We start from the raw sequence: 57794 nt of genomic DNA, 5'->3' as shown, positions 1-57794 counted from the left end.
CTCCTAAGTCCTTTGATTGGAGCATTTAATCCATTTACATTGAAAGTAATTGTTGATAGATATGTAACTATTGCCATTTTGTTACTCATAATTTTAATTTATTTTTCCATCTGAAAGAAGTCCCTCTAACATTCCTTGTAATCCTGGTTTGATGATGAACTCTTTTAGCTTTTTCTTGTCTGGGAAGCTCTTTATCTGTTTAATTTTAAATGATAGCTTTGCTGGGTAGAGTAGCCTTGGTTGTAGGTCCTTGGTTTTTATCACATTGAATGTTTCCTGCTAATTCTTTCTTGCCTGCGAAGTTTCTGTTGACAAATCAGTTGACAGTCTTATGAGCGCTCCCTTATAAGTTACTATTTACCTTTCTCTTGCTGCTTTTAGGATTCTCTCTTTGTCTTTAACCTTTGTCATTTTAATTATAGTGTGCTTAGATGTGGGTCTGTTTGGGTTCATCCTCTTTAGGACTCTGCACTTCCTGGACTTGTATTTCTATTTCCTTCACCAGGTTAGGAAAGTTTTCAGTCATTATTTCTTCAAATAGGTTCTCAATTCCTTACTTTCTCTCCTCCTTCTGGTATCCCTATGACACAAATGTTGTTACACTTGATGTTGTTCCAGAGGTCTCTAAAACTATCCTCAGTTTTTTGGATTCTTTTTTCCTTTTGCTGTTCTGATTGAGTGTTTTCTGCTACCTTCCAAATCACTAATTCAATCCTCTGCTTCATTTAGTCTGCTGGTGCTTCCTTCTAGTGCATTCTTCATTTCAGTTGTTGTTGCCTTCATTTCTGATTGGTTCCTTTTTTATGGTTTCTAAGTCCTTTTTCATGCTTGCGATCTCTTTGTTGAAGTTCTCACTAAGTTCCTTGCGCATCCTTATAACCTTTGTTTTGAACTCTGTCTCTGGTAGGTTGCTTGCCTCCATTTCTTTTTTTGAAGTTTTCAAAAGAAAACTTCAAAAGAAACTTTGAAGTTTTCAAAAGAAGTTTAAAAAAAAACCTGTTCTTTCATTTGGAACACATTTGTTTCCTCATTTTGGCTGCCTCTCTATGTTTATTTCTATATATTGGTTAGCTCTGTTATGTTTTCCAGTCTTGGCCAGGTGGCCTTATGTAGTAGGTGTCCTGTGGAGCTGACTGGCACAGTCTCCCTGGTCACCTGAGCTGAGTGCTCCAGGAGTGTCCCTTGTGTGGATTGTGTGTGCTGTCCTGTTATCATTGAACCTTGATTGCTATTGGCATGTCAGCGGATGGGATTGACCCTCAGTCTGAATGGCTGTGTGGTTTGGCCACATCCACAGCTTATGGGCTGCTGTGCAGGAGGCTTGCCCCATTGAGTGGGATTCACCCCAGCAGGCTATGGTGTCTTGAGACCACCCTTTGTATGTGCCATTTGTGGGGCAAATTGGGTGGTGCTCTGCTATAGTCTGAAGCCAACCTCCAAGTATATTGGTTTTGGGGCCTCTTGGGAGGGGTTCCTGTGCAGGCCTAGGTCAGCCACTGCCTGTGACTGGCTGGGGGCTACCTGGTAGGAGCTACAAAGTGATATGCGGTTGTTCGCTGCCTGTGCTAAAGTTGGAGGTGGGTGGTAGAGGCCACATTGTGAACCGAGGACCGAGGATGGCTGACACCAATACCTGGCCCGGGGTAACTCTGCAAAAAGCCAGGACACCTGGAGGCCTGCTGCCACCTCCTGGCTCCCTTAAGTTTCAGCCACTGATAAAGCCTCATGTGGTACATGAGTTTGATGAGGCAGGGTCTCAGGGAGTCACTAGAGTGGGAAGAGTTGTGGTCACCAGGTTAATGTAGCCTCTGATTGGCCTGGTGAGCGCCACTGATTCAGTTGGATGGGAACCTGCCCCATCCAACTCCTGCACTTCTGGAGGCACTTTCTCCATGAGTAGCCAGCTCCTCCCATATTGCACTCTTTCTTGGAAAACTATTGGCATCCATGGGCCCCTAGCTAAACTCTCAACAATCCATCCTGTGGTGCCTCAAGATCAGGAATAGTAATCACTTGTGTAGCAGATGTGTTAAAGGACATGGGTATTATTTTCTGAAGCTATTGTAAAGCACTTTTAACCAAGGCAATAATGCTGAAGCATGTGATGGATAGACTTGCCACGACTTGAGATCCAGTTCTTTGCCATTGCCCCCAGGTGGATAGTGAGAAGAATGACAACAAATCAGGGAACCTGAGGAGTGTGGGAATCTGTTGAAATAGTTTATAGTTATCTGATGCATGACCTGTAAATCTTGACACATCTTCTGGAGGTTGGTCTGTACCTGTCTTGAGTTGTTAATATACAGGCAGCAAGAAGTACACTGTAAAGAAGAGATTCCACCCTGTTCAGCCAATAGGAAATCTAACACTAAATCTAACCAGTCGATTATCTATCACCATTTGTGTTAGTGAGTCATACTGTTGCTGCACCAGACTCAGAGTATGGTTTAGTGGTTTGTTAGGGTGGCTGATAGTTGCTAGATGGTTTTTAATTTTTTATCTTGGGCTAGGGCAGAAGCACTTGTCCCTATGTCTGTAGTCCAGTGGTGGTAGCCAGTCCGAACAGGATAGGGATAAGAATGGCTCATTTGGTACACAAGTGGGGCACATCTCTAGAGGAGAGGTGCCAGGAAGGTAAAGGGTGGCTGGAATATTAAAGGTAACAATGTTGCAGTAATAGGGGCCATCTTCGGTAATAGCTGCAGACTGAGCAAGGCCAAGTGGACCTCTCCTGGCTCCTTGAGTTAGGTCCATAATAGCATTTGAATGAGATGTTATTTATCATTAAGGGGCAGTGACTATACAGGGTGAGGTCCAGCCTTTTGTTTTCCAGTATAGTTGTAGCCTTCTAAAGTACCACCTTGGGGGCATTATTTTGATGCTTAACCACAGGGTGCCCTGTTTGGGATCTCAATTAGGGGTTTGGTTTAGCCTGAATGAGGTTTATGGTGTTTTGAAGGAAATTAGCACAAGTGGCTGGCTGATCACTGTGGGGTAGATAGGGACGGGGCTTTAGGTCTGACCCTGTGTAGTGACAATTGCAAGGCCTGGGCTGCTATCTTGGAGGTTTGTATGAATATACTTGTGTCAGACCTGGCCCACTTGATTGGGGTCGGGAGCAGGGTTGTGGCATACAAAGGGGAGGGACTTATGGGTGAGGTGTAGGGAGGAATGGAGGTGGCAATTTCCGGTGTGACAGAGGCACTGGCAGTTGTGTGAATAACGAGAAGTTTAGGGTCTGTCATGGATGCAGCAGGTGGAAAGCAAAAGCTATAGTCCTTACACTGAGCAGAGAGCACAGCAGCAAGAGGTCCCTAACCGTGGGTCAAGCTAGGGGTGTTGTGAAGAGACACCTCATGGTGGCTAATGTGATTTAGACTACATTGCTTGGCTTGCCATAAAGGTGAAATGATGTGTAGTGCTGCCAGGGGGACTTACTCACAGTTTACCAAGGGTTTTGAGAGAGGCAAGGTTCACGAGGCAAACAGTAAGGTATTTCCAAAAAATAATACGCTATGGGGTTTTCAAGGTCGATTAACTGGAGGCATTTTTGCAACTCAGCCCCGAGGTTAACAATCACCACAGTCTTTTCCCTCCTGGTGTGGAGGCCTCTGGGATGGGAAAGTCCCAATGTCCAGTTTCAGTGTCCATTGAGGATGACACATGTTGCCTTCCTCATCTTTCTCTTGGGTTGTGGCGTCACCATCGGAGGTGTACTCATCCCCAACGGTGAGTTCTCGGGCTGTGGCATGTCGTCTGAGGTGTTGGTGTGCTTGCGGGTGGTGGAGGTGAGCCCGGGGAAGTGTGGCCTTCCCAGGTAGAGACTCAGGAAGGGCAGGAGTGGCTGGCTGGTGTTAAGTTGACTGTAGATGCTGGAGGCCTGACTCAGGATGGACCTACAAGGATGGACTCTACTGCTAGTTGAGCAGATCTCAGTGATCAGCAGGGGTGCATCTTGCAAAGGAGGCTGAGATGTCCACCACTGAGCTTGATGCGGAGTCCATCCACAAATTATACAGATTTTGGGGCAATTGATAGGCTACTTGCAGGGACATTTTTTGTGGATAGCAGCGTAACAATCCAGAGATTACCCCATTAAAACTATAGTAAGGTCATTAGGGCACAAACCTACCAGTCAGAGAGTCTGATTTGGCTACATTGGGAGGGCCATTCTGCCTGGGATGTAATTTGAGGCATGGTATAAGGAGGGAGCGACTCATTGAAGCATCGTTTCCATTGGTACATTTAATGCAGAGGGAGGTGAGCTCTGGGTTAGAATCCATACCTGGTAGCACGCTGGCTGCGGTGGCCCTTCTAACTGCCTGCCAGCAACCAGCACTCACCCATCCTGGGGTGCAGATGTACACCTGGCTGATTTTGCTCCAGCTCATCTCCTGTGACAGGATTAAGCCCCAGGGGTCTACTAGCAACCTTATTAACCAGGCTATGCACAGTAGGAATGCAGCAAAGGAGAGCATTTGCATTTGATTCGTTTGCAGGGTATTAATGGTTGAGTGTACTTGCTTTGGAACAAGAGGTCATTAACCTTTTCCTCTAAGGTGAGAAAGGGGTCTGGCCAGTCTCCTGACAGTGGCCTAGATCCTGGGGTTTTTGTTTGGTTTCATGTCCTACTGTGACTGGCTTTTGCTAGGCAGTGGGCCTCTTTTTCTGTCTCTGAGACCCACACTGTTCCGCTAATGGGTCCTTGACAGAATTAGCATGGGGTTCCAGCTCAGGAGGTGGAAAGGCTGCTCTGTGAGGCGGATACAGGGCCTGGCATCCAGGGGCTGGCCTGGGGTTGTGTGCCACCTTGGTACCGTAAAATCCGGGAATCCGGAGGAACATTTCTTTCCTGGCCAGCTGCCATGTTTATTCCCTCCAGGGCCTCCTGAATAGTAAGGGAGGGTCAGAGTTGCCTGGGTCTTTCAACAATTTGGCCCTCAGGCTCTGGGGGTCTTTTAAAAGGTTTTCCATTTTGGGATCTATTTACATACCACTTAGTTGTGCCATGTCTGTGGTGGTGAGTAGAAGCTCAGGGCCAGTGTTAAACACTTTTCAACAGTCAGTCAGTCCCCTTTCTCCCTCTGTACAAGATCTTTTAAAATATTTGAAATCTCCAGACACATAAAAATTCAGTTTCTAATTTTCTATTATCCCTCACTGATTTGACCGTATAAATTGTTACTGGACACATTTGCAGTGGATGTCCCTGGCAGCCACTCATACGTAGCTGCTTCTTTTTCCAGAGTGTCCCAATGTAACTGTAGGATTGAGGTCACCTTCCACTAGCACCATGGTGGCAGAATCATTGGGTCTGTCCCTAGATCCCTGAAAGTGTAGAACCAGTGCTTTGGCATGTTGGCATACCTGGCTGAGCAGCGGCCAGGCTGCTTCTATGTGCATTTTACATTTAGTGAGGAGCTTGCTGACCTCCTCTGGTGTTTTAGGTAGCGCGGGCACTAAGAATTCAGGTCGTTTATGTCAGGCCATTAGATCTTGTGCTACCATGCACCAGGGGTGAGGCCTTGTTATCTCATAGGGTCAGGGCAGATGGGATGTGACAGCAGCAAAGTATATAGCGACAGAAGGACCATAGCCCTAGTTGCACTTATCTTTGTAAGGAGCCATGCCTTTCTTAGCTAGAGGGCCCCTATGGTACTGATTCAACCTCGGAGTCCTGGTGCGGCCCACAAATGCAGGGGTCAGGGAAGGGGAGACACCTCCTTCAAAAGTCACTGTCTGGCACTTTGGGAGCCCACATTGGGTGGGAGTTGCCATTAATACAATGGGATCTTGTGAAAAATCTTAGTCAATTCTCCTAACTCCTGGGTCTGTGCTTAGAGGTGGGAAATATACCTGAAGTCTAACATCAGCTGGTGTTACATATTTTTGATGGAATGAATGGGGTGTCCCTGAAATTCTACCTCTGCCATTTCTCAGAACTAAAATGTTGCTCAGTTATTTGGGAGTTTAGTAAATCTCAATACACTGACCCACTTGGGTTTTCTAATCTCATCCTTTTGCATTTTGCACATCCTTTACCGCCAGAAGAGGGCAAGCCTGGAGGGAAGAGTAGGTAAGAGATGGCATTCATAAATGTGGGCCGCTACCAGGTTTGGCGATTCACAGCCACCAGGTGGCAGTATGAGCATGCTGGAAACTTAAGGCCCAGGGCTCAGGGCTACAGCGTCTCTCAATGCAGGCGGGTATCCCAAACACACAATTCCCTCTTTTTTTCTTCTACTGGTCAACTCATCTTTTATTAACATTAGTCTTCTGCAGCTTTGTATAAGCGGTTGCTTTATACTTTCATTTAGATTTGACAATACTGAATTTAAAAGAGTATCATCATAGCAGACATTACAATACCAAAGAGTATTATAATAGCAGAACAAAACAGATTAAAAACTGTTTTGAGATAAAATTCACATAACCTAAAAATAACTATTTAGACTATTTTAAAGTGCATGACTCAGTGAGTTTTAGTATATTAACAATGTTGTGCAACCATAATTACTATCTAATTCAGAATATTTGTATTACCCCCAAAAGAAACCCAGTACCCAGTAAGTAGTCACTCCACATTCTCCCTTCCCTCCATCTTCTAACAACCATTAGCCCACTTTCTGTCTCTGGATTTGCCGATGCTGGGCGTTTCATAGGAATAGAATCATACAATATGCAGCACAAATTTGAAATGGAATCATACAATATGCAGCACAATATGGTGTCAAAATAAGGCTATGTTTCATCTAAAATATCAGTTACATATGGGATGGAAAAAAACATACAATTTTGGAACAATCAGTAACTCCAACCTGCCTTAACATTTTATAACAGAGTTTTAAGAGTTTTAACTACCAAAATTCGGTTTTCCTGCCTTTTTGGGCAGGAACACATCTTAATTCTTTTGATTGCAATGAGATAGAGACTAAAGGAGGGAAACAATGAAGACAGATTAATGGGATTCATGTCCCCTTAATTCCTTAGCAAATAAAAAGCATGGCAATTCCAGACATTAGCTACCACGTATTCAGTCTCTTGCTGAAGGCAGGATTGTTTCATACTCTCCATGGCTCTGGGCCCAGAACTCGCTGCAAGTGGTCCCTGATAGCTTTTGCCCACAGCCCACAGCAAGGACACCTATGGGGACAGCTGAGCTATTATCAGTAAAAGTTGAGGAAAGGAGGGAAGGGGTGGGTTTGTCTTCCTTTTATAACTCTCCTAAGGGTAGCAATTCTTAACTCGTGTTTTACATATTTATGATACTCTCTCTATTCCTCCTTAGTCATATTTCCTTATTTCTGTCATTTGTACATTTTCGATTAAACCCTGAACTAATCAGAAAATACCTTGTACTCTCACACTGGCTTCCTCAAACACCTCTCTCTCTTTTCTTCTTCACTGAAGTCATATAACATTATGTAATCAGAATTGAATATTTGAGGGCAACCCAATCCTCTTGATCGTGGTACATCTATCTAGCACAGTACAGGGCAAATAAATATTTAATGAATGAATGAATGAACCTGCTAAGGACAAATAAAAGAGCTTTATAAATCATATTTAGATCAAAGAGATGAAGAGTTAGGTTTGATGCTTGGGGCTGACTATAATGTGAACAAGTGACAAAATAAGCAGAATTCTTTGAGTCTGTCTTGTATGTCAAGGAGAATGGTCTTCATACTATAAAATGTGAAACAAAAGTGGGTTAGAAGAAACTAGAGCCCAAGATGGGTGGAAAATGTTAAATATCTAAGTTGTGCAGGGATCTAAATAATTTTTGATCATCTAGACTACATGAATTATGTCCAGCATACGCAGACAGCTTAATGAATAGTTGAACAGATGTTATTTTGAAAATCATGGAACATGAAATCAAGATCAGATATTGGCAAATACAGTGGCAATTTTCCAAAAGGAGATGGTGGAGTATCCAGACCTGATCTTGATCCTGGGCAAGATTCACTTATGAATCTTGCCCAGCGTATCACTTATGTGCTCTTACAAAGTAAATACATTATTAAAAGTGAGAGTTTGCTAGGGATATGTGTTTTCAGATAAAACTTAAATTTCTTTCTTTTGACAGGATTCATTCATTAATTTGTAAAAAAAAAAAAAATAGAAAATGATAGTAAATCTTGACGTGCAAATCTTCACCCTACATATTCTCTGTTGTAACCAATGCTATTAAAGATCCAGGGAAATGCATCCACTTATCTTGCCGTGTGTCCTTAAAAAAGGGACACTGAATTAGACTGTTGTGAAAGTCTGCAAGTTGTGCTGCTGCCAACCTTGGAGATGGACCCAGCTTTGGAGATCAGGGAGCACTTAGGTGGCAAAAATGCTTAGGTAAAGGAGTAAACAAATAAATTACTTGACAAATCTTTCCTTGCAGATGCTGCAAATCCAATAGATTCTTGCATAATAAAGTGTCCTTTCCCAGTAGTGCTGAGTGTCCATTTCTTTGCTTCTTTCTTGGTATTCTACTCTGGTCCTCATATATTAGCGCTGCATTTGCAACAGTGAAACATGGCTGCTGAAGGACCTTTGCAATAATGAACAATTCATATTACTAAATATGTGTATGTGTGGTTTAGACATAACCTGTTTAAAATGGAAAACTGATTCTTTACATTGGCAATTAAATGGACACTGAGTGTTAGAATTAAGAATGTATTTATTTTTATAAAATTATGTTAAAAGATTTAGTTAAATTTTCAGAAAACTAAATTTAAAATTCAGTTTTATTTAAACAATTTTGACTGAATACTCTGATATCCATTAATTGTAATTTATATATTGCATTTTAATGTAATGAATAATTTAGAACATTTTATTTATTTATTTATTTATTTATTTATTTATTTATTAGTTTCAGGTGTACAAAACAATGTAATAGTTAGACATTTCACCCCGCACAAAGTGATAACCTCCCTCCCCCCAACCTATTGCCCTCCTGACATCATATGTATCTATTACAATTCCATTGACTCTATTTCCTGTGCTGCACTCCATATCCCGTGACTATATATATATTAAATTATAGTTGACATACAATATTATTCACCTTCAGCATCAGATGTACAGTGCAGTGGTCAGGCATCTGCACCATCCATGAAGTGGTCTCCCTAATAAGACATGTGCCCATCTGACACCCTACAAAATCTTTACAACATTATTGATTATATCCCTCAAACTGTCTTTCGTATCCCCGTGGCAATCTTGTGGTTACCAATTTATGCTGTTTCATCCCTTCCCCTTCTCCCTCATCCCCACTCCGCCTCCCATCTAGCAACCATCGGTTTTTCCTCTGTATCTCTGAGACTATTTCTGTTTACTTTGCTCATTTATTCAGTTTAGCTTCCACAGAATATTTTAAAAGAAAAGACTTTTTAAAAAATTGTATGTGAAATTTTGTTTTATTTTTCACTTTCACATGTATTTTAATTCACTTTTAAAATTAAAATATATTTAAATTGTGTAAACTCAATGTATTACAGGTTATTTTTGAATTTGGATCACTGAAAATGAATGCAAGTCAAGGTCATCACAGAAACAGTGGCGCTCAGAAAGAAAAAATAGCTGAAATGGAAAGAAATAGAAAGTCTTCAAAAGAGGCAGTTTGCTTAAATTATAAAAAAAATGGAAGCAATGAAAGGAAACAAACTTGTTGAGAATGACCCAGATAATATTTTTGAATAGGAGATCACAAATTGTTTATTTAATGGAGATTTAATAATTAATTGATGCCATGAAACCAGGAAGAAAATTATTCTCTTCAAATGTACAGCTTTAGCAGGTCAAATGAAATCTCTGCAATTTCACCTTCTTTACTAATGAAGATATAATAACTGACCAAAGCAATTAAAATTAATAGAGAATTATATATGAAATCTGCAGGTTGAATGAGGAAGCGAAAAGCCTGAGACTTCTTTAAGGTTTATGAGCAGTGATCCTGGACCAATGACGACCACATTTTTCTCTTTTAAATGAATGATTACAACTTTTCATTTCTATTTTCACTTAGCAGAAAATGTAGTAATTCACACAACACCAAAATGCTTTCAAATGGAATAGAAAACTATAGAAACTGTATTTTATATTTTAAGTTTAAAGGCTATGTCTTTTGTTAAATTGTTACACAACTCATAACCAGTTTTCGAGGTCAGCTTTAGGTTCCTCATTGAAAGAACAGAAATGTCATTGTCACACACAAAAACACACATGCTATTACGGGACCTGGAAAATAAAAGGCTAAATAAATAGAAAACAATGATAGCATTCACCAATACAAGTTAAAACTCTTATAGTATGTTGTCATAATGCTCTTAAAGTAATGCCATTTTAACAGTACAACATTTACAGAGAACAGTGGAATATTTTTAGATTTAGAATAAGTGATTTTGAACGTTGAAGCTAGAATGGCTAAACATTTAAGTCAGATAAACAATGATCATTATCTAGGATGGAATATTCCATATAAGATTATTACTTTAATGGTTAGTAAAATGAGAGGAGAAATCATATATAAAACAAAAACTTAAATATTTACATTATCTACTTCAATTAGATCATACAAATTTATATTGAATAATTACACACACACACACACACACACCCACCCACCCACACACACACACACACTTAAACTACCAGAAGAAAATAAAGTGGAAAATTAAGGTATTAATCTGTAAATTGGTATTACTCCTGTCATAAAAAAGTACAGGCTTTTGGCTTAAGTGAAGGACTGAGAAAACATTTTCCAATTTTAAGCATTGATTCAAAAGATTGCCGAAGGCAAGTCCACTAGGAAATAAATCTGGATGGCCCTGGAGGCACCTTTCTTTCCCTCATTTGGTAGCTTAGCAGAGAGCTGGCTCTGGACTGAGCCTGTCTGCTGAGGGGTAGGCCGCTCGCCAATGAGGTGTTCCCGCTGGCAGAGATTCTTCAAGGCTACTCTCAAGGCCCTCGCTATAAGACCTCGGCCTTAGGTGTACACATTCTTTAGGTTCTTCCTGGGCCTGAGCTCTCTTGATAGATTCTTGTTTCTTAGAGGAATTAGTTCTTCCCTACACTCTCTTAGTCCAACTGATAAATAGCACAGGGAAGGGGCAGAGTCCTTTTTCTTTTAGTGCTGTTTGTGGCAGGTCTAGTCCATTGCCTCAGGCAAGCTCCAGGGACTTAGACCAAGGTGCATTGGGAATATTATTCCAGGCTTATGTTATAGGGTCGTGAGAATTCAGGCACTGTGTGTGCTCCACCTGGAAAGCCTATGTTATGGATGGACCGTGTGGCACTAGTGGTATAGTATGTCTGTGAGTATGATCCCTTCTGTGCTTGAGAAAGCCTGCAATAAAAGCATTGCTAAATTAAAGTGCACACACCATCATTTAGCCCCAAATTCAGAAACATTCATGAAACAACTTGTGAACTTTGTTCAAATTTGTTGGTCTTAGTCCTGTCAACAGTAGTGATATTCTTTGGAACCAATCAAACATTACAAACAATGCTCTATCTGCCCAAACACTGAACGTCTTGGGGAAGCATACACAAAATCCTTCTTGAACACATGAGGAAAATGCTTCCTGAATTTCATCAAAGTAATTGGATTTAATTTAGACAAGCTCCAAGATGCTTTAGAAAAGTTAAAACAATAGAAGGTTTCAAGCAAAGAGCAATTTGTGGCCTTTGCAGGAAAAGGAAATTTATTTTGACGTTGTAGTGGCCACAGATATTTGGCATAAACTGTTCATTGTTATTTCTAATGTTAGCCAAAAGCTTTACAAAAAAAATATTACACAGCTTAGTTTCACTTCTGAAAATAATTTTTTTAATTTTAGAGAAAATAGTTTTTCTAAATTGAAAACTATTTAACAAAGATTCATGCACACGAAATATGAGAAATTAGAGCAAAGAAACAAAAAGATTTTATATAAATTTCATAAATAAGACGATTCATGTACAAACAATCATCAAACTAATTTTCATAGAACATGTTTTCTGGCCATGATAGATTAAGATACAGTCTCAAATGAAGAGACATTTAAACAAATTGATTAGCATATATCCAATTTTGGCTTTATTTGTAATATCACAGCATTGAAAATTTTGAAAGAAGAACTTAGATATTCTAGTGATCTGCATTGTTTTTTTTGTGTGTGTGTGATCTACGTTGTTTTAAGAGATGAAGAAAATGGCAATATAACAGAACTATTTGTATGGTAAAATTAAAATATTTAATATTTTTATAATAATAATACAATGTTATATGCATTACAATGTTTGAGTGATGGTATCATTTTATTATCACGGTGTATGAGGATAGAGATAAGAATGTGGTTACTTTGTGGGGATACAGACTACAAAGCAGCACCAGGGAGCCTTTAGAGGAGCTGCTCTATTTCTTGATTTGGGTGCTGGTTACATGTGTATAAGCGTGTAAAAAGATATTGAGCTATATGCTTAAGATTTGTGCACTTTACTGTATACAAGTTTTACCTCAATACCTATAAAAAGTTTAAAAATTCATGGTTCAGCCGAGTGAAATTTCTCCAAATTAATAAAAAACTGTGAAAGAACTATAACCACTCAAGAAATTTTGTCTAATTTGGCATGACTGCCAATAGAAAACAGAAGAGGGGGGAGTTTTGATTATTATAATGATTTTTTTTTTTTAAATGAAGGCAAGAAAAAGTAAGTTTTGGAATAAATATCTAGTTTTTAAATTACACATATTGTTATTACTCATCCAGATGTTTCCAGTTCATCAGCACAATAACCAGATATGGACAAAAAATTAAATTTAATCCCCTTGGGTGTTTTGCCAATTCTAAGTCATATAAAAATCAGAGTTTTACAGATATATTTCTGTATTATGTTTATGAAGAAATATTTGTCAAGGAGAAAGTGTTTAGTTTTACAATGTGTATCTTCACTGAAGACTTTGAAAATATTTAGTCATATGGTATATAGGCCTCCTTTGGTCTTTTGCCTCTGTCCCTTCAAATGTTAAAGGTGGGCTTGATAATGGGAATGGACAGGTAAAATGTGGCATGCAGTTTGATTTATATATCATGACCTGGGTAGATCACAAAAAATAACATTGAGAGAAATAAAGAAACTGAATGCCAGTTATGTTTTTCAATAATATGCATTTATTTGACATTCGTTTAATACCTACACGCGGTTCCTACCATGTGCCAGACACTGTCCTAAGCACTTAAATATTAGCTCTTTTAATAGTCGTAATCCTATGAGATAAATACTATTATTTTCTTCCTTTTTTTTTAGATGAGAAAACTGAGGCACATAGAGGTTCAGTAACTAACCCATGGTCACATAAGAGCTGTTAGCTTGGTGCAAAAAGAATTGCAGTTTTTGCAATTTTTTTTTTAACCTTTTAAACCACAATTCCTTTTGCACCAACCTAATACATGATACAGTTATAGAAAGTAAACTGAGACAATGCATGTAAGATACATCATAGTTAGTGCTTGATAAATAATTATTAAGAAGTAGAGCAAAGTCCTTACAGGACCTAAACAGGATCGAAAAAGATACAACAGCCCAGGACAACATGCTAACTCTACCAAGGTGAAATTTGTCAGCATAAATTGAAGGCACTAGTTTTTGAATCCCAATTCTTCTTTTTATTATCTGTGACCTAGGACAAGTTACTTAAAATTTTAAAGCCTTAGTTTTCTCATGTAATGGATTGTTAAAATAGGACTTTTCTTGTCCCCCTTTTGAGTGAGTCCCCCCAAATTATCAACTATCCCACATTCCCAAAAGACAGGTAAGATCACCAAAGCAGGGATGGAAGAGGAGGTGTTCATTTCCCTTAGCTGACCACACACCCTTATCCTAAGGGAAGGCTGGGAATTGGGAGAGGATGTTTGGAGAGAACTGTCGCTGGCAGTGTCCTGTGAGGCCCTGATCCCAAAGGGGAGTCCCTTTCATGCCTTACATTTAGTTTCATGTGTCTTTGTTCTCTTTTAATCTGGACAGTTTTCAGCCACTTTTTTTTTTTTTTTTTTTTGTCCTTCACGACCTTGACGCTTTTAAGATTACAGGCCTTTGATTTCATAGAACATCTCTCCATTCGAGTTTATTGGATGTTTCCTCATGATTAGGTTGTAATGTTGCATTTTTAGCAGGAATATTTCATAACTGATGCTGTGTTCCTTTTAGTACATCATCACATCAAGAGGTACATGGTGTCGTTTTGTGCCGTTATTGTTCATGTTAACTTTGATCACTTGGATAAGGTGTCATCTGCCAGATTTCTCTGCCATCAAGTTACAATTTTCCCATTTGTAATGAGTAACTATTTTAAGGGAGCTATTTTGAGACCATATAAATCTTCGTCTCCTCATTATGCTTTCACCAACTATGTTGAGCATCCGGTGATGATTCTTGCCTGAATCAATCAGGACTACTATGATTGCAAAATGAGAAGTTGGAATCCTATTACATGGGATTGGGTATTTTAATTACTGAACCAAGACTGTTCCAGAAGCCTAAAAGAGCAGATTTTTTTGTTACCTAAGAGTGACCAGAAAAGTCTCAGGACTTGCCTTAGGTTTCACCCTGACAGAACTGGTTTACATGGAAAGTGGAAAAAAGAAAGACAGTTGTTTGTCCAGTTATAACTTATGAGTCCCACACCTTTTCAGTGTATCGGCCATACTCACACCTAATATGACCCAATAAAAGTGCCCACGCTACAGGTTGTTGAGGAAAGTGAGATAATGCAAGTAAAATGCTGAGCACCTTCTGGTACCCACACCCCTCACATTGTGACTTTGCTGCTTCTCCCAACACGAAATTGAGTCTATTTATCTACCTCCTTGAATCTGAGCTGGCTTGTTTCTTGCTTTGGCCAATAGAAAGTGGCAGTACTGTCACTGTGGGAGTCTTAAGAGGCCTGCGGCTTCTGCTCTCTCTTTCCTATTGTCCTGACACTATCGGTAAAGTAGTCTAAACCCCTTTGGAACAGAGGCCACGTGGAGAGACAGGAGGCTGACAGTCAGGACAACCAGTAGACATGTGAGTGAGGCCATCTTAGACTGCCCAGCGCCCGTCAAGCTGCCAGATGATTACAGCTGTATAAGTCATTCTAGATAAGACCCGCAGAAGAATCACACAGCTGAGTTCAGCTCTACTTGTAGACCCTCAGAATTGATGGACCTTGGAAAAGAGAAGGGGGGGATGGGGGATGGGCAGGGGCGGGAGGTATTTAGAATGAAGAATGGTTATGTTTGAGGGTATTGTCCTCAAGGATATGACTCAGGCCAAGAGGTGGATGGTGCAGGAAGTAAGTTTTTATTTATTTATTTATTTTTAAAAACATATGGAAGAACTTTAAGCAGAGTTTCCCTGAGATAAACTTCCTTTGAAAGTTGTGGATTTACTGTCACTGGCAGAATTTTTTTTAAAGGCTGGATGACCTTTAGATGTCAGGAATGATGTAGACTGGATGGATTCAAGTCACATATAATTCCCTTTCACCCTTATAGTTCCTGGATTCTGAGAAAACTTCTCTGCACACCAGTTTGGCCTAGCAGTTCTGAAAATACTTTCCTTTCAGTATTCACTATAGCAACAATTTTAACAGTTTTCTACAAGTTTACAGCAACAATGATGATTCATTGCAAACATCTGTCAAAGCTATTCCTTTTTGTCCTTTCGGTTTATAAAACTGCAGAATTTACGCCTGAACAAACTCCTGTCTTCTTCTGAGTCCCTTTGAATTTTATAAATAGCAATAATCTTACAAATGGTAAGACATATTTTTTCATGTGTTAACATCTCTGAAATCAGGAGGTGTCTGCCTGCATTCACTATCAGCCAGGTGGCAGTTATGACATAGTTATAATTATCTGTAAATACAGTCATAGCTGTACAGTCATAGTTCTGATTGTCATCCCTTTACCTGTGTTACATGCATTATTGGTATTACATGTGTTCAATATATTGATATTCAGAATGGCTTACAGAATGGATGTCAGTAGCGTGGTAGGGAGTCCCGGAGATAATCAGGAGCACTTTTTTTTTTTTTTTTTTAAGATTTTTTAATGGGGAAGGGGAACAGGACTTTATTGGAGAACAGTGTGTACTTCCAGGACTTTTTTCCAAGTCAAGTTGTTGTCCTTTCAATCTTAGTTGTGGAGGGCGTAGCTCAGCTCCAGGTCCACTTGCCATTGCTAGTTGTTGCGGGAGTTGAACCGGCAACCTTGTGGTTGAGAGGACGCGCTCCAACCAACTGAGCCATCCGGGAGCTCAGCGGCAGCTCAGCTCAAGGTGCCGTGTTCAATCTTAGTTGCAGGGGGTGCTGCCCACCATCCCTTGCGGGACTCGAGGAATCGAACTGGCAACCTCGTGGTTGAGAGCCGGCGAGGAGTACTCTTTTAAGCAATGCTTCACTACCAACATTCTTGATGGAATGGGGAATGAGAGAGTGTAGAAAAATTCTAAATTATAGAAAAGCATTGTATCAGAGTTTAAATTAGAAGTGATTTTTTTTCACTGTAATTTATAAAATAATGACATATTTTACAATTGGTGACTGTGGGGACAGAGTCCCAGAGAGCAGTTTCCAGGCTCTTGGCCTCATGTGGAAGGAAAGGTGCTGGCTCGGTTATTAGATGGCCATCAGCTGTAATCAGGTGGCCATCCGCTGTGGCTGGGTGGCCATCAGTTGTTACCAGTTAGCCAATAGGCTACGCTAGCAAGCATGGTTGCTTGGCAGAGAAGCAGACTGTGGATTACAGCTGGTAAGTTGTTTGGCTGGTTGGTTGGTTGGCAGAGAAGCGGACAGCAGATTGCGGCTCCTGCTTCCTGTGTCTCCAACCCAGCCGCCAGGGAGAATATAGTGGTATGACTCCCCTATCTATGGCTCCGTTAGGGTTCCTTTTTGGCCTTGCCATATCCTGTGTTCTTGTGCAGGGAGCGGGACCAGAGACCCTGTATGACAGTGACATTCACTGATACTGATGAAATACAGTAGCTATTAATTTAGCTAACCTGTATTAATGCTTGTTATGTGTTGGCCAGCCATAGTTTTACATGAGTTATCTGAGATTGAACTTCACAGGAACTCTATAAGGTAGATACATTTATTACCCACATTTTTATAACTGCAGCCCAGAGAAACCAATGTTCCAGGGTCTTGCTCTCATAAGGCATGGAGACAGGATTCAAACTCAGGCAGTCTAGTTCTAGTTCCAGAGCAAGGGTTTTTCAGCACTATGTTGAACTGTTTCCATTAGCAATAACTTTTTTTTGGCCCAGGGCATATGCCATCTTATTTTGAAATTTCTCTTTTGTGTGTATTGTCTCCCTATGTCCCCATATAGACCTTAAGGACCATTATGTCAAGAATCTTTTTCCCACTCACATTTGAGTCTCTAACACCCAGGCGTTGTGCCCAATTTATGCTTATTAAGTGTCCCGAGACAGACAGAATTTTGTACTCTGTGTTCAGACTTGGTCTTAGGTTATAGCCTTCCTCTGGGGACTGTGTCAGGGCTCATTTAGTTGTAAAGAACAGAAACTATTCTAGAATTTTGCCCTTTTTTGGTAGTTGAGCATCCAAAGCTTTCATACGTGGGAAGTCTCTCATGAGGTGGCAGCATTTGGGGAGACAGTACCATGTTCCCATCCTTGCTTGCTCCAGAAAGGGTTTCCCAACTCCCCTCCCCTTTGCAGCTGGAGCACTGACAGGTGGCTTTAGACTTGACCCTTCAGCCTCTCCCACTTGGGGCTTGAAGCAAATGATGCAAAGGTGGAGAGATCATTAAATGTACCTGCAGAGGCTAGCAGTGTCATGTAGTGGTCGAGGTGTTCTGGCCAGACTATCCTTGTTAAAAGACAGACCGGCGGACACTCCAACAATGCTTCAATTCCTATTCATCATCTCAGGTGGGTTTTATAGCCTCTCATTGACTCACTGAACCCCTGACATGTTTCCTTTTTTCTTCTTATTAAGATAGTGAGTCAATTTCTCTTGCCTGCAATCAAGAAATTTTACTGATACCTTCAATCTAGATGGCTTTAGGCAAGGCAGATTTATTATATGGATACAGAGGATCTCAAGGAATTCATTTCTGGTAGACCTTCCCTGAACACCCTGTCCAAAATAGTTCTCATCCCCCTTGCCCGCTCCATCCTCTTATCTTACTTTACTTTTCCACGTAGCTTTTATCATCTCCTGACATAACATCTATTTGTTTATTTGCCTTAACTGGACTGTCACTCCATGAGAGCAGGGACTTTGATGGCTCACTGCTATTTCCTCAGCACCTGGCACACTGCTGAATGAATACTTAAATAAATGAATCTAAAGGCAGAAACAGAATTGAGGCTCATAAGGGACTGGAATTGGAAACTGTAAAACTATTAGGACCTGGGGCAGGTTCTCTCCCCAGGGTCAATCTTTAGGGCCACATATATGTTATCTCTAACTTTCTCTTCCCATCTGGCTTTTTACTTTTTTCTATAGATGAAGATGGAGGGAGTGAGGGATAAAGGGAAACAAAAAGCTTTACACCAGAGGTTTCCAAACCTGGTGGCTCATTAGAATTGTTGCAGGATCATTTTAAAAACATTGATTCCTGGGCCTCACTCAAAACCCACAGAATCAAAGTTTTCATGGATGGAGCTCTGGAATTATAGTTTTAAAATCCATGTTTGGCCAGCCAGGCACTGAATTTTAGATGGGTCCTTGAGAACCTTGGCTTTAAGCAAATCAAACTTTCCGCAAAATATTGTGTAGGGTTGACTTCTTCAATAAATGCTTGTTGAGAACACCTAATATGAGCCAGGCATTGGTGTAGGTATTAAGAGACTGTTGGAAAGAAAACTAAAGTCCTTGACATTCTTGTGGTTGATCTCCTACACAGGAAAAGGGAGGGGAATGCCTTCTTTTTTTATTCATCCCATTTCACAAATATCCAGAAAACAGACTGGTACTATTATTCAAAGAGTTGAGTCCTAGATGAATGTCACAAGGTCTAGTTTCTAATCTTGCCTCTACAACCTACACGCTGTGTCTTCTTGGGCAAGTCATGTTCCTACTCTGACCTTATTTTTCTCAACAAAAAAAACTGAGATAATATCTTCCCTGTGTACCTCTCAGAGTGTGATAACAATTAGATGAAATAATGCAAAAATACTTTCAAAATTATACAAATGTCATCCACTATGGTTTTCCTACAGATCTTGTAGTTTTTATACATTGTATAGAACATTTTTTTATGAGTTTCCAATAGTCATGGTAATAGAAGAATTGGGTTCCGAAGTTAATAGTGTCCTTTTTTAAATTTTATATTGGGGAATATTGGGGAACAGTGTGTTTCTCCAGGGCCCATCAGCTCCACGTTGTTGTCCTTTAATCTAGTTGTGGAGGGCGCAGCTCAACTCCACGTCCAGTCACCATTTTCGATCTTTAGTTGCAGGGGATGCAGCCCACCATCCCATGCGGGAATTGAATCAGCAACCTTGTTGAGAGCTCACGGTCTAACCAACTGAGACATCCGGCCGCCCCAATAACGTCCTTTGTGATTGAACTTTACTTTTTCACCACCTGGTCTTAGTTAAGTGCATGATAAACATCATATCACCTTGAATTTCTATAATATCTATCACTGGTATGTCATTTAGTAATATCTATATTGTTCTTTAATTATTTTCCTTGTTGGACTTGTTTTCCCAACCTCCTCCTAAAATCATCAAGCATGGGCCTGTTTTGTGCTTCCCATGTGTTCTGCAAGCCACTAGGTCTAAAGCTGGGCAGTTGGTGTTCCATAATTATATGTTGATGGAGCGACTGAAAGATAAAGTTATCTGTGTGATAACTGAGAGTGTGTGTACCTTGTTTGTGGTCATCAGCCACAGAAGCAGGGAGGCAGGAAATGAGGAGAGAGTATAGTTCATGCCTGCCTGTCTTTCTCTTCATTCCCTCCCTTTCACTTTTTGTGGAATCTGAGAGAGATGGCTGACAGTTTGTGGGTGGAAATAAGTGGATCTGACGGGGATTAGAGTTTCCAGGCTGCATCGATCTGTTCTGCTAAAGAATTGACCTGAGTAGTGTACCATGGAGAATGCATTGTGATCTGGATAACTTGAATGTTCCATCTTTGCTTTTTTGCAAGTTATGTCTGGGGGTTTACATGAATAAAATGTGTTTTCCATAAGGAAGGTCTAAATTTGAATTGGGCAAGATAGGTTGAGGTCCCAGAATAAGGGACAGAGAATTAAAATGCCTTTCTTGGCTCAAATTCTTTATTACGCTTTTGATTAGGAGCTTTTCCTGGGGTTAGTTCCTCTTACATTCCCAAACCCCAAAGAAGAGGTCATGGGCCTTCCTTCCCCTATCCTGTCAGACTCCCCCAGACCAAGCCCTTCGGACCAGTATATGGAAAAATAGGACTGTCTGTGAAGGGTCAGGCAAATCACAGAAACATATCGCAATGTAGGAGGAGCAGATTCCGTATGCTTGAATGTACCCGCTTAAAGCCCAATGGAAGGCACTTCCAGTTTTCGGCCTTCTCAACAATGCCTCCTTCAGGGAGGCTCCCCGTTTCTGACTTGTCTCTTCCTCTCCCTCCTCCTGTTCTCCCCATTTCATACTCTCAAGAAACAGCCACCTGTCCCCACAGGAAAGAGTCACCATTTCCCCCCAAGTTTAGTCTAGAGTTTTTTTCATGGTCTCAGCAAATCTGAGCAATACTTCAGGCCTGCGCAGTGTTCATACTCTGTAGAATTAGATTACTCCATTCCAATTCCTTCTCCCAATTCAGTTTCTAACTCTTTTCCTCAGAAACAACACGATTAACCTCTGGAAAGGCTCTTTTCCTTATGTTGATGATATTAGCAGCCTCGTCTTTTAGGAATAGACTAGCTTCTCCCCTGTCATGTTCTGACAAGGCACTTTCTTATCTGGGGCCTGGTACTAGTTGGCTCCGGTTTTTATCTTTGGTTCCAGGAAGGAATGGTTTCGACTCTGCTTAACTTTATTTGAACAGCTTATTTCACTCTTTTAATTCTAGGTCTTTCTTTGACAGATGAGTGGGAGGAGTAGGGCAATATATCTTACTACATGTAAGAAAATGCTTTCTAAGTTGTAAAGTGCAGTGGGATATAGTGCCAAATGCTATCAGAGTTACACAGCATTTATTAAATATATGTGGTGTCCAGCAAGTTGTGTATAAGGGCAGTAGGAAGAGTCCTTCATTCACTACTCATTTATTGAGTGCCTTCTACCGGTCTCTGGAAACAGTGGCCAGTAAAGTATTTATAATCTAATGTAGGAGATACATATTATTAATAGATAATAAAATAGTCTCATAGCCAAATACATAACCATCTCCCCATCTTAAAAATTTGTTTGGCTCCTCAAATTAAGTAAAAATTCCTTAGTTTGGCATATAAGGCCCTTTAAGTTCTTGCTCTGTCCTCCCGCCCTCCCTCTCCCCATATGTCTCTTTAGGAGCATTGTCCAATAGAAATATAATGCAAGACACATATGCAATGTATTTTTTTCTTGTAGTCATATTTGAAAAGTAAAAAGAAACAAATTCATTTTAAGAATGTATTTTATTTAACTGAATATATCAAAATATTATCATGTTGACATATCAACATTTTAAAACTATTAGAAATATTTTACATGTGTTTTTGTACTAAATCTTCAAAACTGGGGGTGTATGTTACACTTATAGCACGTGTCAATTCAGATTAGCCACATTGCAAGGTCTCAAAAGCCACATGTGGCTAGTGGCTGTATTGGATATTGCAGGTAATCTGTACCCAGATTTTCTCATGTTCTGTACACTTGACCTGTATTGTCACTTTTCCTTTGTGCCTGGCTACCATGCAGACTTTTCCCATTCAGATAGAAGTGTTTTTTTCTTTCTTTTTGTTCTTTCTCCATATGGCAGATATCACATTCTGCTGTGGCTGTTCATATATTTATTTCCTTCCTCCTCCTCCCTACCGTGAGGGATCCTCTCAGGATTTTACTTGCTTCAGTGTCTTTAATGCTTTAATGTGGTCATAGTGATAACAACCAACATTGCCTGAGGGCTGGCCATGCGTCAAGCACTACGCATTCTGCTTAATACACATGAACTCACACTCATTTAAATTCTTGTGACATCTTTATGACACCATTACTTTTATTTCTGCCATTTTACAGATGGGGAAACTGAAGCTTAGAGAGGCTATGGAGCTTGCCCAAGGTCATATAGCTGTAGGGCCTAGAGTTGAAAGAATGCAATCTAACTCCAGACTTCTGCTCTTTTATTTTTAAATTGGGAAACATAACACATACATGGAAAAATGTATAAACAATAAATATACAGTCTAACAAATTATTATAGAGCCCACAGCAATGTAACCAGTACCCATATCAAGAAATAGAAGAATTGTAGAATTCCAACTCACTGCTCTTTCCTAGTCTCAACCCCTTCCCCATAGAGTTCCTTCTGTCTTAGAGGGAGCCATTAACCTCCTTCTTATGGTAACTATTTCCTTGGCTCTTTACAGTTTTAACACCTAAGTATGCAGTCTTTACTCATGTTTTTGAACTTTATAAAATGGAATAAACATTATATTTTTAAGATTCATCTCTGTCGTTGCATGTAGTTTGTTCATTTTTTGGTTATATTATATAACTATACCACAGTTTACTTATCCATACTTATCCATTTTGCTGTTGATAGAGAACATTTTGTTGTTGACAATTTTTTTTTTTTATTATTATTGGGGAAGGAGAACAGGACTTTATTGGAGAACAGTGTGTACTTCCAGGACTTTTTTCCAAGTCAAGTCGCTGTCCTTTCAATCTTAGTTGTGGAGGGTGCTGTTCAGCTTCAAGTAGTTGTCCTTTCAGTCTTAGTTGTGGAGGGCGCAGCTCAGCTCCAGGTCCAGTTGCCGTTGCTAGTTCCAGGGGGCACAGCCCACCATCCCTTGCGGGAATTGAACTGGCAATCTTGTGGTTGAGAGCCCACTGGCCCATGTGGGAATCGAACCAGCAGCCTTCGGAGTTAGGAGGATGGAGCTCCAACTGCCTGAGCCACTGGGCCGGCCCCTGTTGTTGACAATTTTAAGCTATAACAACAGTACTGCTGTTAACATTCCTGCACATGCATCCTGGTGCACATGCACACGTGCTCCTTTGGGCGTACACCTGGAAGTCACATGTTGGGTCATGTACGGGCCTGTGTTCAACTTTAGTAGATAAGCCCAAACAATTTTTCCAAACTGCTCTATTAACTTACTCTTCATATAGTAAAGTGAAAATTGCAACACTCTTAGACAACACTTGTAATTGTGAGTCTTTTTAATTTTAGCCATTCTGTTGGGTGATGTGGTATTCTCTTACTATCGTTTTAGTTTCCCTGTTTTCATATGAGGTTGATACTTTTTCACATGTTTACTGGTTATTTGGATTTCTTCCTTAGTGATGTGCCTGTTTAAATCTTTTTCTTATGATTGTGCTTCTTTATGTACTCTGGATATATTCAAGACTTTTCTGGGTTATATATGCTGTAAATATTTTTGGTTTGTTTTATTGAGAAATAATTGACGCAGAGCTCTGTAAGTTTAAGGTGCATTTTTTAATGCTGTACATTTCTTATTTGATTCTGAGGCTTGCTTCTAAACTCTTTTAATAGTATCATTTGATGAAACCAAGTCTTAAATATTAATGTAGTCAAATTTGTCAGTTTTTCTATTATAATTAGTGCTTTGGGATTAGTTTTTTTTACCCTTGAGGTCATGGATATAGGCTCCTATTTTATCCTCTAAAAGCTTTATTGTTTTGACTTTCAAACTTAGGTCTAATATCCACCAGGAATTGATGTTTGTGTGTAATGTGAACAGCCCAATTTTATTTTATTTTATTTTAAATGGAAATCTATTTGTCCTAGCACCAATTATTGACAACCATTCTTTAGGCATTGCTCTTCATCACCCCCATGACAACATAAATAAAATTCCCATGTATGGGTGAGAATTGCTGGGTTCTTTGTTCTGTTCTATTGCTATATTTGTCTACCACACTGCCTTAATTATTTGGCCTTTATAATAAAGCTTGATATCTGGTAGCACAAGTCTTCCTCCCCTTCCTTCTTTCACTTTGTTTTACTCCTCTTCCTCAGGAATGGTTGTGTTTGCTCTTCCATAAAATTTTAAACTGGCTTAAGTTTCTCTCACACACATACAGCAAACCTATTGAGATATTATCTGGAATTGCACTGGATCTACAGATAAATTTCGGACACTTGACATCTTTCAGTATTGCACCTTCCAATCCAGGCACGTGTCATTATCTTTTATTTGTTCAGATCTTCTTCAATGTTTAAGAAATGTTTTCTTCATACAGGTCTTGCATTTCTTTTATTTATTCCTAGGTACTTGATATTTGTTTGAAGCTATTGTAAGTGGTATCTTCTAAAAATTTAATTTTCTTTTGGTGGAATATAGAAATACCGATTTTTTGAAAATATGAATTTTGCATCTGTTTACATTGTTAAACTCCTTTTAATTGTAATAATTTATCTGTGATTTCTTTCAGGTTTACCACATATATAACTTATATCATCTGTGAAAAATAACAATTTTGTTTCTTCCTATTCACTCTTTTACTTTTCTTACTCCACTGGCGAAGAACATTCAGGGGCAATAACAAACATTCTTGTTCCTAGCACACCTTTTATCACTATTTAGCCCTTCTGCCTCAAGCCAACAGCTTCGGAATTGTTGATTCCCTCCTGGAGGGTCACGAGTAAGACTCACACACTCTTTTTTAAGCCCCTGCAGTAAGTTAAGAAGAGAGTTTGCGTAGGGTAAGTTCCTCTCCCAATACTGAGGGACCCTTTGGTTGCTACGCAACGGCGTGGTCCTGATCCAGAGAACGTGTGGGCGGGTGAGAAGCACGTGCCTCTTCTTCCACATTCCGGAACTACAACCCCCACAATGCTGCGCGCTGCGGCCGCCTGCTTTCCAAAGTGGGGTAAGGGCCCGCCCGGGCCATGAGGCGGAGCGGAAGCGGAGTGCGAGGGACGAGAAGAGTAGAATCTCCACAAGCTGGAAAACCAATCTGGTCCCTGATTCCCAGCCCCGGCCTTTCTCCATCCCGACCTGGAGGCTGCTTCGCAAGCGCAGGACGCAGCTGACGCCGGCTAATCAGCTTTCGCTGCGCCGCCCTAGCTCGGGAGCCCGTTGGCGGCGGCGACGGTGACTAGAAGCCCACAGGCAAGGTAATGGGGAGGGGGCGAGAAGGAAGCGGGAGGTGGAGGCTTCCCAGCCTGCCCGACTTGCGCCACTCGCGGAACCCCTCCGGCCCGGTGGCCGCCCCTCCTCCGCGGCACCCGGTCCCCGGCAGTACCGGGGCCGCTGCCGCTGGGAATCCCCGGAGATCCGGCTTGGGGACGGGCCGGCAGCCCCCAGCCGCCGCCAGGAGGCTCTTTGTCCCTGCTCCTCCGAGTCTGACAGCCACGGCCCTGTGGTCCCCGGGCGTAGAACCGAGCCTGTCTCTGGCTGCGTGATCCAAGCGGGTTGGGCTTGGTCCCGTGGCCGCTGGCGCCGGGGATTGACGGACCTGAGCTGCAGGGATGGAATGCCCGCGCTGCAGCCGCACTCACTTCTTTTTCTGTTTTTGACAGCTCAGCTTTGTTCTACTTTGAGAGAAAGTCAAATGCCCCCTTTTTTACTCCGTCAAAACTCAGTTCCTGGGTGACTGGTAAGAATGAACTGAAACTGCTTATACTCTCGCAAGCGGTATTAAGAGTGGCACAGACAGCCTGAGTTCCAATCCTGAGCGAATCACTCCCTCCCTGCCTGGCTTTGTGACCTTGGTTAATTAAAGGCTGTAAATCTGAGTTTTCTCATTGATCAAATGGAGATAAAATACACACCTTTACGTTGTTAGAATAAGAATTAATATACTTACAACGCCACTAATGCTTCGTTTGTCGAAAAATCCTTAGTATAGGATACTTTCATTAGCTATACTGAAGTAGCTTCTGGGTTTGAGTTTTGTGTTTTTCTTTCTTTAATCATTAGCACCCTAGGCTTTGCTTTATACTTTCTTCACCTTAAACCTAAGCAAAGAATTCTTTAAAATATGCGGTCTTAATTTTTGCTGTTTTAAGATGGCTGAGAATGTTCTTAGGAAATTGATGACTCTGCTTTTCTGTGGATCAGCTTTAGAGACACATGCAAGGACTTAACACCACCCCCACCCTGCCCAGCTGTGTCCTTTGCAGGATCCTTGGAGGATCCTTGTTTATTTTGGCAGAGTAAGCATCTAAGGTGTTCTGCAGTCCTGACGTGGGTGTCACCATCTTTTCAACCCTGTATCAACTTTTACCTACTTCTCTATACTCTTTCCCACTGATTAGTAATTTCCCCCCTTTGGGATTTGTGTTTCCAAGTTGTAGTTTTTGTGCTCAGGACAAGTTGAATGAATGTAATACATTTTATAAGGAAATGACTTGGAACAGTTCACCTTAGCCCCTCTGTAGTTTCGATTCTTGCACTGTTTTCTTCTGAATTTTAATGACATTAGAGATGAGTTTTTCTTCAAGGAAATCTCTATGGTCCTTAGTTGAAATTTTTTTCATTTAAAATGTCTGTTTTGTACTATGAGTTTAAACAATGTTGTGCAATATGTGAAATAACACGTCCTGGGTAATGCTGTTTTTGAATGTACAGGTATAGGGGCAGAAAGCTGGTGGGGCCTGATGAATTTTCTGTCACGTCTTTAGTGACAGATGCATTTAAAATAAATATATAAGAAGAAAAGGTAAAATTTGACGAATGTATTTCATAAGAATAACAGAGAGCCAGAGAGTAGGAAAATGTATTTAAACCGTAGGAGAGGGCATATGCATGTAAAGATTTCTGATTCATTTTAAAATGTGTGGCAAAAGACTTGTTTTGGGAAAAAAAAAATGTTTCTATGTTAGTGTTGTTTAGTGCAGTATTGGACAGAGAATAACGACTACGGAAATAGGAGACCTTGGTTCTTGTCCCAGCTCCGTCACCATTGTGTAACCTTAGGTTTCTTTGTGGTCCTCAATTTCCTCATCTCTAAAATAGTGAATTGGTCTGATTCCAAGGACTCTTCTAGCTCAGACTTCAATGATAAGAGTTTTCAGATGTTCTTTTTAATGTGGAAAAAAATGGATGTAAACCCTTTTAGTCATTTATTTGTGTCTTAGGGGTATATTTCCACCTTGAGGAAGGGAATACCCATGAAAGAACTAGAAAGCTGCCACAAACAATCTCTGCTGAGCAGTTCATCCCTCTTTCATGAGCTGCACATACTTTTCTCTGCATTTTTGACATGCTTACTTCTCCTCTTCCCTACTCTATCTCTTTTATTCTACTCAAAGCCTCTGTTTACCTGTTATGCTTGCTTCTTTATAACTCTAGTTTGTCAATACCCTAATCCAACATCATTGTTTCTTTTAGTGAATTCTTTCCGTTTTTGCTTCTACTCCCAGCATCTTGGTTTTCATTGAGGCCTCTTTTTTCCTGAGGCCTCAGGCAAAGGTGCTCAATGCTAGTTAGCTGTGGAAGGAGACGTGAGTTTATGTGGCTCAAAACCTGATTGGCTGGGGGGAGGGCAGGTCAAACTCTGTGACGGAGTTATCTACTACTGCATAATAAATGTGAGATTAAATTTTTACTCTGGCATAGTGATTGACTAGTTTGTGTCCCTTTTGCTTTAACATTTTCTGTTCTGAACCCTGACCTACTTTACCCATTTTCTTTTATCGATCTTTGTTCAGTGCCATTGTCTTCTCTTTCCTCTCCCAAATATGCCATCTAAAAATGATCTAATAACTTGAGATATATTTCTGTATCTCAGCTGGAATTTTAGAGTAGCTTTTCTCAGGCAGTTCACATTTTAAATCTTAGTCTAATTAGGAGTGGATGGCAGTGTCCTAAGTTAAATTTTTACCCCCCCAGATATTAGCCTCAGGCAATATTATGTAAAGAAAATATTTTAGGAATGCGCCTTTTCGCCTGAAATTACATTCTGAGGTTAAGTCTGTGGAGGACTTATTTCTCAGTTTTTTTTTGAAAGACGATATGAACTTCTGTGCTCTGGTGAACATACTTGGTCTTTTTATAATAATTACCTGCCTCTCTAGCTATAAATTCCTTCCGTGGCTAATAGGCAGTGATTCTTGTAACACCTTTGCCTGAGTGAGAGTGTCTCTGCTTGCTAGTTACTACTATTGCTGTTGATGGTTGCTTTAGCTGTAGTCATAACGGTACAAGAAGCAGAATGCTGAATGATGCAAAAATAGGATTTGAAGGAGAGATTAAGGTAGGATTAGCCATTCATTAATGTTTTTAATGTTGCTTTTGCAATGTTTACATAAAAATGCAAGGAAGTATTTCAAGATAGGCAATATGAAACGCAGTGTTTTTAAAAGTTTTAACTGCAACCATAACAACTGTCTTTTTATATCAAGACTCCATAGATGTATAACTGTGTGGTGTGTGTAACTGTATGAAAAAAATATGTATACATATACATATATATATCAGCTGAAAGAGAAGTTTCACAAAACAAAATCTGTAGTGTGTACAGTCTACTCTGATGGTTTCTGTTTCACCTTTTCTTTTTTTTTAAAGCGCCAGGTGCAAACTATTAAGTTAACATGTATTTCTTGTTTTTGAAAAACATTGGAGTCCTGGGTTGAGAGTTTGGATGCCTAATTTTTATTCATTTGTTTGATGTTGGGTAGTCATTAATCCTCTCTGTGCTTCCCTTTATGTTTAAAATGAGAGCATTCTCGTTTAAATATTCACTGATTCTCTGTCTTTACTTGTCCCTAGTAATAAAATTGGACTAATATATTTGCCCTGGCTAGGGAGAAACCACTGAAAAATTGCTTAAATATCTAATTGTTTGCATGTTTGCTCTTTGGCAAACGCGTAGTAGAGCTTTGAACAGATCTTTGGGGATTTTGAACAGATCTCTGGAGATTTACAGATAAATCTCCAAAGATTTTGCAAATTGGAGTGGAGATGTTAACACCTGTAATAAATATAAAAATTAAGAAAAAAATTTCCCTTCATTCTTTGTTTTTTCTACATTTGTGTTCTTTAATAAGGAATATTTTAGAGTTTGAAAAAATTGTATTTAAAATGCTTAATAACAATTGTAAGTTAACATGCTGGTGGATTGCTACCACCTGGACTTTATTCCATACCCCTTCTTGCCACTGCCCCCTTCATATTAGAGAACACCAGTAAGAAGATGTTTTTCTGTGTAAAAATCACCATATCAGATCATTACTGTTCCTGTATATTACTCAACTGTGAACTGCCCTTCTCACAAGGAAGGGAACACAAAGCTTTCTTTGCTTGTGGGTTTCCTTCTGTTCACTTTGATGATTTCTCCACACCAGGCCAGTCCATGGTGGTGGTTGAGATCCCTCTCATTCTCACTGGTTTGTGCTGAGGAGGCTAAGAATAAGGAATTTACTGCTTGTTCCCAACATTCTGGTCAGAAAAACATTCTAAAGTTTTTAGTTGGAAGGAAATTGGAACCAGACTTGGTACTTTCTGTTCTTTCTCACTTCAGACCTCCTTAGAAGGCTTTCCTTGACCTTACACCTTATGTAGACCCCTCAGATGTTCTCTCATCACCCCGTTTTTCTCCAAAGCATTTTATCACTGGCTGAAATTAGGTTGTTTCCGTGTTTGCTTGTTTATTGTCCTACTCCTGTTAAAGCATAATATCCAGAAGATCAAAAGTCCAATCTTGTTTTACCTCTCACATCGCCAGTTTCTGGCACATAGTAGGTGCTTTAATATATATTGTGAATGAATAAATGATGAAGTGAATGAATAAACCAATTTCTTTCATGCTTTAAATGAAACTGCATGTAGTAAAGGTTGTGTTTGAGCCTGGGCCTTTAAGCACCCTCCCCCAACACCCCAAGTTCTTTTTTCTGGAAATGTTTTCTTTCTTACCAGTGTGTTTGCTAATCATGGCTATGATGCTTACGTCCAGAAGACCTTGTGTTCAGCTTTGTTTCAGTTCATATTTTTTCTATTGTAGTTTTTTTTTAATCTTTGTGAAAACTAAGATCTAAGATTTCTTAAATCCTTCTTGTAGCAACTTTGTAATATTTTGATTTATGGGAATAAAACATATTTGAAACTTGAATGTGCCAACTTGATAATTTAGTGAATAGTCCAAGTTATATATCTTCAAAATATTAGGATCATTGCCCTAAACTGCCATTACTGTTTTCTGGTTACATCCTTTTAAAGCAAAAAAGAACAAGCATCATTTAATGTTATAGTTCATTCAATGTTTACAATCGTTCTAGTGGAGGTAAGGGAGGTAGTGTGGTCCAGAGAAAAACCTGAATAATGAGTTAGGACCTGTATTCTGGACCAATACACTTTCTGTCACTAACTGATTTTCTCATTTTCAGCAAGACATTTAACATTTTTGGGCTGTAGTTTTCTTCATCTGAAATGTGAGGAGTTGGATTAGATGTCTTCTTAGGTTCTTCCAGGCCAGAAATGGAAATTTGAAGATACTTTAATTTTATCTCAGAATTTTCATCTCTGCTCCTCCACACAAAAACCATTGCAAGGAGGTCACATGCTTGGGAGAAGGTGGGGTTTAGGCTGAGGAATGCGTTTAAAGGGAACTAGAAGAAACCTCTGCTGATGGTTCACAAGGCTTTGTGGGATTTGTGGCAGGAGTGTCGGTCATGTTACTCTTGCCCTTAAGGGACCTGGAACTTAAGGAAACAAGGCTCACACACATGATTGGATCATATGATGTGTAAAGTCAGTTGATGTAATGTGCTGTGAAAGCTAGAAGATTTACGTGGACTAGAGTAAGGTAATGAAGTTTTGAAATCCTTCTGGTGAAGGCAGCATTTAAACAGATACTCTAGTCTCCTGTTGGGCTCTTTGGAAGATGAACTGCTACTCATCACTCATGCTGTTAGGTCATCTTTTAGGGTTGGGTAATTAATTCAGGGATCACAGGCGTACCTCGCTTTATTGTGCTTCGTAGATAATTGCATTCTCATCAACATTGAGACAAACGCTCCACCAGCAAAAAGATTATACAACTTGATAAAGGCTAGTTTGATGGTTAGTGTTTTTCAGCAATACAGTATTTTTAATTGAGGTATGTACATTGTTTTTTTAAGACGTAATGCTATTGTACACTTAATAGACTATAGTATAAACATTTATATGCACTGGAAAACCAAAATGTTTGTGTGATTTGCTTTATTGTGATACTCACTTTTTTGTGGTCTAGAACTGAACCCATAGTATCTCCAAGGTATGCCTGTAGTACCAATGAAATATTTCACGTTGTCCATAAATTCTGCGGAGAAACTTTTTCAAGCCTGCAGCCTCTCTGATAGCTGACTGTTACTAACTGAATGGCAGGCTATAAGAAAACATGCTTGGAAAATAAAACCATCATATGAATGTTAAGGTATTATTACTATTGGATGAGACAGTGAGAAGACTGGCTTGAATAGGGGAGATACTATTTACGTGACTAATGAGAAATTTGGTCTTTGGGAACTGGATTATGGAGGGCCATGAGAGCTAATCAGAGGAGTTTTATTTGGGTCTAATAAAACGTCAAGAATTATTAGCATTGCTGCATAAGTGCCTGGCACTAACGATAAAAGTTAATATTTATTGAATAGTGTAAGGTGTCATTCATCCTTACTAGTATTAGGAAGGTACTGTTATTCCCTTTATATAAGTGTCCAGGACATCAGGGTTTAGGGAGATGAAATAACTTGCTCCAGGTTTTAAAGAAAGAATATGTAATTTCATATGGAGACCGATAGAGAGTACGATGAGGCTAGAGGTGAGTAGGCGTGAGAGTGATGCTTTTTGAAGAGGTGACATTTGAACTTAATACTAAAGGATGAAAAGGAACAAGCCCCGGGAAGAACACTTACAGCAGAGGAATAGCAGTACTATAGATCCTGAAGTTGGAAAGAATTTGGTGTGTATGTCTAGTGTGGATATAGCTCGGTGAGCAAGGGGAAGTGGTGTGTGATTAGGGCTGCGAGATAAGGTAGAAGCCAGGTTATGCAGGGCCTTACAGATTGTGATAAAGAGTTTTCATTTTATTCTCTGTGCAGTGGGAAACTGTCGAAGGGTTTTTAAACGGGAGTGATGTGATACGACTTTTTGTGTGTGAGTGTGGTCAAACATACATAACCATAAAATGTCCCATGTTAACCACGTTAAGTGTACATTTCAGTGGCATTAAGTACAGTCACATTGTCATGCAACCATCATCACTGGACCTCTCCAGAACTTGTTCATCATTCTAAAATGAAAACTGTACCCGAATTTTGAACCATAACTACATTCTCCCATCTCCCCAGGCCCTGGTAACCACCATTCTATATTCTGTCTCTATGTATCAGACTATTGTAGCTACCTATATAAGTGGGATCATACAATATTTGTCCTTTGTGTCTGGCTTATTTAATTTAACTTTAGGTTCATCCATGTTGTAGCTTGTATCAAAATTTTACTCCCTTTTAAGGCTGAATAATAATCCATTGTATACATGCAGTACATTTTGTTTTTTCTGTTGATGGACACATGGGTTGTTTCCACCTTTTGGCTATTGTTGAATGATGCTGCAATGCCCATGGGTGTACAAATACTTGAGTCCTCGCTTTCACTTCTTTTGTGATTATACTCAGAAGTAGAATGGCTGGATCATGGGGTAATTCTGTGTTTATTTTTTTCAGGAACTGCCATACTGTTTTCTACGGTGGCTGCACCATTTTACATTTCCACCGGCAATGCACAAGAGTTTCAGTTTCTCCACATCTGCACCAACACTTGTTTTTTTCATAATGGCTTGTGGGGGAGGAACAAACTTTCCTCTACCCTCAGGGTTCTTCTGGCTGGTCTAATAATCAAATAGACATGAGACAGATTAGCAAGAGAAAATAACCAAATTTAATACATACATATTTATGGGAACCCCACATACCTGAGAGAGTCAGAGACCCCACATGCAGGAGAGGTTCAGAGATAGAAAGGGAACATGAGTATGTACTTCAGACATCCTGAGCTGGGGATGAGGTAGCGTGCATTGGGGGCTTCAAAGGATCATTGCAGGATGATAAAAGAGCAGATGGTGAGTAAAGAGAAGTTTGTCCTGCCCTATACATAGGTCAAAAGAGGTTATCGCTGCTAATCTCTTATTCTGGGTAAGGCCACTAATTCAGGTTTTTCTGGGTGGGTAAAAGGGAGGGGCAGAAGTTTCTCTTGAGTCTGAAGTTAAAATTGACTTTTGCTCAAAACAGTCCACATAGCACAGACGCACATCTTGGGAGAACTCTTGCTGACTCTGCACAAGCTGTAAGGAAAAGGCTTTGTCCTTCACCTTCTTAGGTTCAGTGTCTGGGCTCTGCATATTAAACTGACAAAAGGTAGATTAACAGGAGAAAAAAGGGTTATTTCATATGCAAATGGAGGGCATCAGACCAATGAAAACTCTTAAGAAGTTAGGCCTGAGGGCTTATATACCTTTTAAACAAAGAGCCATAAATTGTGGAGATGTTACAAGACAAAGGAAAAGGAGTTTGAGCTCCTAGAGGCAGTAAATTGTGTGAAGAAAGGTAAACACCGGGGGTGTCATTTTTGGGGGTGCCAAAAAAACGTATACAAGTGGACACATTGATCAATGTTGCTCGAGCAGTAGTTTGCTGTAATCAGAAGTGTCTAGACACTGATGGTAACCACTTTGAGCACCTCTTGTCATTGCAGAAGTCACATGTGACTTGTATCTTTTGTTATCGGTGTATATTGAGTATTACAATTTTAATACAATTTTCCTTTCTTAAACTGTGTGTACATTTTTGGGCACCCTCTGTATGTATGGGACGTCAGTGGGAGATGAGGGTTGTTTTTGGAAGGTGTGTCTGTACAGGTTCCTCTCAGCATCAACGCCCTGTGTCCCATGATAAGAATGTTCTCATCTTTCTCACGGGAAATTCATGTCTTGCTTTTAGATAGAAAGGGGAGGGCAGGGAACCCTTCCCGCATCTGTGGCTTCTCAGTTATCCTCAGGTCAAAATAATCCCTATCCCAAAGTGGCATGATGTGGGATGCCATCCTCTGATGTCCTTCATAGCCATCTTCACAGCTGTGAAGTCGTATTTCATTGTGGTTTTCATTCGTATTTCCCTGATGATTAGTGATTTGCGCATGTTTCATCTGCCTGCTGGCCACGTGCATATCTCTTTTGGAGAAATGCTTAAATTGTGACTCTTCAAATCATGACTTTTGTTTTCTAAAGAACATTGAGGCTGTAGTGAGGACTTGGGGTGGGGTCGGAGAGGAGTCTGGGAAACCTCTTGAGAAGCACCTGTAGGAATCCGGCAGGAGATCAAGGTTTTGGGACCACACTGTTTCCCTTCTTCAGATCTAGTCCTCTACAGACACTTCATTTTAAAGGTGTCTCCTCGCATTAATTCTTGTACCTTTGGACCATATGGTCTGTAATTCCTTTTGTAATTTCTGCAGTTGAGTGAGAACTTTTCTCTGGGATTCCTAAAAATATTCAGGAGTCTATATTAGGTCAAAATAATAATGATGAAGGTGATAATGATTTTATTTTCGCCTTTAAAAACTCTCCAGTTTTTAACTTGCGACAAATTTGATGAATTTTTTGGTATTTCCTTTAGAAAATTTTTTTTTCAATTACAGTTGATATTCAGTATTATTTTATGTTAGTTTCAGGTGTACAGCCTGGTGGTTAGAAATTTATGTAATTTATGAAGTGATCCCTCCGATAAGTTTAGTACCCACCTGGCACCATATATAATTATTACAACATCATTGACTGTATTCCCTGACTTCAGTGTCTTCTAATTTTCTGAGTACAGATCTTTTATTTATTCCTAGGTATTTCTTTTTGATGCAGTTGTAAATGGGTTTTCTTAATTTCTCTTTCTGATAGTTTGTTATTAGTGTATAAATGTGCAAATGATTTCTGAACATTAATTTTTGTGTCTTGCGACTTTACTGAATTCATGTATCATTTCTAATAGGTTTTTGGTATAATCTTTAAAATTCTCGCTATATAGTATCATGTCATTTGCAAATAATGGCAGTTGTACTTCTTCCTTTCCAATTTAGATGCCTTTTATTAATATTTCTTTCTCTTGTCTGATTGTCGTGGCTAGAACTTCCAATACTATGTTGAATAAAAGTAGTGAAAGTGGGCATCCTGTCTTGTTCCTGATCTTAAGGAAAATGTTTTTAGCTTTTCACCATTGAATATCTTAGCTGTGGGTTTATCATAATGGACTTTATTATGTTGAAGTATGTTTCCTCTCTTCCCATTTTGCTGAGAGTTTTTATTATAAATAGATGTTGGATTTTGTCATGCCTTTACTGCATCTATTGATGTCATATGTAGACAGGCATTTTGATTTTGCAATCTGTTTCGCCTTTCATTTTGGCATTTAAACTTTCATTTTGACATCTACATTTTTTTTTTTAAAGGATGATGAGGAGGAAAAATAGCTTTTCGACACTTACATGATGACCTGTATTTGAATAGACTGAGATCTCCTGTAAATCTCATATCCATAGTTTTAGTTACAAATGACAAGAAGTCATTCAAAGAATTTTGTGACTATGGTGGCATTTTTCTCAGATGTTTTCAATGAATTGACATTTATTTTTAATTTAAGTATTTGAAGACCTATATGAATGAGACTGATAAAAGACCTGGAAGTTTGCTTAGTGGTGGAGAAAGTTGGCAGAGGATGATACAGTTCCAAATCAAAACTATTTATAGAATCTTTGTTAAATATATCATTGTCTATTCTGTTACTGATATAGGTTATGACTGATCACCTTTTTTCTTCTCAGTTTTACAGAGTTAACTAAGTTGGAGGCAACCTTGCTGAAGATGAAGAATATACAGTATTAAAGGAGGAGGAGGAAATTTTTTCTTTTTTCTTTCAAAAGTCTTGATTGTTTGGTGGTTTGCGTCTAGTTACCACTTTCAGCTGAGTCTGTTTGCTTCATCAGAAATGATTTTTACAATCTCAAGAAAAAATATGTCCCAGAAATTGAGTTTACTGTTGCTTGTATTTGGACTCATTTGGGGACTGATGTTACTGCACTATACTTTTCAACAACCAAGACATCAAAGCAGTGTCAAGTTACGTGAACAAATTCTAGATTTAAGCAAAAAATATGTTAAAGCTCTAGCAGAGGAAAATAAGAACACAGTGGATGTTGAGAATGGAGCTTCGATGGCAGGATATGGTAAGATAACCATAGAATATTTCTGTTTTTTTTCCTCTTCAACCTATCCCTATTTAAAGATAGTCATGGAAATCTAACCCATTACTTCATGCTTAGGTCTTTACACAGTAATTTTTTTCTTGACTTTTTATGAAAAATTCAAATGTACTAAAAAATAGAAATAATTTAATAAATTTCCATATATCTATCATCAAGATTTAAGAATTATTAACATTTTGCAATATTTATTTTATCTAATTTTTGAAGAATATTTAAATTGCAGAAATTGTGACATTTCATTGCTAGATATTTCCACATGTATACCTAAAAAAATGACTTTTTTCCTACATAATTACAATACTATTACCATACCTAGTTCATATTTACATTTTTCCAATTATCCCAATATAGACCATCAGTTTTGTAACATCTATTAATTCCTCTAAGAAACACCATTTACCTATATCTCCAGTATTGTTTATTGCCATTCTCCTTTTTAATCCCAAGGTTCCTGCTGTATTTTAAGTTTTTTGTGCATGCCATGTTCTCTCTTGCCTTTGAGACTTAAAAAACAGAGAGCAAGGGAAGAAATAGAACACTTTGTGTGTTCTCTAGTTAAACACAATTTAAAAAAAGTTATATATACATATATTTAAAGAATCAAAATGTGTTATGATTCTTATAATAAAAAGTTCTTCCAATCCCCAACCTCATATTTCCCATTTTAAATCATTTAATTTGATTTATTTGGTGATTACCTCTATACCTCTAAATACCATGCTCTATGAGCTACTTCTTGATTTTTCAATTATAAGCATTATCTGTTAACTTCCCACTATGAAAGATGAAGGTTCAGCTTTCTTTCCTACCCCAAATTGTGTTCCACCCACCCCAGGCTGCTTTCACACACACATGTCCTTGTCCTGACATTTTCCCATCGTAATTTTGGTTAAAACAACATTCAGTGTTTGCATTATTATGACTGTGTTAATGGTATTCATTACTGAGCCATGTAGTCCATTATGATTACTTTTTTTTCCTCTACAACTTTACTTTCCCCTCTAGAATTAATAAGCTTTGATTTTTGTTTCTTTACCTAGTTTTCTACCTCAATTCCCTCACTGTGTTCAAATCTCCTTCCCGTATATTCAGACACATTAGGTATTTCACCATTTTCTTTATCTTGAAATCTTTCCAGTGCCTTCTGACCTGCTTTGGTCTGGACTGTTTCCTCTCTCGGTCTCTAGGGGTGAATTGTTCTAGGATCTAACTCCACCGTCATCCTGGAGATTCCTTTTACCTCTTTCTTGTGTTGTATCTCCTTCAGTTTCTGCTTTATTCGTTACTCCCTTATTTTAGGGGAACAGATTCCCTGGTAGCTTCCTCAGAAAGATACAGGGGAGGTCAAAGTTTTGAGTCCTTGCATATCTGAAAAGTTCTCTCCCTCCCCAAAACCCTCAAGCTTAATTGAAAGTCTGAGTCTAGAAATCTAATTTGGAAATAGTTCTCCCATGGATTTTGAAGGCTTGTTTTTTTTTTTTTTGTCTCCTTTAGCTTCCAGTGTTCTTTTTGAAAATCTAATGCTGTTCTGATTCTTCATCCTTTATATGTGGCTTATTCTTTTTTTTTGGAAGCTTGTGAGATCTTTGTCCCATACTCTTCTGAAATTCTCAATGCTGTGTCTGAATATGAATTTCTTTCATACATGTGCTGGGACCTCAGTGGGTTCTTTAAGTCCTGAAACTTATGTCCTTCAATTCTGGAATGTTTTCTCTAAATTTATTTGATTTCTTCCTTTCGATTGTTTTCATTCTTTCTGAAATTCTGTTATTCAACATTTGGGCCTGGGCCCTCTGAACTGGTCCTCTAACTTTCCTTTATTTATTCTCCTGTTTCCATGTCTTTGTCTTTTTGCTTTATTTTTTGAGATATTTCCTCAGTTTTATTTTCAACTCTTCATGGAGTTTTTTATTTTGTCTCTTATATTCTTAACTTCTAAGAGCTCTTTTGTTGTTATTTCTCTAAGGTTATCAATGATAGCTTTTCTGAAGTGTTCTCATGTTTCTTCCAAAAATGTCTAGTGTTCTATAGCCTTTTGAGGCTTTTTAAAGAGTGAGACACTAAAAGCTTGGTAGGAAGTGTTGAGTTGTTGGGTGGCATGTATTATAGGGTGACCTGGCTGGGACATTTTCTTTGGAGTATTCTTAATATTTGCAGTGACTTCTGATACCAGCTACCTGGAGTGAGGCCAAATTTCACAGGTTAAAGGTATAATCTTCCACTATACTGCCCTTACTTCAGACACCAGCTACAAGTTCGGGTGTCCCCAGGTCACCTTCACTTCTGACCAACTGGCTAAAAAATTAAGGGTTCCCACTACCCCCTCATGTTTGTTAATTCATTAGATTGGCTCGCAGAACTTACTGGAAGCAATATACTTACTATTACAATTTTATTATAGCAAAAAGAAAATCAGAACCAGCCAAAGGGAGAGATGCATAAGGCAAGGTCTGAGAATGTTCCAAATGTAAAATTTCTGCCCTGTCTTCCCATGGAATCAGGACACGTTACCCTCCTGGCTCATCAATATGTGACAATATTAAGAGTATTGGCAACCAGGAAAGCTTATCTGAACGTTGGTGTCCAGAGTTTTTATTGAGGCTTCATTGTATAGGTATGATTGATTGAATCATTGGCCACGTTGAACTCAGTTTCCAGCCCTTCTCTCCTCTCCAATGTTGGCTGAAAAGCCCAAACCATCTAATCACATGGTTGGTCTTTCTCGAATGGCTAGTCCCCATCCTGCATCATCTCATTAGCACAATCTATCGAGGGGCTCACTCTGAGACACCTTATTAATATAAATGATCAGGTGTGGTCCCAGGGGCCCACCATGAATAACAAAGATACTCTTATCATTCAGGAAATTCCAAGCATTTAGAGGCTGCCGCCCAGGAACCCGGGACAAAGGCCAGACAAATTCTCTGTTATACAATATCAGTGTCTATTTCTTTGGGTTATCCCAAAATCAGTGTATTTAGATTTTTCTTCTTGAGCTATGTAAGCTTTTACTTACCTCCCCCAGTTATTACACAGGACCTAAATTGCTATACTAGCTTTGGAAAATACACCTGACAATTTCTGCAGTGGTGGGCGAGGGGGGGGGGACTGTGCCCAGTTTTGGAGTGGTATAAAGAATTTAGGAATCAAATTGCTTTTTAGATAAACTTTTATCCAAACCTTCTGATTTTAGTCCCTTCTTTACCTCTTTGTCCTCCCATGGTGGTATCAGAGAAAACCACCTAAAACACGAGGTTTAAATAAGATCCAGAATCTCATAATATGTAAATGTACAGGTTGCAAATATAAATCACTTGTCATACAAAGAACCGGGAAAATCTCTTAACTGAATGAAAAAAGACAATCAATTACAGATGTCAGAATTATTGAAAAAATTTTTAAAGCGGTCATGATTAAAAATGCTTCGGTAAGGAATTAATGAACACAAAGCAAATGAAAAAACAGAAAGCAACAAAGAAACAGAAAGTCTTAGCAGATAAATAGAACATAGAAAGAAAAAGCAAATGGAAATTTTTGAACTGAAAAATGTATAATTTAAATAAAAAGCTCAGCAGATTGACTCAACAGCAGAAAGGAGAGGACAGAGGAAAGAATCACTGAACTGGAATATAGAACAATGTAATTACCCAATCTGAACAACAGAGGGAAAATAGACTGGAAAAAAATGAACAGAGCTTCAGGGACCTGTGGGTCTATAACAAAAAATGTAACATTTGTGTTGTTGGAATTTTGGAAAGAACAGAGAATAAGGGCAGAGTTGGAAAAGTACTCAAAAAAACCAAAAAAACAAAACAGCTGCAAATTCCCCAAATTTGGCAAGAGATAGACCTCAGATTCAAGAAGCTGAGTGAAGCCTAAGCAGGATAAGCCCCCCAAATTCATGCCAAGACACATTATAATTGAACTTCTGAAAACTTACAGAGAAACTAGAAAATAAAAATCTTAAAAGCAACCGGAAAAAAATAATACCTCACTTATAGAAGAAAAATAATTCAAATGACAGTGGATTTCTCATCAGAAACCATCAAGGCCAGAAGAAAGTGGCAGATATTTTTCAAGTGCTGAAAGGCAAGAACTGTCAACCCAAGAATCTATACCCAGTGAAAATATCCTTCAGGAACGAAGGGGAAATCAAAGACATTCTCAGATGAAGGGAAAGAATTTATGACCAGCCGGCCTATTCTAAAGAAAATTCTTTAATTTAAAACAGAAGAGAAGTGATAAAAGGAGGAACCTGGAACTACCAGGAAGGAAGGAGTAACATGGTAAATAAGAATAAGAGGAATTCAGGGGCGGCTGGATGGCTCAGTTGGTGAGAGCGCAAGCTCTCAACAACAAGGTTGCTGGTTCAATTCCCACATGGGATGGTGGGCTGCGCCCCTTACAACTAAAAATTGAAAACCACAACTGGACTTGGAGCTGAGCTGCGCCCTCCACAACTAGATTGAAGGACAGTGATTTGCAGCTGATGGGCCCTGGAGAAACACACTGTCCCCCAATATTCCCCAATAAAATTTATTTAAAAAAGGGTAATTCAGTAGGTTTCGTTTTTTCCTTAAGTTTTCTAAACTATGATGGTTGAAGAAAAATTATAACATTTTCTGATGTAATTTAAAATGTATGTAGAGAGAATACTTTAGGCAATATAACAGAGTAGGGTAAAGGATGGTGTATTAGAGTTTTCTAGAGAAATAGCAGGGAGAGTGATTGGTGGACTTTGAAATAATTAATTGACTTATGAAATTGTGGGGTTGGAAAGTCCAAAATCTTTAGGGTGGGCTGGCAGGCTGAAAATTCTGTCAGAAGTTGGTGTTGTAGTCCTGAGTTCGAAGGCAGCCAGTCTGGAGGCAAAATTCCCTTCTATTCCAGGAATTTCAGTCTTTTTGCTTAAGGTCTTTAGCTGATTAGAGGAGAGCTCTACCCACATTATGTAAGTAATTAATCCCCTCTACTAAAATTCTACTGGTTTAAATGCTAATCACAGCATTTAAATACTAATCGCAGCAACTTCTAGACTGCTGGATTTGTCTAGGCACCTTAGCCTAACCGAGTTGGCACGTAAATAAAATGAACCATCACAGGTGGTAAATAGAGATAAAGCTTATATATTTCACTCAAATTCATAAAATGATTATGATGTTATCTATGTGATGTGATACAACATCACTAAATACAACAACCACTAAAACTAAACTAAGAGATACATTCAAAAACACTACAGATAAATCAAAAAAGAATTCTAAAAAATATTCACGTAATCCACAGGAAGGCAGGAAAAAAACAACAACAGGGAAGTGAAAAACAGAACAAACAAAACAAGAAATGGCAGATCTAAGTCCTAATATATCATAATTACATTAAATATAAATGTTCGAAAGATCTTGGGCAGATTGGGTTAAAAAAGCATGATCCATGTAGTGTGCTGTCTACAAGAAACTCATTTCAAATTTAATGATACTGACTGGCTGAAAGGAAAAGGATGGAAAAAGATATTCCGCAAACAGGATACGGAATGGCTCCATTAATATCAGATAAAGTAGACTTTAGAGCAAAGAAAACTATCAAACAGAAGGACATTATATGAGCATAAAAGGGTCAACCCACCCAGAAGAAATAACAATCCTAAATGTGTATCTATAAAATGATGAAAGTAAAAGGAGAAATAGATAAACCCACAATTACAGTGAGAACTTAAACATCCCCTTCTCAGGAGTTATTAGAACTACTGGATAGAAAATCTGCAAGGATACAGAACTGAAGAACACAATCTAATCAATGAAACATTATTTGCATATATAGGAGCTTTATCAACAACAGCAGAATTCACATTTTTTAAGAGTCCATGGAATATTCACCAAAATAAATCATGTCCTGGGCCCTAAACACTCAACAAATTTAAAAGAATTGAAATCATACAGGGTATGTTCTCTGATCACAGTGAACTCAAACTAGAAATCTATAACAGAGATAAGAAAATCTCCGAATAATGGAAACTAAACAAACACACTTCTAAATAATCTATGAGTCAAAGAGGAAGTCTCAAGGGAAATTAAAAAAAAGTACATTGAATTGAATGAAAATGAAAATGAAAATGCAACCTAAAAATGGTGGGACACAGCTAAAGCAGTGCTGAGAGGGAATTTAGAGCACTAAGTACGTACATTAGAAAAGTCTCAAATCCATTAAGCTGCCCTCTCAAGAACCTAGAAAAAGAGGAGCAAAACAAACCCAGAGCAAGTAGCAGAAAGGAAATGATCAAGAACAGAAATTAAGAAAATTGAAAGAAAACTAGAGAAAATCAATGAAACAAATAGCTTGTCCTTTGACAGCGTTAGAAAAAAAATTGACAAACTTCTAGTGAGATTGACAATGAAAGAGAGACGATTCAAATTGCCAATATCAGGAATGAAAAAGTGAATATCACTACAGACCATGCAGACATCAAAAGGGTAATGAGGGACCAAGAATAGTTCTACACACATAAGTTTGATATCTTAGATGAAATGGATCAGTTCCTTGAAAACCACAAAACTACCATACTCACCCAGTATGAAATAGATAATCTGAATAGCCCTATAACTACTGGAGAAATTGAATTTATAGTTGAAGAACTTCCAAAAAAGAAATCTCCAAGGCCCAGTGGTTTCACTGAAGAATTCTATCTGAAGTTAAAATAAGAATTAATATCAATTTTACGGTCTTTTCCAGAAAACAGAATTGAACACTTCCCAGTTCATTTTATGAAGCTAGAATTATCTTTATACCAAAACCAGACAAAGATAGTATAAGAAATAAAAACTACAGACCAATATCCCTCATGAATATAGATGTGAAAATCCTTAGGAAATAGCCAACAGAATTCAGGAACGTATAAAAAGAGTTAAACACCACGATCAAGTGGCATTTATTCTAGGGATGCAAGACTGCTTTAGTTTTCAAAAAAAATCGGTGTAATCCACCATATTAACAGGCTAATGAGAGGGAAGAGGATGTTACTGAAAAAGGACAAGATAGGCACCCTTGCGGTGATGGAAATATTCTGCATCTTGACTGTATCCATGTCAGTATTCTGGTTGTGATGTTGTATATGGTTTTGCAAGATGTTAGTATTGGGGTAAAGGGTACAGGAATTTTGGTATTTATTACTTCTTACAACTACATATAAATTCTACAATTATCTCAAAATTATTTACCAAAAGAAACCCCCCAAACCAAAACTGTTAAATGAATAGTTTCCTATATTCTAAGTATGCTAAAGGAAAGTCAATCTCAAAATTTCTATTAGAAGTAATTCGATGTGGTTATTTAAAACAGCTTATTTATGATTTACATCATTACACAAATCCATTATCTAGTTTTTTTTCTTCACTTAAGAAAAACTAGGCTTATTTTATGTCCCTAGGCATTTCATTTGTGTTTAAAGTTGATGGGAACATACATTGATCCACTTATGAGACTAAACAATGTGCCTTGCAATCTTAAGTAGGGAAGTAATAAAATATTTGTTGAATAGCATAATTTATTCAGCACTCAATGGAAGAAGGTAGCTATATTAAAAATGTAAAAGAGTAAACAAACAATGTGTAATTAATTATAGTTTATGAGATTTTTTGAAACCACTTTTACTTAACATGCTCTTTTTTTCCTGACCTTTAAATAAGTTCATGTTTTTAAGGACTCATTCTTATTTTATTACTAGCTTCATAGAACTTTACAATGGGTAATTCACTTTGATAATCAAGAAGTGTCTTCTAAGTTTTCTTTCTTGTACCATTAAGCTGATGTTAGTGGTGGTAAAATATCAATTTGAGTTTGAAAACTATTAATAAGGAAAAGTTGATGAGTTACGCAATGCGTTAAACACTTGTGTTTTATTTTCATTAGTCATTTTACTACGTTTTTGTTCCTTTTTTGTGTTCATACATGGTTATTTTTATTTATATCTGCCTTCTTCTATACAACAGATTTGAGGATCAAAGAATACAAACAATAAAGAATACAAACATTAAGAATACAAACAATAAAACCTATTGAGATATAAATAAGAGATAAATGAAGACAGAGACATATAAGTATGGGGTCCACAAAGGCATGTGTACTTGCTGTTTGTGCTGGTTTGTGCTTGGTAGCCCTCAGATTTATGCCTTACCCTTTCTTTGTTCTGTTTTGTATCTCAAGGGAGGATGATTCCAGTAGGTGAGTGATTCTAGTGGGGGGTGTTTTGCAAGTTTCCACATCAGCTAGCTTCTGTCTCGGCTCAGCCAATGGGAGGTACCAGCAGTTTTGAAAAGTAGGAGGAAGGAGAAGACTAGGGTATTTTTCTCCCTCTCTGCCTCAGGTGGTATCTCTTTTGGAGCGCCAGCTTTTCTGCCAGACTCTGTTTTCCAATAGGTGTCCTTGGACTTGGGTTCTGGTGACCTCACGGCTTCCTTCCTGTGTTCCATAGGCCTTGAGGTGATAGTGGCTTCCGGCTGTGCCTCGCAATCCCTGATTATGTTTAGTACAGTTAGAATCTTTTTATATCCATATATTTACTAGCATTATGTCATCTTTTTGATGTTTGTGTACCCTGAAGTAATTGTGTACTGTGAAATAAATGGGCTGGGTACCGTTTTCATGCTGTCTGTGTTCCAGTGTGCCTTTGTGATTTTTGCCATTCTTTTTGCATTCTTTGTGTTTTTTTTTCCCTTTAAACTATTTGATTTCTTCTCTCAGAATAGGAAGCTTAAAACAGAAATAGAGCGACCTTAAAGGGTTTCATTTTCTAAATCTGGTCCTCACGTCAATCTCAACAATGATACCACCTACTAAACACGTGAATCAGACGTTCAGCAGATAGATGTTCTTTTCAAACTTTCGTTGAATGTCTACTGTGTGATGAAGCATCAATCTGGGTGAGCTGAGAGTGAAAGGATGGATATGATAGGGTCTCCCCTTTCAAGTTGCTTTTAAGGGATTCTGAACAGTGATTGGCCCATGATAGGAACTTTCAGTGGTTATAACCTTCTTATTGCTAGCACCTTCAGTGGTAGGGCTTTATGGGGAAGTACTGGATTCCCGTATGATACATAATTTCCATCAGTATGTAGTCCCATGAAATGTAAACAAAATCGTGTTGTGAATCTAAAGAAGGGGAATTTTGGTGTCTTTTAAAAGAATTCCAAGTTCAGGTAACATTAGTTTTGTTCTGGTTTTTCAGCTAATTTTATATCACGGAACAAGGTAGTTAAAAACCTCTTAGTTGGTCTTTTGTAATATTTTATTAAAACAATTGATTTTAGAAAATCTGAAGGGATATTTATGATAATTTTGAGTACGGTTAAAATGATCACATAGTTATTTCTCATTAATGCCGATTTTTCCTTTCATTTCTGTTCCTAACCCTAATTCTAATTAATGATGAGACTACCTTTATAATTCATGTCACACCTCAGTTTGGTGTCAGACTTCCTAGAGCTTTAGCTTCATTTTATGTTAACAAGCTGGTAAGCCGCCCTACCCTAGTCTTTCCTAACTAGCCTTCTGTGGCCTAGATTGCTACCTCTTCAAATATCACACAGGAGATGACGCCAGGTAAAAACAGAGATCCAGTAGTTATCTTTTGGTCTCGTTGCTGAAGGATTTAAAAAATATTTCTCTCCTATTTACCGAATACTATTATAACTCTTGATTGAAAGGTCTTAATAAAGAAATGTCTCCTCTCCCAGGCTTTTATTTTGAAACTTTTCAATCTACAGAAAATTAGGGAAAGTTGTATGATAAACATCATATATTTTTCATGTAGACTCACCATTCTAAAAAATTTTCCATATTTGTTTTTAATTTTTCCTCCTGTACAAATATATATGCTTCTTTGGGGTACCATTTGAAAGAAGATGTATATATTGTGATATTTTATCCCTAAATACTTCTTTGTCATCTTGTCAAAGGATTTTTCTTGTATTTTTTTTTCTTGTACATTCCCACTAAACTAGAATATATAAATGCTTGTGATGAAAGATGCCAGAAGATACACTGCTTAGAAAATGTCATTCTTCGACGACTGGATTTTCTCCAAATCAAGTTTTCCCCTCACTTTATATTACATTCTTACATTATTGTTGTTTTATTTTTTAATAAGCATTTTCTCACCACCTCATACCACTACTCATCAACCACTACTCTCAGTACTCCTTTCTGGTATCTTTTTTTCTGCCTTTTAGTAAGCTACATGTATTCACATTTTGGTAAAGTATAACAAAATTTGTCATTTTAACCATTTTAAGTGTACAGTTCAGTGGCAGCGTTGTACAACCATCACTACTATTTTTCCAAAACCTGCATTACTGCAAACAGGAAACTGTAACCGTTAAGCAATAACTCGCCATTCCCCCTTCCTCTGGCCCTTGGTAACTTCTAATCTACTTTGTCCCTATGTATTTGTCTATTCTAGATAGCCCATTTAAGTGGAATCATACAATATTTGTCCTTTGTCTGGCTTATTTCACTTTGCATAATGTCTTTAAGGTTCATCCATGTTGTAGCACGTATCAGAACATCTTTTTTTTTCTAACGACTAAATATTTCATATTGTATGTATATACCACATTTTGTTGATCTCTTCGTATGTTGTTGGACACTTGGGTTGTTTTCACCTTTTGGCTGTTGTGAATAATTCTGAAATGAACATTGGTATACAGATATCTATTTAAGTCTCTGCTTTCAATTTTTGGGATATATACCCTAGGAGTGGTATTGCTGGGTCATATGGTAATTTTATGTTTAGCTTTCTGAGGCTACTTTTTCACAGAGGCTGTACCATTTTATATTCCCACCGACAACCTATGAGGGTTCCAGTTTCTCTACATCCTTGGCAATGCTTGTTTTCCCTTTCTTTGATTGTAGCCATCCTAGTAGGTGTGAAATGGTATCTCATTATGATGCTGGGAATCTTTTTGTGTTCTTATTGTCCATTCGCATATCTTCTTTGGAGAAATGTCTATTCAGTCTTTTTTTCATTTAAAATATTGGGTTGTTTTATCTTTTTGTTGTTGAGTTTAGGAGTTCTTTATATATTCCTGATAATAAGCCCATGTCAGATATATGATTTCCAAATATTTTCTTCTGTTTTGTAGGTTTTTTTTCAATTTCTGGATAGTCTTTTGATAGCCCAAGAGTTCTAAAATTTGATAAAGTCCAGTTCATCTAATTTTGTCTTTCACTAGTGCCTTTCCTGATATCTCAGTAATGCAACCATCAGCACATTTATCAGTTGTTGTTCGATGATTTTTCCCTTGATCACAGATTAGGGCTTAAGCTGCTTTTTTGGTCCAGGATCAACAAAAAATAACAATATTAGTTGCAACTGATCGCGTACCTAATATGTGCTAGGTGTCTTTGGGAAACTTGAGAAAAGAGAATTCTAAGAAAGAAAAGGGTCATAATTTCATTCTTGCCCAGTAAATTCTACTGAAACCCCTTAACCTCCCAAAGAGATTAGAAGATGGAGTCTTCCCCATCCTTTTCTGGAAGAAATTTAAGTCAGAACTACTAGTAATGTCTACTGCACTCAGGGTCCTGGCGTCTGCCCCGGATCCTAGGCTCCCCTACACTTCAGCCTGTGGAGGTTCCAGGTTTCTTGTTTCTACATTTCATTGAATTCTTCCTTAGCTCAGCTAGCTTTTTGCCTTACCTGCCTAAGTCCACAGTCGTGTCTACAAACTGCTTAAGAAACTCAACGTACACCGGTTCCTTACAGAGGGACTAACTTTGGAACCAGACGGCAAATGTTTTATTGCACTAGAAAAGTGAGAGTTTTCCCCACATTTATTACTGAAATTCCTTTAAGGAGCTCTGTAGGTGATGCTAGTGATTAAAATAATTAGTCCATTCCTATTTGTGGTTTTTTTTTTCTTTCAGATGACTCAATAATTGTTCACTTTTTCCTTCAAGCTATGAAAACACAAATATCAAGTGCTCTGTCAATCTTTAATATGGTTTTTTCTGTTTTTTTTCCCCCCAGCGGATCTAAAAAGAACAATTGCTGTCCTTTTGGATGACATTTTACAACGCTTAGTAAAGCTCGAGAGCAAAGTCGACTATTTTGTTGTGAATGGTTCAGCACCCAACACTACCAATGGCACGAGTGGGAATCTGGTGTCAGTAACCACAAATAAACGGATAACCGCGCAGGGCAGCATTAGATAGCAGGTGAAGATCACCTAGGGCCGCTCCACCCACCATAGAGTATATCCTACGGCAGAAAAGCTTTGAAGTCACTTACTAGGACAGAGTAATACTTTACAGTAAAAGCTCTATGCATTTTCAAGGAAATATGCTGGATTCATGGAACTCAAATCTGTATATAAATTTTAAAAGTTATTAGTTTGCTTTCAGGCAAGACTCTTCAATGCTGTACTATATCCTCAAAGGGAATTCGGTAACATGGTTGGTGTAAGCAGGTAGGTGATCTCTGTATAAATCTTTTGTGTTGAGATCAAGCTGAAACAAAAACACTGAAAGACATGGATTCATTTCTATAAAATATTTATTTAAATATATGTAACATGTTTTTCACTCAAGTGGAGAATATTGTTATTGAGTCATTTTTGTCATCTGTTCTCAATATGTGTGACTGTTAGACTAATACTATTAGAGGGTGTGCTTACTTCCCGTATTGTATTTTGTTACGCAGATTATGAGCAGAGTAAAGAAGTATAATGTTGAAAATAATGTTTTGAAATCATGACCCAAAGAATGTTTTCATTTGCACTATCCTTCAGACTAACTGGAGGTTAATTATTGTATATTTAAAAAGATTACATTCGTATGAGTATAATCTTGAAAGGGGTAGTTGCCACTGTATGTAACCTATTCTAAACATTGGGAGAATTAAATAACCTTAAAATATCTCTAATCTCATACGTAACATTTTCTTATATATATTCTGAGGAATAAAAGATATTTTTATGATGAGATTAAAAGTAAGGAAAGTATTCCTGATTTTTCACATACGTGAATATTAATGTAAAAGTTTAGCCCTTTGAGTGTTTATGCTGTCAGGAAAGCACATTATTTCCATATTTGGGTAATTTTTGTTGTCAGGGATGGGGAGACTAAGATATTTGTGAGACTGGGGCTCTTAAGTACTATAGCCAGATACATAGATGTGAAAAAGTATTAGTGCTGCATTAAATTGCTTGGAAAATGTTAACATTATATAAGAGTATCTTGCTTTATGAAATTTTGGATTTGTATAACAGGTACATTAGATATTTGTTTTATATAATGACCACTTAAAAATAAGAACATTTAAAATATAATTTAAATTATAAAGATTGACTATCTTTTCAGGAAAACAGCTAATGTATATAGCACAAGAGATCCTAATCTTGGGTAATTCTAGTATAGAGCAAAGGACACCTTTATTTAAATTTCTCTTGTAGCAAATTTAATTGCCATATGGTGCCCTATATTTCATAGTATTTATTCTCATTAATAACTGCTTAAGTGCAGCTAGCTTCTAGATTTAGACTATATTGAATTTAGTTTTGAATATTGTATTGTTCATTATTACAATATGCTACCACATGTAGTAGCAATAATTATAATGTTTTATTAAAATAAGTATGAGAAAATACTGTTTTATGACAAGTAGCTTTCCAAACTTCTCTGTACTCTACCTTTTTGTGAAGAAATTAATTACATACCATTGCCAGGTGAAGTTTGGAGTAATTGTACAGTCTGTGTTATTAGACGTGGACTTTTTGGTTTTGTTTTCAGGGATGAAATAAAATATGTTATTTGTACTTACAAAGTGTTATAAGTTTTTTTCTTTAATGGTGGTTGTGCATTTAATAAATGGTTAATGATTAAAAGGAATCTAAGCTAATTTAAGGTTTGTACCATCAACTCCAGATAACTTTTTTGAAAGAGAAAAATGGAAGGTTGCCTTGTTCAGGATGTGAGAGAGTGAGTCCAGTGATGGATGGGAACAAGTGTGGGAATTGTGATCGGAGGTGGATTCCTAGGTTTGTACCCTTAAGTTGCACTTTGCTGTTGATTTTTTACAAGTCGTGCGTTAGTATTTATATCTTCGGTTAATCTTAGTTAATAGGGACATTAGCACAGAGGACGTCACTAAAGATAATAAAACCTCTCAAATTTATTTCAGAGTATCTTTGGGTTTACTTTAAGTACTATTCGTATACTGGTAAAATAGTAATTTAAACATTATTTCATGTAGTTAATTATAATTTGGGTCCCATTTGTCTTTCAAGAAACACGTAGGATCTTGACTCTGGGTTAAGTAGACTATAGAGGCCCAGGTCTGTCTTTTTAGGGACCCCATATTCTTCCTTTTTTGAATTTATAAAATCTACCTCATCTCACTTAATTATGTCTCAGAAGCCTAAAGTGTTAACAGCTTACATAGGAACCTTTGACTTGTACATTTGGTAATTGCAAACAGTGTTCTGTTTTTAACCATTTTGAGCTGAATAGCTATCAATATAGCTACACTGTTTTTCTTTTTTTAGAGAAGTATTTACCTGAAAAGGGGACACAATGTAATGAAAAAGACAGGAACAAACAAACAAATAAAGGCAGTATTTGGAACCATTTTTTAAATACTTGAGAGCCCTGAATGATTTTAACAATTTTTGGTTGGGGAAATGGTAGGGTTCACCTTTTGAGAGAAAGAGCTGGAGAGCAAGAGGAGAGAGAAATGACTATGAAAATGAGAATAAATAGAGAAAAGCAAGATGCAGGGAAAAATCCAAAATTCTTCTACCCAGGGATAACTGCTGTTGACATTTTAGTATATAAATGTGAATCTGCTTTCCCCTGCCCACATTCTCCATTAACTTCTCATTTCCACTTAAAATCTAGTGTTCTCACTGTGGCCTCAGAAGACCTAATTTGTTCCTGGTGGCCTCCCAACCTCATCTCTTACCACATGCCTTCTTACTTCCTCTTCAGCTATATTGACTTTCTTTTCTGAGGACATACCAAACATGTTTTTGCCTCAGCAACTTCAAACTTGTTATCTCTCTATTTGCAGTTCTCATTCCCAAATATCTTCATGGTTCCCTTCCTGACATGCAGGTGCTCAAATGTTATTTCTCAAGAGAAATTGTCTTTGGATTACCTGCCTAAAATAGCATGCCTTTAGCTTTCTTCTTTTTACTTTTTCACTTCTTTTTACTTTCTCCCTTTTTACTTTTCTTTATAGTTGTGGTATACCTAACATTAAATTGTTAGGTATTACCTTAATTTTTTTTTTTTTTACATGATGTTTTTCAGAATCCAAGCTCCATGAAGGCAAGGACTTCATTTTGTTCACTGATAAAACCTGGGCCTATACAACTGTATCTGGCATACATAGGTGCCCGATAAATATTGGTTTAAACGAGTTACTAAACCATTCTATACTTTTTGCTTTGTGCAGCTGTACCTTTTTTATATTTAAAACAATATATGATACATTACTTTTGTACAGCATATCATGAACTTCTTTCCAAGTTAGTACATGTATAACTTTCACGGTTATTCCATTCTGGGGCTGTATCACAGTTGATATATATTTTTCACTCAATTATTAGGCATTTTGGTTACAGATAAGAGATTTAGACCTACGTGTGGGACAAGTCTAAAGCCTGTCCTCTTTCCATTATTCCATGCTGTCCTTATTATTTTAGATGCCAGAGGGTTACCTAATAAAGTGATTAATACCCATTTGGGAGAGACAAAGCAAGTGAGATACCTCCACTAGTATAGAACTATAAGGATAGAGAATATACAAAATAGCTGATAATCCCCAGCTCTTGTATGTCACGAGCAGCTGGCCAGATGCATTTTGCCGAGTAGGGAAAAGACTGGGAATAAAACATATAGTGACTAATCCATAATTGGGTTAGAGAGCTGGGATGGTGATTGGTTAGTGGTCAGACTTGTGTGTAATCAGATCAGGTTTGTCATTTTACAGCTTTTGGCTTAAAATGAGTTGGTAATACAAGGTCTGACAAGTAAGTTCCCGAACTTGTTACAACGATGTTGCTAACCTTTTTTGATATCACAGGGATTATTCATTATTAATTTGTACCAACTGGACAAACAGTTACCCAAGTTTACTATTTGGAAGTGCTGAAAAGCCTGCATGAAAAAGTTAGATGACCTGAACTTTTCACCAACAATTCATGCATGGCTCTTGCATCACGACAACGCACCAGCTCACATGGCACTGTCTGTGAGGGAGTTTTGAGCCAGTAAACAAATAACTGTATTGGAACACCCTCCCTACTCACCTGATCTGGCCCCCAATGACTTCTTTCTTTACCCAAAGATAAAGGAAATATTGAAAGGAAGACATTTTGATAACATTCAGGACATCAAGGGTAATGCAACATCTCTGATGGCCATTCCAGAAAGAGTTCCAAAATTGCTTTGAATGGTGGACTAGGTGCTGGTGTCAGTACATAACTTCCCAAGGGGAGTACTTCAAAGGTGACCATAGTGATATTCAGCAATGAGGTATGTAGCGTTTTTTCTAGGGTGAGTTTTTGAACTTATAATCGTCAGACATCGCTATTTTGAGGGGGATTAATGGCAACGTATCTTTTACTGTAATAATTTTTAAAAAAAATTTAAACATTCACCGTATATTTTGATCACACCATATATATATATATATATGTGTCTTGCTTAAAAGGAATGAAAATTTCTTATGTTTTCCCATTCCTGTGACAAGTCCCTCTCTTCCAATTATGCTTAATTGGTACTTAATATAGCTACTTGGAGAAAAATTCCTCACTGGACTTGCTTGAAACTAGGCAACAGAGCTTTGCATTTGTTTTCAACATTTTACTATGAAAATTTTAAATGTGCAGCAAGGTTGAAAGAATATGTCCACCGTCACCTAGATACTACAATTAATTTTGTACTTTAACATATCTATCCATGAATCCATTTTTAATGCCGTGAAGTATACTGTATACCATGGTGGTTTCAGCTACTGCTTCTGTTGCTGCCCCTGACTCCTTATTCCGGCTGTTTATGGGAGAATATTTTAGAGATAATGGAAATGTATTTTGATCATCTATGACAAGTTATCCAAACAGGCTTGTTGTCAGATTTCTCTGCTGCCCCACAGACCCCTTTACTGCTTGTGAGGCCCATCCTGGTGATATGTGCTACCCATACTCCCATCTGCTGGAGAAAGCAGGCAAAATGAACGATTCTTTTGGTGACGGCTTCTTGACTGCTTTACCAGTCCTAGAAACACAAGCTGGTGATGGGTCTGCTTACATTCCAACAAATGTCATTTCCGTCACTGATAGACAAATCTTCTTGGAAACAGAATTGGTTTATAAAGGTATCTGCCCTACCATTAACGTGGGTTTGTCTCTGTCCTATGTCAGATCTGCTGCCAAACCAAGGCCATGAAGCAGGTGGCAGGTACCATGAAACTGGAATTGGCTCCTTATTGTGAGGTTGCCGCCTTTGTGCAATTGGGTTCTGACCTTCATTGCTGCCACTCAACAACTCTTGAGTCATGTACATCTGAGTTGCTGAAGCAAGGACAGTATTCTATGGCCATTCAAGAACAAGGGGCTTTTATTTATGCTGGTGTAAAGGGGGCATTTTGATAAACTGGAGCTGTTTCCATTTCATTTTATTTTGTTGTTGTTGGAGTATTTAAAAGGAAATCGTAAATGGCATGAAGTACTTTATCCTAATTACTTCATTATGCTTTAAAAGAAAAAAAAATGTCTTATGTAATCACAAAGCCATTTTTACATCTAATAAAATGAAATAAACATGTAAGTTTTAATACAAACTGTTGAAATTTCCCTAGTTGTCTTAAAAAATATCTTTTTACAATTGTTTTTTCAAATTGGAATCCTTACAAGGTCCACATTTTGAAATTGGTTCTTACAGCCTCTGAGATCTGTTTTCATTTCCATTTCCCGCTCCCGAACTCCGTTTACTTCTTGAAGAAACCGGGTCGGCGATGGTGTAGAATGTCTCAATTGCATCCTTGTGGTGTTTGTTTCTGCATCCTCTGTATTTCCTGTAGTCTAAGAAGTTAGATCTCAAGACTTAAAGTCTATTTCAAATTTTTGGTAAGAATACACTGTAGGTGATGTTACAGACTTCATATTATTTCATTTCCTCAAGAGCCACGTAGTGTCAGATTCTCACTCTTAGTAATGCTTAAATTGTTCAGTGGTGACAGCCTGATTCCTTCTTTGTAAAGTTTCCCAACAATCTTACACTTAATGATTTTAGTATCTCTTGATGACCATTATCTGATTCAATTTGAAATAATGAGGGGTTGCAAGATGGTAATTTGCTAATTTGATCATTCCTTCTACATTTATTAGCTAGAATTCTGTATAGAAGAAATGTCTTGCGTCCATTAGGATTATTTGGTTTCCCTGAAATGCTGTTCATACCAGAAAGGCAGGGAAGATCTTTAATTATTTCCTTTCAATGATCCAATTTTAGAGTAATGTGTTGGTTACCTAGCAACCTCCACGATGTCCATAAAATATCTCTCTTCTTTTTTCTCTTTTGAATACCACTGTAAACTGGCTTTACACATTGAATGTGTTCTTGTCAGTTGCAGTTGTTTGCTACTCAAATTATCCTATTTTGGGCACAAGGAGGGAAGCTTTTGAGGTTTCTTTATTCATTTGATATGGCAATATTAGCTCAATTTGATAGCTTCCTTGCTTTCTGGCACAATAAGATGTTCCAAGCTCCACTGGTACATATCCAGAAATTGACTGTTAAAAACCCTGAATCCTTTTAGTGTGAAATGGTGTTTTAGACCATAATATGGGATTCTTTTTGCTCCTGGATTATCATTGATTGCTTCTTGTTCTTTTCAGTGGACTGAGCTAGAAAATAAATAAATTTTAAAAATTTCCAATTTTTTGATATTTACAACCATAATTTAAAATTACAAGATTTTTTAATGGACCTTTTTATGCTGAACATTTCATCCTTCATTACTTTAACATAGGTTCTTAGTTGTAGTATGTTAAAACATACATACATGAATTTCAAAATAATAATGCAATTGTTACTATTAACAATAAGACTACTAGATGAAACTAGATAATTTAAGGTTTGTTAGCCTTTTTAGTTTTTTTGTCCTAAGAATACATCCTACTCAGAAGTATAGTCAAAACATTTTGTTCTAAGGTCAATTGGAATAATTCTTTTCTTGTGTGATTTTTGTCACCAAACTGATACACCATTAGGTTTATCTGTTTCAGTTTGTTTTGAAATTCTAGGCGTTGGTTTTTATTTTCTTTTTAAGTTTAGTTTTGTGTTTTGCTTACTATCTCCTTGAAATACTTCTTTTACTTATCTTCTGGGACATTACTATTACTTGTGATTGATTGATTGATTGATTGATTGATTGATTGATTGATTTATTTTCTGGCTCACTTGGAGCTTCTATTCAGCCTCCTTTCCTTGTTCCTCCTTCTCTTCCTGCTGTCAACTTTGAAGTGTACTAGGACCTCTCTGGTATTCATATTCACTTCCTAGTGAAAGCATCTTGTCCCATGGTTTTAAATATCAACTATCTTATCATTACTCTCAAACTTATATCTCCTGCCTGGACTTCTTCCCTGAATTGCACAGATCTAGATATCCAACTTTTTATTCACTATCTGTACTTGGACATTTAATAGGTAGTTTAAATTCATGTCCAAAAATGAACTTTCGATTTCCATCCTCTGGCAGTCTTCCCTATTTCAGTAAATGGCTCCATCATGTTGCTCAGGCCAAATACCTTGAAGTCATCCTTGATGCTTCTCTCTCACATCCCCAAATCAAGCCATCAATATATCCTGTCAGCTTCTACCTTTGCAATACATCAAAGAGCCAATCCATGCTCAATTTCTCACCATCTCTGCTGCCATCACGCTCAACTAAGGTGCTATAAATTCACCTGGATTATAGTAATTGCCTCATAGTGGGTCTTCCTGTTTTCATTCATTCTTCTTCATGAGCTCTTCTTCACTTGGCAGTAAGAGTGAGCTGCCAGAAGTCATTCCTTTGTTCAAAACTCTCCAGTATATTCCTTCAAAATAATCTGGGTTTGGGGAAAGTGGATGAAGATTTTATATATATATATATGAAACAAGACAGGCCATGCATTTGCTAACTGTTGAAACTGGGTCATGGCAACATTAAATTTATTATACTGTTCTCTTTATTTTTATTTTTTCGGCTTTAAATAACATTTATTATCTCATAGTTTCTGTGGGCCAGGATATGGGGTGGCTTACCTGGATGCCCTGCTTCACAAGCTGCAATCAGGGTATGGGGTGGGGCTATGGTGATCACAAACTCTCCTGGGAAAGGAGTTGCTTCCAGGTTGACTCACATCGTGTTGGCAGGATTCAGTTCTTCACTGGTGGTTGACTGGAGGCATCCCTTGGTTCTTTGCCAGGTGGGGCTCTCTAACATGACAGTATACTTTATTAAAACATGTAAGCTCTTTCCTTATTTGCTCCTCCACCTGATTGACTGGGAGATCCTTGAGAGTGGGATGATTCTCATTCCCATGTGTCCCCAAGCACTGTGGCTGGCTGTCAATAGGTGTTCTATAAACAGTAATGGAGAAATTCTTGTCTGAAACACATGGTTCCAATCCTGGCGACTCAGCACCCTGGATTGCTCTCCTGGGCTCTTTATTTTTGTATATATTTGATATACACTTGTATATATTTGACATACAAAACTCTACCCCCATACTTCTTTAAAGTAACAAAAAACCCTACATTTAAATTAAGCCTCTGTTAGTTGGGTTATTCTGTTATTTTCAGAAGAAAGCATTCCTGACTTATACATCACTGCAAAATGCTGATAATACCTATCTTATTTTAAGAGGACTAAATATGTAAAATATCTAACACTTGCCTAGGTGATTTTTATGTCCCTCTGTCTATCCTACCCTAGATCAATTTAGCTACCTTTTGGGAAGAAATTATAATTCTTTTTTATTAAAGTAAAAAAAATCATATAAAATATTCTAATTAGCTAAGGTGTCAGTTTTATACAAGGTTAGGATAACATTTTCTACTTTGTTTCATAGTCTTATTTATCATGCCTAATATTTTTGTCAATTTCTTTGTTCGGAAGAGTTTACTGCTCCCGCATCTTCCTGAAAGAGTCCATAGTTGAGCTAAGCCTATTTTAATTATTTCCCCCTAGATTCATTAAATTGTAATTGTCTACATAGGCAAGTCTATAAGCTAACAGAGCCTAGCACTTTTTATTATTTATCTTTGTTATTAATAGTTTAGCTGCTGCCTAAAAGAATGGCTAGGTGCTCATAAAGAGAGAAAACTGGCAGCAACCTCCCACAAGGTGTGATTGGAGAGAGAGTT

General features: G+C 38.0%; 1 protein-coding gene and 1 pseudogene across 1 annotated transcript; both read left to right on the top strand.

Annotated features, from left to right (window-relative positions):
* The first annotated feature begins 25033 nt into the window (after positions 1–25033).
* On the top strand, positions 25034–48709 carry CCDC126 (coiled-coil domain containing 126). The gene is made up of 3 exons (XM_033087952.1): positions 25034–25268; positions 35944–36345; positions 48407–48709. The coding sequence occupies exons 2-3, from the start codon at positions 36108–36110 to the stop codon at positions 48589–48591; spliced, it is 423 nt and encodes a 140-aa protein (XP_032943843.1). The 5' UTR covers positions 25034–25268; positions 35944–36107; the 3' UTR covers positions 48592–48709.
* A 119-nt stretch (positions 48710–48828) lies between these two features.
* On the top strand, positions 48829–54029 carry LOC117012198 (ATP synthase subunit alpha, mitochondrial-like; annotated as a pseudogene).
* Positions 54030–57794: the final 3765 nt, after the last annotated feature.

Source organism: Rhinolophus ferrumequinum, chromosome 20, assembly GCF_004115265.2.
Source record: "Rhinolophus ferrumequinum isolate MPI-CBG mRhiFer1 chromosome 20, mRhiFer1_v1.p, whole genome shotgun sequence".
Lineage (NCBI taxonomy): Eukaryota > Metazoa > Chordata > Mammalia > Chiroptera > Rhinolophidae > Rhinolophus > Rhinolophus ferrumequinum.
This window is presented reverse-complemented; position numbering and strand designations above follow the sequence as displayed.

What these genes read in the sequence shown, in the direction of transcription:
- CCDC126 (XM_033087952.1), top strand. Translation starts at nt 36,108, where the DNA reads ATGATTTTTACAATCTCAAGAAAAAATATGTCCCAGAAATTGAGTTTA. An exon ending in AGCTTCGATGGCAGGATATG is followed by an intron (nt 36,346 to 48,406) that starts GTAAGATAACCA and finishes TTTTCCCCCCAG; the next exon opens with CGGATCTAAAAAGAACAATT.